Source organism: Dipodomys merriami, unplaced genomic scaffold, assembly GCF_024711535.1.
Source record: "Dipodomys merriami isolate MVZ:Mamm:240054 unplaced genomic scaffold, mDipMer1.0.p SCAF_583, whole genome shotgun sequence".
In the NCBI taxonomy this organism is placed as follows: Eukaryota; Metazoa; Chordata; class Mammalia; order Rodentia; family Heteromyidae; genus Dipodomys; species Dipodomys merriami.
In genome coordinates this window covers 205,595-277,683 of record NW_027206161.1, presented here as the reverse complement: position 1 = coordinate 277,683, position 72,089 = coordinate 205,595, and the positions used below count along the sequence as shown (strand labels likewise).

The window sequence follows — 72,089 nt, the reverse complement described above, 5'->3', positions numbered from 1 at the left end:
TTCCTTAGAGCTCTATATTTTATACTACCCTTCACAACAAGCACTGTCTTCTGATGAGAGGTCCTCTATATTTTTTTGGTGTTAAAACATTTCTATGAGTGATAGTTGATAGTTGTGTGATGACTTGTCACTGAACTAATTGGTAGCCTTTATCTTAAAAAAGTCTTTAGTTGATGCAAATATCTGGGGATTAGTGGCCTAGCTGGTAGAGCCAGAGGATCCTGGAACCTGAATTGGACTGTGGTGTTCCTCGCTGCTCATTGCCAAGCATTCTGCAGGTTGGCACCAGAGACCTAGTGCAGTACCAGAGAGGGGCTGTCATGTCCATAGGTCGGTGCCTGGCTTTGGCTGTGTCCTGTTGGATTCCTGACTTTGGCTGTGGCCTGTTGGATGCCTGGCTTTGGCTGTGCCATTCCCGGATGTTATTCTTTCTTTTCCCATGGAGCTCCCTGAGTGGCAGCAAGAACCAGAGGACAGAGCTGGTCTGGGGAAGCTGAGCTCCAAGTGTGAATGGGTGTCTTGACTTCTTCCTTTTGCCTTGTACTTCCTTCTTCCTTGTCCTTCTTTCTCATTTTAGACCCTTTGAGTTGGAAATGGACGCATATACTCTATCATTCTTCGGTGTGTGTAAAGAGAAAGAAAGTGCAATTTCTTTGGGATATAGTTGGTGCTCTAGAAAGATGGAGCAGGTGTGCCTGGGCTCCTGACATATCTGTCATCACTGTGGGGTAGGGTCTACCTTACTCTGTCAGAGGCTTAAACTTGCCATGGAGTGGCAGCTGAAGGCTGATGAAGGTTAAGGGTAAACTTAAGATCCCCTGGATAACAGTGAGGGAGGCTGAGATGTGTTGGATGTAGGAGGACTAAAGAAACAAAGATCATGCATAGGTGGAGGGATAGAGGAGATGTTGGCTGCTGGCCCTCAGAGGCCTCAACTCCCACCATTATATTGGTCTGGGGCTTCTGTGAATTGGCTTGTGAACTCTGGGGTGTTCAGCAACACCCCTAGCTTCTACCCACCATGTGTCAGTGACAGGCAAAGCTACTGCTCCTCTGTGGCAAACAGAAGTGCCTCTAAAGAGTGCCCAGTGTCCTTTCTTATGGGGAATTGCTACTGTAGCCCAGTGGCTCTCCTAAGTCTTCTGGTAATGTCTCTAGTAGGTCCTGAGTTAAGTGAGCAAGTGTGATAGAGTCCAAATTCTGTGAGTTTGCCTTCCCAGGAGTGTATGTACCTGGGTGACACTGAACGAACCCCAGAATCCTTTCAAAAATTGTGGCCCTGGGTTAGGTGTATTGTTCAATTGATGCAGTGAAAGCCTAGCAAGCTTAATAGGCTGAGTTTTTAAAAATCTTAGTATTACCAAAAAACTGTGGTCCAGCTAAGTATGGTGATACATACCTGTAATCTTCACATTTGGGACCGAGCAGGGTCTGTAAGATGCAGTCTGGACTTTGTAATAAGAGCTTGTCTTTTTTTCTTTGTCAGTCATCGGCCTGAAATCTGGGCCTGGGCACTGTCACTCAGCTCTTCAGCTCAAGGCTAGCACTCTATCACTTGAGTCATAGCACCACTTCTGGCTTTTTTCTGCTTATGTGTTGCTGAGGAATCGAACCCAGGGCCTCATGCATGCAAGGCAAGCACTTTACCACTGAGCCAACTTCCAAGCCCAGAGCTTATCTTTTTTTTTTAAAAAAGCAAGAGGTGGTTTGGTGGGAGGGGAATGGAGAATGACTGGATGTAACTTCTTTTGCAGCTCTGTTACCTTGACTCTCTTCAAGTCTGATTCATCCTCCATGGGGCTGCAGTCCTATGGGTGCTCTTATTAACCTTCATTGGTCTGGGTCTGGAGCATCTTGAATATGACATAAGGTCTTACTCTGAGTCAGACTTGAACATGTTTCCTAGTGTGAGAAAAGCTTCTTTTCTATCAAATGTACGTTTATTATTTTCTGTCAATCTTGTGAGAATAGTTTTTCTGGAAAATTTCCTTGTTGTCCAGGTGGCTTGGCCTTTATTGATTACATTTTGGTTATATTTTTGCCTGCTGCACTTGAAGAATCCTATTCAAAGCTCCTTGAATGTTTGTGAAATCCTGTTAATTCACATCCTTTTGCATATTCTGTATCTGAACAGCCAGTGTGAGCACATGGGCAAGGCCTCTTGGCTTAGGGAATAAGAGTGAGCAGTGCCTGCTATGTGTGCTTACTGGCCAAATTTTTGGTTGATGGCACACCCTTCTGCAGGAGTAAATTTTGTCTTGCTGAGTTCCTTTGGAGTTGATGTTCTTATTCCTACAGGACAGCCCAATATCCAGAGCCATTTCTAACAGTACTGACGCTAGGATAGCTTCAATGGGCAATTTTCATGAAGACTTTCAGGGAGAGAGCAGCAATACTGGGTTTGGCTGACCAGCAACCACTCTTGTTCTCCTGGAATCCAGGACCTGCCCTTTGCTCCCTTCCTTCTCTGTGGCTGACAGAGACTCTGTCCGGTCCCTGTGGATCATGGAGTGAGAGCAGAGATTACATTTCTGTCCCCTCCTCCCCAGCTTCTCCAAGCTCAATGGTGGATTGTGGCTCTTAGGTCTGTATGATGTGGCCATTGCAGGCCCAATATAAAGTAATTGTGTCTGCAAGTCAGTGAGTGTGTGTGTGTGTGTGTGTGTGTGTGTGTGTGTGTGTGTGTGTGTGTGTGTGTGTGTGTGTCTTGTGTGCATGTGCACAGACTAATACTGATTCTTCAACTAAAGGCCTCTTGCTCTTGCTTAACTTTGTTGCTCAAGGTTAGTGCTCTATTACTTGAGCCATACCTTCCCTTGACTTTATGCAAGTTGCAATGCTCAGATCTCAGCCTGTTGACTTCTCCATTTGTAGAGGTGGTTTTCCTGTCTCCTAGAGCTCACTGTCCCTGTCCTTTTTTCCATGCCTTGCACGGGACCTGAAGCAGAAGCAATGCCTGTTAGAAGGAGCAGGATGCAGTTGTCATGAGAAACATGAAGACTGAGATACTATGGCAGCACAGGGTGTATGGGAAGCTGAACCCACTGCAGTAGAATGTTTGCCTGTGTCGAGGAGCTTGGTGTGGCTGTGCTGCTTTGGCAGGAACAGAACCACTTCAAAAGTCAAGATATTTGGCTTGGTCATTGTCACCATCAGTTTTACATTGTATTTGTTTGGTCTGTGGTGAGGGGTCTATAGTTGTTGTCTTTTCAGAAGCTGCTGGTGAAGCTGTGGATAGGGGAGACACTGGAATAGACCCTGAGGTTGGGCCTCAGGTGGGTGGGCCTCAGCCCTTGTCTCCCCTCCCCTCAGGTGGGTGGGCTGCTGCCCTCACCTCTGCCTTTTGGCAACCAGCATCCACCGTAGTTCTGCCCTGGCAGAGAGCCTCAGCACCTCATCTAGAGGTTTTTTCTCTCTCTGAATGAGGCAGGGGCTTTTGTTCCACACTGCCCAGGTTTCTTCTGACAGCGGGAGGGAAGTAGAGCTGAGGTATGCAATTTGTTCAAGTCTTAACAACTTTGTTGAAAACTCCCACAGTGGTGAGCAGTGTCTGGCCTGTGCTGCTCAGGACTGTGTTTGCTGAGGAAGCTACCACTCTGGGAGACAGTCGTTCCTTTTAGCAATGATAATCACTGTGGATAGAACTATGATTTAGGATGAAAGAATCTTATCACAGTGAAGATTCTTGACCCACGTTGGCCCCTGTAGCAGACTGTTGCTGATTGACAGCAGGTAGGTAGAGGGATGTACAGTGGGATGTAGGCTGGAACTGTTGGGTGGCTTGCCCGTAAGTGCTGGTATTGTGATACAGCACAGGGCTGTTCTCATTACCCATCCTTTCTGCCTGCATTTGCATCCTTTTGGGGGACACACTTTATGTTCTCCAGCTTAAGTTCTGCTTTCCCTTCTGCTGTGCTCTGCAGACAGGTCACCTCCCATCATGACTACCCTGGTCTCAGCGAGGTGGAGGACTCACCATTCCAGATGAGCCCTTGAGCAGGGCCCAGGCCCAATGAGTTTGTCTGTGTTCATGGTTATAGAACCCCCAGATTCCTGGCTCTCTTTCCTGCTGTTCTGGGAAATTGAGATTCTTATAGAGATGTGCAGTCTTTATTTATGGTGTTCACCACTGGCTCAGATATCTGCCTCTGCCCCATGGCAGAGCTTCCTTCAGTTCTCTGTCTCATAGCTATACCTCTTGATTTTCTTTTTGCCTTGAAAGCTCAGAGGATACAGGCTGGGCCAGCATTCCCTTTGAACTCCACCTGTGGAACAGGCTCGTGGATGCTGTCCCAGCAGGCTGTTGCTGGGGGCTTCCTCTTCTCTGTGAAAGTCAACTACCCACAGGTGTTCCTTCTGCTCCTGGGGCCACTCTGGTCTGGTGAGAAACCTCTGAGTCTTGTTTCCTGTTAGGAAGAGCACAGACCCTTTGTGCCCATCTGGACCAGCCATGTTGAATAAATGGCATGCTAGTGTGCCCAGTGTCTGCCACATGGCAATGTGCAGCAGGCAGTTCGAGCTGCCGCTCTGGCCAAAGTAACATAGGCTTCCAAAACTAGCTGGAATTTCCACTTTCTTCTTGAGTCCTTTGCAACTATTTCTATGCCCAAGAGCCCTGTTATAAGCATAGCTGGTCCTTAGGTGGCCATGTGTAGCATCAAGTCTTATGTTCTCCCCTCAGTCCTGTTCTAGGCTCTGAGTGGAATTGCCTGTGTGTCCTCCAGGACTGAGCAGGAGAGAGGAGCTGGATTTTGTACTGCACTTCTTGTCTTCATTAAGAAAAGGGTGTCTTTTATGTTCTGGTAACACCTCCCTGTAATCCCAGGAGACTGAGATATGTTTTTATGTTTTTATGATTGTGTTTTAAAGCCAATCAGGACAGAAAAGTCAGGGAAGCCCTGTCTCCAATGAACTATCAAATCTTTTGGTACTGGCATCAAAAACAAGACAAAGGTTTCATCCTCAAATGGAGACTCCCAGGTGTCAAGACCCTCCCCAGGCGATGAGACCTCTCCCACTTAATCAGGTTCCCTCAGATGAGATGAGACACCCCCTCCTTGGATGGCTTCCCTGCTTCAGTGGCAGGATGAACACGAGAGCACAGTATTGATTCTGCTGTGATGACCTGGCAGGATTACACCCTGTACTAAGGAAGTTTCTCCTGGTTGACTGGTCTTTCAGGGAGGCAGAAGGAGTAAATCTGGGGTGGTCCTTGTCTCTGGAAGCTCCTTGGGGAGAGGATTCTATGTAGGGAAGATTCTCCTGTGCTTCACCTGTTGTACTGAAGCATTCCGGCTCACTGTGGGGAGCTAGTATCTTGGAAGCTTCCGTGCTGTGTGCTCATCTCCTTGTGTAACCCCACCATGTCATACTTGTTATAGGTCAGCCTTGAACTCAGTAGAATTGGGCTCCACTCCCATGTTATACTCTTTTCATGATGGAGGCAGATCTACTAATTTTAGTCTCACCAGAATCACTTTGAGCTTGAGGGAAGCCAGGATATGTGCATAGCATGTGGGAGGCCCTGAGTTCAAATTATGTGCTTCTTTCACAGCACCAAGAAGGGAAATGAAAAAGATTTCCACTTTTAGGTAGTGTACCTGAATTTACCAGCTACTTGGGACGCTGAGTCAGGAGGACTGCTTGAGCCCATCTCTTCCCTGCCAGCTGGGGTGATACAGTATTGAGTCCTAGGTACTCCCCAAACAAACAAATCCCTTGGAGTTTGGAGAAAGAGCAGATTTTTCTTCTTCCTTTCCTTGGAGGTGGAAGGTTGGCAGTTTGAGGACACCTAATAGAACCTTCTTGCAAGGAGAAACCTGTACTAATGAGATTGAGCATGGTTCTGGGACTGGGTGGAAGGAGTAGAAGCAGGGAAAAGTTGGTCCCTCTGCTCTGGCTTGTGTCCCTGCAAGAAAGCTTACACATTAGCAGGTTTGCAAGTCACACACAGGTATGAGTGACTGCTAGTTCAGGTACCCACTCCTAAAGCTACCTCAGAGAAGCTTCATGAGGGGCCTGGGAATGTGGCCTTGTGATGTGTTTATGTGTCTTTGTGTATGTGTGTGTGTGTGTGTGTGTGTGTGTGTGTGTGTGTGCGCACGCGCGCGTGCATGCATGCTTATGTGTGCCAGTACTATGTCTTGAACTCTGGGCCTGGGCAATCTCCCTTAGATTTGTTGCTCAAGGTTAGCACTCTATCACTTGAGCCACAGCTCCCCTTTTAGCTTTTGTGGTGGGAAATTGTATATAGGAGTCTCACAGACTTTCTTTCCTGGGCTGGCTTTGAGCCATGATTCTTACATCTAGTCTCCTGAGTAGTTAGGACTACAGGCGTGGGCCGCTGGCACCTGGCTCTCTTTCATTCTACTTATGTTTTTTTTTTTTATTTTTAGTTGTCAAGGGTCACCATTCGTTTTGAGTACAGCACCTATTATTAGGTGTTTTTAGGTCTTTCCCTCTTTTGGAGTAGTCTGCCCAGCATTGTGGGTTCTGAGGTATTACTACCAATAGGTGGTCCTGCTGACTTTGTGATCTGGCTTTGTTACTGTTGGTTGTGGGGCCTGAACTCTGTCCCTGAGCTCTTTTGCTCAAGAGCTACCATTTTAACTAAAACACCACTTCAGGTTTTGAGTGGTTATTTGGAGACACGAGTCTCACAGACTACTGGCCCAGGCTGGCATTGAATCCTGATCCTCAGATCTCAGTCTCCTGAGTAGCTAGTTAGGATTACAGGTTTCAGCCACCAGTTCCTGGCCAATGCAGCTTTCTTAGGAAGACTGGGATTGCCTCTTACAAGCCTTCCTCAGCCTCATCTCTTTCCCACAAGGAATTTCTAGCTAGCTAAATTCAGAGTCAGGCGGAACCCCGGACTTTTGGTTTTCATGGTGGCTTCATCATGTAGGCATGAGCAGTGATGTGAGCCACTGATGATCAACTCTGCCTTGGCCTCTGTTTCTCCTGGTGAAAAGCCCCAGCCTTTTGATGCCGCCTTTTGCTGTCTGGGGACCAGCCCCAATCTGAGTCTTCTATGAACTATCAACCATCAGCCAGCTTAGCAAAACACAGCAAGTGTCATCACTGGGATCTCAAGGGTTGTAGCAGCTGATCACAGAACGGCTCTGCCTTATCGTATCATAAGAGTCTATATTTATGTAGTGGATGTTCAGAGCTGCCAGAGTGGCAGTTTATTAAACTATTTCCTAGCTGGCTTTTTGGAATAGAAATGAACAAACCAATTTCTAAAGTTTCTATAGATGTGCATAGGATCTGGAATGGGCAGGATAATTTTGAAAAGGATCAAGTTCAAAAAATGTTACAAAGTGCTTAGGACAATGAAAGTTTGGGACATTGACAGACAGGTAAATGAATAGAACAGAATGGAAAATTGAGAAGTAATTGAAGAATATAATGTTCATTGATTTTTTTAAAAAATGAAAATGTCTTGATGAGAGAGATGGTTAATCCAAATCACAACTTGTGTGGAAGGAGAAGAGCCTGAACTGTGGCCTCTACACCAAATATAACTCCACGTGGCAAGTGAGACTATGGAGGGAAGCCAGAACTCTGAAAACTAATGTTTGACAAGAAGGACATACAGAACATGAATTAATTATACTTCGGAAAAAATAAGATGCATTGGACTTTAGTTTGCTTTCAGAGAGCTAGCAAAAGGACAGACTATAGAGAACCTGTTATCAATGTGTCTATATCTACATATTTATCTGCCTGAAGAAGTATACAAAAACCATATAATAATTTCTTTTTCCTAGTATTGAGGATTGAACTCAAGTCCTCAGCACTTTCTGAGGCCAGATTAGAAAAGGCAGAAGATGGGGCTCAGTGGTGGAGCACCTGCCTAGAGTGTACATGGTCTGGATTTTGAGCCCTAGCACTGCCAATAAAGGACAAAAGCTTTTTTTAAACAGTTTCTATATGAGATGTGGTATATGAATGTTAAACGAGGACACAAAAAGCTATAACAGCAGTATTCATTAGAGAAGTCACGTGTTAAGATCACAGGGTGCTCAACTGGGATGAGTGTCCCTCAAAGACTCATGGTGTTAGTGGAAGGGGTGGGATCATTGAGATGTAGGGCTTGGTGAATGGATGTTACATTATTGGGGTGTGCCCATGTAGGGGATACTGAGGCTCTCCTCTCTGTCTTTACCATGCAGCTTCTGGGAATTGAGCCATCTCACTTCTGCCAGGTTGTAATGTGTAGTCACAGGCCCCAGAGGAGAGGTGCCAACTGACACAGACTGACACCATGAATGAGTGATCATCTCTCTGTTGGCAGAGAATAATACAGAACATGCAGATTGCTGTTGAGCAATAGAAAATGGTACAGACAGTCACTCTGGAAATAGACAGCTTTTTGTGCATGTAGAATGTAACAGCTATTTTGCTCCTAACTATTTGTCCACACTACAGTTTGGCCTCATGAGGACTTGTTTGAAGATGTTTATAGGAGCTTTATTTGTAGAATCAGCCAAAGCATGGAATACTCAGATGTGTGCCTGCAGGCGACAGGAAATGAGTGCATGGTACATCTACACTATGGGGTAACATACAGAGCAGTGAAAAGCAACTTGTGCTGAATGGTCTAGCTTGAATTCAAAAGGGTTGTGATTCCATAAACCTGAAGTGTTATAAAAGGTCACACCAACCTAGAGTGACAGGAAATCAAAGTTCCTTGAGTCCATGCTGGGAATCTTCTGGGTTGTTGGTACTGCTGTCAGTAGAGGCATGAGGTACAGCTTTAAAACGGGCTTCATTGAAAAGTGTTTTTATCAAGGGTGAAGTATACCTCCAAAAGAGACGTTACCCAGAAAGAACAGAAAGACCACTGCAGTGACTTGGATTGGTTTAGGGAGAGATAGGGTTAAGCCAGAATACTTGGGGGAGGAGCTCATCCCTTGAGTTGTCAAAGGCCTTGAGGAACCTGAACCTCTTAGGCTTTTGAGATGTGCCCAACACTGTCAGCTGACCTGCATCTGGGTTTGCTCCTTGGCACCAGAGGCATCAAGGTAGAGCAAGAGGCAGTCATCGCTTGGAGAGGAAGCATTTAACTTCTGAGGTGGCAACACAATACTGTCTCACTGTGGAGATGGCTGAGGAAGATTAGCAATAAATTTTTGACATGTGCAAACTCCTTTTTAGTTCTGGGTACCAAATAGCCCTCCCAGAGTGAGGGAGGAAGATCAGGCTACCACCTTGGTTGTCAGTGCACTGCTGTTCATCTGCTTTTTACCTGACAGGAATTGTTTAAGAGTCTTTGTGGAAGACATTCAGATGTAAAGTTCTCTGTATTCCCATTTGCTCCCTCTGGCTTTTAGTTTTTTTTCCATCTTGCTAGCTGTTCAATTTTGGATTATCATGCCCCAGTCATCTTTTAGACTAGACAAGTTTTGTAATGTTAATTTTAGTATTAGTTTCATTTAAATCAGATTTTATGTATTTTTTGACTTATTAAAAATTGAAGTTAAGAGAGTCACTCACTGCGCTGTGTTTCTGTAGTTTGGACATTTGTATTTTCTGCAGTCTAGCTGCATTTCTGTAGATATTCCAGTAGGAGTTGCTACTAAGTCATCTACAAGTAATGGAAGCTTGGTGTTTTGGATGCTGAGACTTGAAATGTACTTTGTCTTGCTTGTTTCATCCATTTAGTCAGTTCAGTTTCTTTTTGCATTTTTGTAAGCAAGCATTGGAATATCAATGTTGTCATGAGTGCATTTAGGGTTGTGGCTGGCCAGGAAGTAACATTTCAAGTCTGTGTGGGCTTTCAAGTTTCTGTCACAGTAGTGCAGAGTGGAGCTGAGGAGACTGTCTACCCTAAAACCAGGCAGCTGGGTGCAAAACAGGACCATGGTTATGCCAGTGGGATAACCATGTGGGAGTGAGTGGAAAGGGTTGTGTCTGTGGGTTGGGGATGCATACTACCTGGAATGTGGGAGGATCTGGATTTCATCCCCACTATTGGAAATAAACCACCTTGGGTTTTTCCAAAACAGATGAATCTGTTTGGCTCGAGGGCCAGAACATAACAGTAGAGTACAGGGCTGCCCATGTGGTTTAAGCCAGAGCAAAGCCTTGCTTTCTTTTTGGCAGCTGTGATCCCCCTTTATCTAGTGGGGTGTACTTCTGACTGAGAAGAAAGCCAGCAGTGTGTCTGCTGTAGTTTGTGAGGAACCCCTGCTCTGGCTGGGGTCTCGATGCTAGGTGTTGAGATCTTCTCCAGGGAGAAACATTCCAAGGGCTCTGATCTAGTGCCTTCCATGCAGGCCAGCATCCAGACATGGTGGAGCATGGGGTGCAGAAGAGTGTGCCTCCACAGGGTTTCACAATGGGTTTTCTAATGCTTATTTAAGAGTAATATTTCACCGATCAGATGTTCCCTTAACTATGCACACTTGGAGATCTGTAAAAGCTACTTTATGATGTTTGCCAGATTATCTTTTATTAAGACAGTAACACACAGCATTTTTCAAGGTCCTTTTGTGCTTCCCATCCATGGGAAGCATTTCTTGTGACCATGATGCAAGCGTCATCCAGGTTCCAGCAGCTCCTGCTGTGCAACAGAGGTGCCCAGTGTGGTGAGGTGAGTGGAGTTGGGTAGACGGTCCACCATGCAGGGTTTGAAAGTGCACTGGCCTCTGACATCAATAGCATATACTCCTCTCCACTTTTATTATGGTCTACACAAGGGCCAAGAACCTTTTTCTCAGCAAAGGGCCATCTGGATTTTTATGACATTGTTCTGGGGCTGAACAGACAGCTGTGAGCAGCCAGTGAAAAACATGTGTGCTGACCTGTCAAATGTCAAGTGATTTTTGTGGCCCTTACATGACTGACTGAGTGTCCTTCAATTCTGGTCTCAAAGGAGGATTCTGGAGCAATAGTGGAAGGATGAACACTGCTTGCCAGTGGGACTTGGGGTGTTTGCAGAATTGTAGATTGCTCCCCCCACTTCCTGTATTAAGCTATTTGTTATTTCTAGTCTTCTTTCTCTCTGTTTTCCCTTCTTGTCTCTGGATTGCTTTCCTCTGTCCTCTCTCCACTACCCTTAACCTCAAGTTCTTTTTCTTTCCCTTCTCAGGTAGGCAGAATTCTCCTGAGAGTTTGTGTGCAGGGGGAAGAAGAACATCCTCATGGCTGGGAAGGTATAGGCTGCAGCTGATTGGAATTCCTGCTGTCTCCCAGTGTCATCTCTTCTCCCTGTTTAACTTTCTCTATCAGCTCTAATGTGGGAAAGCAGAGCAAGGGGAGTAAAAACTAGAGACATGGCTGGGAGAAATTCCGCTGGCCTGTTCCTGGTGAGGTTTGAGCCATCATGCACAGATTTTATTTAGTCCATTTAATATAGTGGCTGTGGAAGTTGGTAGCAGATGTCTTGAATCCTACTGAAGGAACTAAAATATGAGCTTGTGGCACCTTGATATTATACATGGGCCCAATTTGATTTCAGTTTATTTAATTAAAACTTGACAATGCTGCTAGCTACACTGCAGTAGTTATAGGAAACTTCTGACTTCAGCTTACAAAACTGCGACGGACCAGCTCCGCCGGAGCACTGGGACTGATGGGACAGGGATCTGGGGATAGGTGGGCAAGGAGTAGGCGAAATGACAGACACAGACTCAAAAGAGTTGCATCTGAGTGTATCTTTATGGAGGAGAATTAACATTTTCATACAGTGTGTGATTGTGACATAGATTCTTTTTTTATTTAAGCAAGTAATCAATTTTTAGGAAAAGAAAAACATTGATGGATTACATAAAAATTTATGACTATCTCACCAACTGTTTAAGCTAAATGGTGCGAAACAATGCGTCATCTAGTCAGCCTTTTTATGTTTAATAATGAACAAACCTAAGATAGGGCTGTACTTATATTGTACTCTTTTTATTTTTTTCATATATTTTCAAGCCCCTTTGAAACCATCCTAAAAACCACTTTCAGGTTGAATCAGGCATTCTCCGTTTTCTATAATTTTAATCCCAATGTTTATTCACATAAATTTCTAATTATTATTTTAAACTATCTTGTTGTTTTGATAATAAACACCATAATGGTCCAGATCTACTTAATCTTTGCATAAAATCTAATGAGTTCCAAAACACCCTTTTTCCTTTCACATTAATCCATCTATTTTCATCTTTGTAAACTCCTGTATAAGGCAATGGTTCATGGGTCAGCTCAGGAAATGTGATGTCACTAACTTTATATTTTGTGGGAAATCACCATCTATTCCCTATAATGTAAGATGGACTAAAAGTAGTCATAACTGTTGGGGAATTTTTCTTTTCCTTTAATTATCAGGGGTCCCTTTTTTTAGAACTCTCTGTGCTTTTGGGATAACTCCTTCTGGCTTAGTTTAATTCATTAATTCTGACTGTTGTAACATATCTAGAGATTTTAAATTTCTATATTTACTATGAATGAGCCACAAAACTGCTTGTGAAATTGTAGGAGTTCCTGGAGGCAGTGTCACATCAAATGATAGATTGATTGTGGCATTGCCCACATTTAATCTTTTGTCTTTATTATTCAGAGAAGCCGTCTCCATTGGATTGGAAAGAAACAACATGCTCTATTCATGGATCAATAGAAAAATAGCCAAAACGAGAATAAAGGCAATGAATGTACAGCCAAGAAGAATATAGTAAGAATAAAAGTAGAGGCTATAAAGGTGCAGCCAAGTGTATTGGAAGCCTTGAACCAACACCCCCTTCCCGCAGGCATGCTCCTTGAAGATTATGCTTTATCTGGCGTGATCTCTCACGCAGACTCTGAAGGAGGTGGCATGGCACAAAACCTAGACCTTTCTACCAACACCTTCCTATTTCATGCAGCTCAGATAGCACTGTCTCTTCCTAGTGGAGTTTTTGCTCATGAATATTGCTGCTAACTGATGTGTCCTGGGTAAAGAACTTGAAAAGATTGCAGTTAATAAAGCAGGGTACAGTACCTTGGAAGACCTAGAAATATTGAAGTGGGTTCAGAGTTAATTGGAAGAGAAGAGAACTGGAATGAACGCTGGAGTCAAGGTGGCTTCTACATGTGAGCTTTTAGTTGGACTGCAGCCTCAGTGTGAAATGGAAGACTTCTTTGCCTCCAGTGGACCAAGAGACCCTTATGGTCAGGTCAGCAGGAGGGTCCTGGAGTGATTTGTTAATCCTGCCCTACAGGGGGAAGGCGGATTCTCCATATCCCCCGTGGGAATGGGCAATTGGCACCACAGCCATGGGAGATGGAATGTAAAATGAGCCCATTTTATTTTATTCACATAAAATATTATAGGCTTGTTAAAAACTTAATTCTCATCCTGAGTATGCAAAATACAACTTCCAAAAAAATGTTCAATTTTTTTACTTTGTACTTTGCAAATATACAAAATAGAAGTTTGGTTAAATTTATATTACATATTTATTAAGGTGAAGAACTATGTAACATGTTAGCTCTGCTTAAGGCATACTTAGGAATAAACGATTGTACAAATTATTGTGCCTTTGAAACCACATTGCATAACAGACTGTCTCCGTAAAAAATGTTAAAGAAGTAAACCAAGTATAACTTAGTCATACATATAGATCAGAAGACAAATATATAGTCCTTGTCAGGGCTGGGAAGGTGGCTCAGTGGTAGAGCGCTTGCCTTGCATGCCTGAGGCCCTGGGTTCGATTCCTCAGCACCACATAAGCAAAAAGAAAAAAGCTGGAAGTGGCACTGTGGCTCAAGTGGTAGAATGCAAGCCTTGAGCTGAAAAGCTGAGGGACAGTGCCCCGACCCAGAGTTCAGGCCCCATGACCAGACCCCCCCCCAAACATATATATATATATATATATATATATATAGTCCTTGTCAAAGCATACAGCAGTTTGAGAACTTTGGCTTCCTCTTTTGTACCTTTAGAACCAAGACTCATCAAGCACCATCATTTAGGCTATTAGAACACATATTCTGTACTGAAATCTCTTCCTCTTCTTCTAACTAAATAATAGATTTTAGAAGGCAAAGGGAATACAAGGTGTTCTTTATATTTATATTGCATCTGAGACAATCTGTGAGAAGCAGAGTGGGGGAGGGGTGTAGAGTGAGACTAACACCACCACAATGCCACAAGAGGCAGGCCTCCTGGAGCAGAGCGGAGGCCAGGCCTGTGGAGAGGAGAGCCCTGTGGTATAGAGAGGCCTGCTGGAAAAAGAGAGAAACCTGCCACCTGGAGGCTGCAGCTGCTCTTAGTTCTGAGGTAGCCCAGGACAAGGCAGTTATAGACCAGCTAGTAAAACTCCTTTGTCACCTTTGGCCATGGATTTTCCCTCCTCTGAGATCATTACAAATTCAAGGGAATTCTGGTCTTCCCTCTCCCTCACCCCACCCCAACTGATGGATCTAATTTGCACCCTATTATCCACAGCTTCCAGTAATCCCATGGTGGTGTCTTGTAAATCCAGGAATACTCAAGTTGATTTAGAATTGGAATGATAGCTGATACAAGCTCAGACCCATCTGTTCAATTTTGTTTTTTTTAATTTTGCCTTTGGATTCCTCCTTTCTCTTGATTATCCATTCCCAAGAGATATTGGAAACTTTCCCATGGTTGTAGTGCTTTGCCAACATGAGCTCTCTCACATGGGAAGACAGTATGAAGGATTTTCTACTGGCAGTATGTGACTCTGTATCCACAGTCAGGGATTTAACAGTGTCTCTGTGCATCGGGCCAGGGGACCCACCTGGACAAGGCTGTCTCTATGCATCAGGACAGGAGACTCATCTAGACAAGGCAATCTGTATGCACCAAGCGATGAGACCCACCTGGACAAGGCCGTCTATGTGTCAGTCCAGGTGAGCCCACCTGGACAAGGCCGTCTCTGTGAGTCAAGCCAGGAGACTCACCTGGACAAGGCAGTCTCTATGTTTCAGGCCAGGGGACCTATCTGGATAAGACTCTCTCTATGGGTCAAGCCAGGAGACCAACCTGGACAAGGCTGTTGAACTTGTGGCACAGGAATGGCAGCACGACTAGTGTTGCCTGGTCAGTTCATCAGAGTGGGCAAACTTCTACCCAAAGCCATCCCAGTCACAGTGGTAAGGTAAGGTGTCTCACCTGTATGGGTTCAGAAATGCACCTTGAGATGAGAGCTCCTTGGATAGGTTTGGCTGCAACCCATGTGCTCACACGCATGGGTGGCCTTTGTGTGGCCATGACCTTCTTACTTCCTTTGGCTTTGGCTCCTCTGGCAGGTAGGAACCAGGTCACCTGCTCACGCAGGCAGGGTGGGTAGTTGGGCCCTCGATGGGCATGGGATATAGGGGCTAGCAGTAGAGTTGGGTGACAGTCCCTATTGACCAGAAATTCCTCATGACAGGCTAAGGTAGTCCTAACAGGGAGCTGTTGCCCCAAGGAGAATTCTTTTTTTTTCACTTTTCCGCATACTTTATTTGTTACAAACATACAATTCTTTAAATATAGACTGTAAAATTCCATTTGCAAAAGTCTGCTATTGTAAGGAGTGTACACCAGCAGGAAGGCTTCTTAACTTTTTCTATGAGTTGTCTGTCAGTTTTGCTAGTTAGTGGTAAATACGGGACCTGCTGTTTTACAGGCCTGTCCGAATCTTCTGGCTGTATTCACATTGCTCTTTTGAAGCAGCCCTGCATGTATCAAAATTGTTCAGAATCTGAGCTTCAACCTACAGGCAGTGAGATCAACAGCCCGTCTGGACTCTGCTTTTTGAACGGTTTTCAGGAAGTGTGATTTCTGGATGGGTACTGCACTTCACGGATTTGTTTGAATTGCCCATGCAGCTCTATGTTAAAGTGCATTCTTCTTTTCAAAAATAAGCAGGAGAAATAATCTTTTTACTTTTTAATTAACCAAGGTACTTAAAAAATGAACTTTTTGGTCTCTCAGCAGATATTCTCAAATTGATCCTACTACTGCAATTTCCATGTTCTATTTACAACATTTATAGGATTCTGGGTGGAGGGAACATTATAAAATGAAAGGTGCAGCTTCACTTGAAACAGAAATCAGCTCTACAAATTCATACATAGGCATACGCACTTGGCTTACAATGTATAAGCTTGTTGGTATTTACAGAGATCAAAGACAACCCTCTCCAAAAAAAAAAAGAACATAAAACAACCTTTTAAAGTAATGGCCAACCTAAACTCTAATTGTACGTTTAGATCAGGAAGCTGTCTCCTGCTATCAAGTTTTGGTTTTAATTGAAATAACTTTGTAGATTCTCTACTGGAAGGACATGAGTCCCCCGCTTTGGAGTGAAGAGCCAAGTCTAACAAAGCTACCAATAGATGGAACTGTCTCTGAAGATTCCCACAGAACAAAAACATGCTATGTAGCACTGTATCAGAACAGGTGATCTTAACAAATGATTTTAGAAAGACATCTGTATGAAAGTCCAAAAGGAAAACAAAATGCTTAATAATATAGATGTTGTAGGACTTCAGAAAAAAGTTCAGATACACTGATGTAGTCTTGATACTGATGCCACTGAAAAATAACTCAAATACTACTTGCCTCCTATTGGAATGTGCAAAACAATAGACTGTAAAAAATGTGTCTACACTTACTGAAAGTCAGTTTCTAGACTTTTTGTCCAATCTATAGCGTTTTAAGAATCCAAGTTTTTTTCCCCTAGGTAGAACTTTGGGTTTTGAACTCAAGGCCTTGTGTTTGCTTGGCAAATGCTCTACCACTTAAGCCACACGCCCAGTCCTATTATTGGTATTATTTTTTGCTTTATTTTTCAGATAGGGTCTTTTGTTTATAGCCCAGGGCTGGCCTTGGGCCACGATCTCCTATCTCTGTTTCACAAATACCTGGGATTGCAGGCATATTCCACCATGCCCAGCTCCAGAGAGCTTTTTTACACAGAAGAGTGACATGGTAGAAGAAAAGGATTTATGCTTATTATCAATTTAAAACAAAACCTCCAAATGTGTTTAGTGATAAAATCCTGTTTTTTTCATTTTCTTTGAGTCTCTTGTACTTTTTTCTCCCAAGAAGAAATGTTAAAAGGGAAGAAACAATCCACTTGCCCTTCTATTTCCAAGCACAGATTTTTCTGACCATCCTGATCCAGCAACACAGGACAAAACATTTTGCCTTTAAGAGATGGTCTCAGTGAGTCTTGAAAAAGTTAGCCATTGAAGAGATGCTGAAGGTAGGAAAAAGAACAAACTCATGCCTTCTGCAAAATGCTAGTGGCTACTTAATGTATCTATCACTTTCTCTTCACAACTCTGGACCTTCATTTCACTGTGTGCCTGCGGCGAACGCCTTCTCGGCCAGCGAGAAAAAACGACCACCACACCAGGAGTCTTCTCAGATCAGGCTTTATTGGAGAGCCTTTTAGTTGATGGGAGAGCTTGAACGCAAGAGAGCGTGCACCCAAAACATGGCTGCTTATATAGGGAATAGGAACACGGGTCTTTCTATCATTGGTCGTCTGCCTTTCACCGTCACCAGGTGCCACGGGATTGGCTGGGGACTCTACGTGGCTCGCGCATGCGCAAAGCCCAGGACTCACCGTCCCGCCAAGCACTGCCTGAAATGGAGTGGTTACCTCAAAGCTGCAAGGGAGTGGGCGCCATCTTGTAATGGCGTTTACCCTGGCTCCCTACAGTTCCCCCTTTTTGTTTTTTGGCAACAGGTAAGAGTAGAGGTTGGGCCTCTGTCTAAAACATTAGGACCTTGCACTGGCCTTTGCCTGATGGGCGCCTTCCCCAGTGATGACCAGGCCCATCCGATGCCTTTTTTGCAGAGGTGGGATCTTGGGCATCAACCCACTTGCAACCCAGCATGCTCTTCTTGAGGAGATGATACCCTCAAGTGCAGTGCACTTGCCTCGCACCCTGTCCCAAATTGCAAATTGCATACCTGTCCCGGTGCAATGGGATCCCCTAATCCCTCGGGGTGCTAAGGCTATGCAGGGTCATTATCCGTCTTAAGTCTAAGGGGCTTTCCCCAAGCTGCCCAAGCTTCTAAGCAGTGTATTTTGACGTGATACACCTTTTCACCTGCCAAAGGTGTGGCATGAATGACACCAGAAAAGGTGTCCACAGACACATGTAAATATTTTAACTTACCAAATTCTGTCAAATGAGTAACATGCATTTGCCATAGGGCGTTTGGTCTCAACCCCCTGGGGTTTACCCCCACATGGGGAGGATGAAGAAAGGTAACACAGGATTTACAGGCTTTAACAATATCTCTTGCCACATGCCTGGACAAATTATATCTTTTCCTAAGGGTATTAGCAGGTACATGATACAATTTATGAAAGTCTTTTGCCAATTCTACAGGATCAGCAGCGACCAGAGCCACAGCCCGAGTTGCCTGGTCCACCAAATCATTACACCTTGCCATCAGGCCCGGCAACATAGAGTGAGAGCGAATATGTCCAATATAAAAAGAGTGTTTTCTGTTTAAGATGAGGGACTGAATCTGTAACAAAACATTAGAAATTGTACTGGCCTGCTTAATTGAAGCAGCAACTTCAAGAGAAGCAACGGCATTTACAACATATAATGAATCAGAAAATAAATTAAAAGGTTGATCAAATCTTTTAAAAACTTCAAGCACAATTAAACATTCAACAGCCTGTGGGACATTCGGCCGAAAATTAAAGACTACCGGCTGTTTGTGTCCTTGAACAAAAAGGGCACCTTGTCCAGATTTTGATCCATCCGTAAAGATGGTCAGAGCATCAACCAAGGGCTCCTTTGAAGTGACAACAGGAAAATACACTAAATTTTTGTTAACTATGGCAAGCAGAGGATGCTTAGGATAATGGTTATCAATTACATTTGGAAATGAGCAATCAAGAATTGCCCACATATCCACTGTGGCTGCTAAAATTTCAACTTGCTCACGGGTGTATGGAATAATTAATTTATCTGGAATTTTTGCAAAGTGCATCAAACAATACTTTATACCCAAAATTGCCTGCTTAGCCACTAATTCAGGAAAATATTGAACAGTTTTTGCTCCCACAGAATTGCCGTGGAGCCACCATAAGGGGCCATGTTGCCAAAGAACCCCCGTGGGATAATTTTTTGTTTTTAATATACATAAATCGATAGGTAATTTTAACTCAACCCGTGAAAGTTGAGCCCTAGACAAAGCTGCCTCAACCTTTTGTAGGGAATTTAGTGCTAAAGGTGTCAGGGATCTAGAGGAGGTGACTTCAGGGTCGCCCTCCAAAATGGCAAATAAAGGTAACAACTCTGACCGAGGGAGATTAAGAAACCCCCTTATCCAATTAATATCTCCTGCCAATTGCTGAAAATCATTAAGTGTTTTGAGATGACCAGTTCGAATGGAAAGTTTTTGTGGTTTAATCTCAGTAGGAGAAACTATGGTTCCCAGAAATTGAACAACACTAGTCTGTTGAACCTTTTCAGGGGCAATAATCAGTCCTTTATCATCTAAGGTCTCCGTTACCTGCCCACTTTATGAAGAGTCTCTACCGAGGGAGCAGCCAACAAGATATCATCCATATAATGGACAATCCGTACTTTTGGAAATTTTTTCCTGACAGGGGTTAATGCAGCCCCTATGAACAATTGACAAATTGTTGGGCTATTAGCCATCCCTTGGGGGAGAACTTTCCACTGATAGCGAGCATCCGGGGTTTCATGATTAACAGAGGGCAAAGTAAAGGCAAAGTGCTCCCTATCCTTTTCATAAAGAGGTATGGAAAAAAAGCAATCCTTAATATCTAAAGCTAAAATAGGCCACTCTCGAGGTAACGCAGAGAGCCATGGAAGTCCCCTTTGGATGGGTCCCATAATTTGCATCTGGGCATTTACTGCTCTAAAGTCATGTAATAATCTCCATTTTCCGGAGGCCTTTCTAATCACAAAAATTGGGGTATTCCAAGATGACACTGAAAGCTCAACATGCCCCAGCTGCAGCTGTTCCTGGACAAGAGTTTGAGCCGCTTCCAATTTTTCTCAAGAGAGGGGCCACTGAGGAACCCACACCGCCTTTTGTGTTAACCAAGGTATGGGTACCGCACCTTCAGTGGAAGCTTTGTTTTCAGAGGCCCCTAAGAAAAACCCAAACCCTTCCTGTCCTGTTTAGGAAGTGGCTCTATCGGCTCCTTGCGTCCCTGGAGACGCCGACCAAGCCCCAAGGCTGGCACAAATCCTTGCTGTTTCATCATATTCTGACTGGCCTCAGAATAATCATTGGTTAAAGTTAGCTTTAGCTGTTGCTGCACATCTCTTCCCCAAAGATTGACAGGGACGTCTACCACAAATGGCTCCATTTTTCCAACTTGGCCTTCGTCTGTTCTCCAAGTCAATTCTTTTGCACTTAACTGTGGGGCATCGGCATAGCCCAGCCCTTGTAAGGTCTGGGAGGATTTCTGAGTTGGCCATTGCTTTGGCCACTCCCCTCTTTGGATGATGCTTTGATCCGCCCCTGTATCCACCAGTCCCTCAAATCTTCTCCCTTCCACTTGGAGAGTTAGCATGGGCCTTTGGTCTAAAGTTATGGACAGGCATGTAAGGTCGACTCCAGTGGAGCCTAGCCCTTTATCTCCTCTCTCTATCTCCTTAGCAGGGAAGTTGCCATGAAGAGAAGGCAAAAGCAGGAGCTGTGCGATTCTATCCCCGGGAGAAATGGACACCACTCCATGGGGGACATGGCAGAGGACCTTGATAGTTCCCGTATAGTCAGGGTCAATCACTCCCGGGAAAATTATTAATCCTCTCATTGTGGAGGAGGAGCATCCTAAAACTATTCCTACAGTGCCTCCATCTAGGGGTCCTGTCATGTCTGTCTCCACAATCTGGACACCCATCTGCTGTGTTAATACCTGTCCGGAGGTGGCACAGAGGTCCAACCCTGCGGAGCCTGAGGTTGCTCTCTTTGGCTGGGGGGTTGTTGCGGGTGCTGTCCGGGAGCCAGAGTCTGAAATGCCCCGTAAATTTTCGGGCCCTGGGGACGAGGGCCCTCCTTCCCGTTTTTTGGCTCTGGTTCCGAATCAGCGTTTGGAGTAATTTGGGGGATAAAATGTCCATTGATGTCTCTAACTGACCTGCACTCGTTGACCCAATGTTTTCCCTTTTTACAATGAAGACACACTCCTGGAGTCCTTGGCGGCCTGGGTATGTTTTGCGCAGGACCACCATTTTGTGGGCACTGTTGTCTAAAATGTCCCAACTGACCACACCGGAAACACCCTTTTCCTTTACTATCTTTTGCGGCCCCGGCAGCCGACAAGACAGCAGCCGCCAGCCCCGCATTGGTCAGGGGGCCACCTACTTCTCTGCAGGCTTTTAACCAAGCTTCTAGGCTTTGAGTTCTTACTGGGGTAATTGCCCTCTGACATTCCTTGGTGCTTTGTTAAAAAATGATTTGCTGTACAAATGGCATGGCTGTTTCCAGATTTCCTAACACCCGCTCGGCTGTCTCTAGCATACGGGCAACAAAATCAGAAAATGGCTCATTAGGGGCCTGCATGATTTTTGTTAGATTGCCAGCCATCTCTCCCTTGTTTGGGAGGGCCCGCCAGGACTTGTAAAAGATCTCGTTTACCTGGCGGTATACTTCAAAGGGATATCCTGTCTGATCTACCGTGTAGGGTCCCTGCCCGAGAAGCATATCTATGGTCCAGTCCGGGTGCCCGTCACGGACATTTTGTCTGTATTGGGCTTGAGCCTTGTCTTGAACAATAGACTGGAAATCGAGGAACTGCCCATGATTGAGACAGGTACGGGCTACCTCAAACCAGTCCGTGGGCGTCATAGCATTGACGGTCAGTCTTCGGAGCAGGGCAGTGGTATAATTAGCCGTCACTCCATAAGTCCGGACTGCCTCAACTAAATCCTTAAGCTGGAAGTAGGAAACTGGCTCAAAATTTCTTTCATTAGTAATTGGATTTTCAAAAACTGGAAAAGTGGCCGCCAGCCGCGACCAGGTGCTTCCTTTTATAAAGTGACTCCGCCCCGCCGGCGGGCAGGGCGGGGGGGCCGACGGGTGAGGGCCAGCTCCGTTTCCTCTTCCTGGCTGCTGCGGTACTCCCACCCCTAGAGGGCGCCACCCCCCATATCTGTCTGCCTCATACTCAGCCGCAGCCTCTTCTAAGTCTTCACTATCAGCTGGATTGAGCTGCTCTCCCTCCTCCTCTAACATTTCTTCCTCTGAGTCACTCACAAGATCACTGCATTCTTGGTCCCGCCCTTCCACATGTAGGGCTGAGAACCGGTTTGCTTTTAAAGAAGGGCATAGGGGTCTCCTTGAGACCCCCTCCTCCCTAAGACCCTTCTCCTTTTGTGAGGGCTGCAGTCCCTCCTGCTTTAATTCTTTAGGATCCTTTTGTCTTTTTTCCCTTTTTCTTTTAGGCCTATTTTCCTCCCCATTACTGGATGCTGACTCTGATAGACTATCCTGATGCCATGTTAGTACTTTGCATCCTTCCTGGATTAAATCAAACCCTCCCTCCTCGAGGCAAGTGCGCACCATCTAAAAGACAAGCCACAAAGGAAGAAGAAATGCAAGCAACCAATAAATATCTAAATCTACAGTGAACAGCATACCGGGGGATACTTACCGACGTCCCCTCTCCGGGTGTTGAGTTCTGGCTCCTGCTCGGCCTCTCGCGCGGGTCCCGGGTTTCGGCACCACTTGCGGCGAACACCTTCTCGGCCAGCGAGAAAAAATGACCACCACACCAGGAGTCTTCTCAGATCACGCTTTATTGGAGAGCCTTTTAGTTGATGGGAGAGCTTGAGCGCGAGAGAGCGTGCACCCAAAACATGGCCGCTTATATAGGGAATAGGAACACGGGTCTTTCTTTCATTGGTCGTCTGCCTTTCACCGTCACCAGGTGCCACGGGATTGGCTGGGGACTCTACGTGGCTTGCGCATGCACAAAGCCCAGGACCCACCGTCCCGCCAAGCACTGCCTGAAATGGAGTGGTTACCTCAAAGCTGCAAGGGAGTGGGCGCCATCTTGTAATGGCGTTTACCCTGGCTCCCTACAGTGCCCTCTCTTATCTGTCAGTGGATAGAAGATATAGCATGGGGAAAATAAAAATTGCTCCCGGATGCAAAAATCAATTAGAAAAGTTGAGTTAAAAAATTTCACTATCATGCTAGTTTAGCTTCTAATACAGTTGTGCTCTTCCTTTTACTAGTTTCCTGTGGTAAAGCTAACAATATGGCATCTGCTCGCTTTAACATGGTTCTATCTGTCCCAATTGGAATGTCTAATTCCAAGAAAGTATGAGTTAGATTCTCAAACGAGAGTAAGACTGTGAACAGACGTGGACAGTATATTCCATACTGCATTAGGAAATACAAAATGCATTCACAAAGGCCTTGCTTGATTCAGGGGGACACATTGCATTTGGGAATCCCCAGGACAAGAAATCTTTACAATGCTGATGCAATTTTATTTTTCCATTTGCTGAATTTAACTTTCAGTACTGAAAAGTGGATTGCACATGTTCCAGTAATGAAACTAGGTTTTAAGAATAAGGTCTGAGGATGACTTACACAGTCAAGTCAGATATGGCAATGGAAATTGATACTCAAGAGTCCAGTTATCTCAAGAAACTTCTAAAGCTAATATTAAAAATGAATACTTTTTTTCTAAATTAAAAGCAGAAGAAATGAGGCTGTAATTTGTCATTTCCACCTTGAGTTTGGAATTTCAAATGGGACATATGGACTTTTTTCTTGTCTGTATTTTAAGGTAAACATGGTTCTTTTTTTCTTTTTTCTTTTCTACAAACTCTCTCCCCCCACCCTGCCCTACCCCCACCCTTACACCCATTATCCAGTATACTGAATGGGAATTGTAACTCTTTCAGAAGACAGCTAATTGATTTACAGTACTCTAAAAACAACCCTGAAAACTGATAATCTCATTCATTTACTGTAACTTCAGTGCTGTTGTTGACAGAAAAGAAAAAGTTACCTTAAGGCTTAAGGGAAAGTAACTTATTAAATTGTTAATGCAGCATTTTTTACTCTCCCATCCATTGGAAACTATCAAAATGCATTCTAAATCAACAATACAAACTTTCTAACGTTAGCAAAGATGTCTACTTTCCTGACATAAAGTTAGAATAATATTCATAAACAGAATATCTAGGGGAGCCTGAGAAACCATGATCCACATCACACAAAGATCCTATGCATTTCATGATCAAAAAGTGCTTTATCTCTGAGAAATATGTCAGGGATAAAATGGAAATATACAATGCAAAAATCACTTGACACTTTTTCACAATTGTGGATAAGGAGCAAAATAGTCTGCTCTCTGAACAGGCCTTACTTATGCACAAGACTTTTAAAGTGTCCTAAATTAATATTGATTTAAAGAATTCATAATAGTGGGGATTTCACTCCACTATATTTTAAAAAAACCTGAGATTGGACATCAAAGCTGTCAACTATGTTATTCATCAGAGAAATTCTGATACTTAGAAAACTCAATTGAATTAGCTGCGGATCAAAACATTAACTTTCCCCAATCAAAAAGGATACAATCAAAAACATACCTAGAGTGTTATAGAACAACTCTCAGGAAACAAGTCATTTTCATATAAGCAAAAAGTCACTTCTTTCCTTTCCCTTCTCACTGATCAAGGCCACACGATTTTCAAATGAATATCTACTGAGAGATCAGTTGTGCATTGGAAAAATTACATAATTGGGTTAAAAATGAAAACAAAATTTACAGTGAAGAATACTTATGTGCATGGTTTACACACTCCAGCTTCTTAATTTTATCCACCTCAAGAGCAAGGTAGATGCACAGTCACCTTGTGTAGATTACATTCTACACCCCTGTAAAGCCAGTCAAGGTCATATTTAAGCATCTTCATCAACAACAGTGCCTGAAGTGTGCAGCCATTTACAGACCACTCAATATGAGGGCATTATTGTAACCAGCCTCTTTTGCCCACAACCGTGCATTTTCAGATAAGACAAGATAATTGTTTTGTTTTGAGAAAACCGAAGCTTGAAACTCTTAAAAGACCTGCAATTTACTGCAACGTGACCCAGAGGTAACAAAGGAAGCAGGAGGTTAATGGCTGCCTGCACCAAAAGTCTCTCAATCATTCTGCAGTACATAATTATGGAAAGTGACATTACAAGTAGCCATGTGTGTACCACAGCTACAGCCAGTTGTACCACCTATATGCCTCAAACAGTTCCATAGGGTATTTGGGGGTTTTGGGTTTACTTTTCAGATTGATTTTTGGTGCTATACAGACTGACATTTTGTTTGGTGCAACATATGCACTGAAAGATCTGCTCACCAGATTTGCCATTTCACTTGCTGAAATGATGAGAAGGGACAATAGAAACCTAGAGTTACATCTCTTCACAGAGACCGACTCTTTTGACTGTTTGAAAAAAAAGGCTTATCTCTGTAGCTAGTTTGAAATAAAACTCAATTTTTTGAAAAGGAGTTTTAGTTCCCTATTTCTAAGGAATGTAACTATTTTCATTAGCTGGGATGTTTGCCAAATTTTAAAAACAACTTCTAAAGCGTTTGTAGTAAGCAGCTAAAAACAAAACAAAAAAGTTAGTTGCTTCCCAGAGTTTGTATAATGCCATTATCTAACTGGAACAAAGAATATTTCCTTTAATAAGCTAGTATTAATGAATGAATCTCCATGCTCTGCAGATTTCTATTGTCCCTAGTCACAGGAATGAGGATCAGTGAAATGCTACAATTAATCCACATCCTTCTGCAATCTTCCTACAGTGGAAGAGAGGCGAGGAAACACCCCTGCAGGAAAAATAAACCTCAGAGATTGGTTTAAGACTAAAAAACCCACCACTAGGACATTCACCACTTAATCTTACACAGGCAGGTCAAAATTTTAATATAAATTACTTTTGCCAACACATAGCTTATGCATTCTTTGCTCCTTTTTTTGGAGGATTCTCAAATTGATATCTAAAGACTTACATATGATATATAACTGTTATATGGTCTTATGACTAAGAAAATTTCTCTGGTAACCAAAGCTGATGCCATATATGGTAGTGTTCTTGGCATATACTCTATACGCCTCAGACCACTTCTACATTCTTTCTATTCAGCTAATTATAGCTTAGTAGCCACTGGTAAAGGATTGTGAAGACCCTGTCATTTCTACAGAATAGAAAGGCAAGGCTAGTTACTGCAATTCAGCCAAATAAAAAGAAAAGAAAAAAGATTAATAAACCACTCCCTTGAAAAGGAGAGGTACTGCACCTTTGCAAAATTGAACTGGCTCACTGCAGCTGAGCAACAGAATCACCACTGAAGCAAGAAAATAAGTTGGTCTATACAGGAATTGTACATGATTTGAAAATGCAAAAGTTATAGCGATCAACTAATAGCTGCAACCTTAATTTCCATTGCTGCCTCAGAGTTGAAACTTAAACAGTTTCTGCAAGCCTAATGCTAGCTTCTCATCTCCTTTACTAAAACTAGGAATTTGTTCTCCGCAGCAAAGAAACAAAACACTCAAAACACATAGGTAAATACAGCAAGACATTATTGAAAGCAGCTGCCTTGTGGTACAAAATACAGTACAAGTATACGGATGTCATTAAAACATCAAAAATACTATTGCTCCCATACAATTTAGTAAACATTCTTGGCAAAGGAGAAAATTTGAAAAGAAAAGCTATAAAAATGTTTAAAAATTCTACTGTGAATGATGTGAGTAGAGAAATAGTCTGAAAAGGGCACCAATGTTTGTGACTCTTCTATTTCTTTGAACCTAAGATCAACATTATTCTGAGTCATAGTCTAGTTTTTTTTAAAAAGGCCTAATTTTATATACATAAGTATCTCCCTCCCTCTCAGCCACAAATACATGAAAATGACCGTTTTGTATATTACTTATTTCCCAATAAATAGAAAACGATTGTATAGATTGAATACCAAAATAAGATAATAAAAAGATATGCAATAAATTAAAAAGGCAGCTCAAATAAAGGGCAGGCATGCAGTTAAAAAATACTAAGATTGTGGAGATGGGGTTACTTGCCTCCTGGTTGAGAAGGTGTCACACAAAGAATACCTGAAAACTTTGGAAAGAACCTTAGCTCCCATTCAATTCAAAGTTTCCTAGGCCTGTGACATTTCTAGAAATACCTTTTGATGGGGTGAGATTAACTTGATTAATAAAAATCATTTCTACTGAAAATCCACTTAAAATATAGAAGAGGTGATCCATGAAAACCCCAACTTTTATTCTTGAAAGACAGCTGGATAAACTGGCCAATGCCAGTATGTTGCAATTTCAAGATGGTGTAAAAATGCTTCCAGGATATAGTCAGCATATTCACGTTCACATCAATTCCATTCACAGATGGATTTCAGCTTCCACCGGGTGCACTGCTTTAATCATTCATTCATCATTTGCCAACTTTGATTGTGAGGTACTAATAAGATGGATCAATTTCTTAAAAATTTGTTTTAAAGAATAAATGATGCTGGAATTCTGAACCTGAGGATCTTTACTATTTGAACAAATCCACAGATTAAACTGAAGGTGAATTAAGACTTCAGTTTTAGTTATTTCCAACTTCTCTGTGAGGATGCATATTCCATTAAAGCTCAGGCTTGTAGCCATACTGTCCCTTTTGCAGAAAATCATCAAGTTTTACAGTTAAAAATGCAGCCAATCAGTGGCTGTAACAGCCAAATTAGCCATAATTCACTTGCTCATATGCTAGAGCCAAGGGATCTGGCTCTCATTCACACCAATGCCACTTCTTGGTAATGACCTCCACCTTTAGAGATCAAGGGAAGAACTTTAGTGAGCAGCAACCCATCCACTCAACGAGTTTGCCTTGTGCTTTATGCCTGACGTATTGTGCCTACCTAAGCAACCCCCAATGTAAAACTGCTTTTATTTTTTGAAAAAAAAATCCTTTTGCCCAACTTTTAAACTATTTTAGTAATGAATTCTCTAGTTCAAGCATTAGCTTTTGAATTTTTGCATCCCGGAAAACAATTCTGCAAAGAAAAGACATGGGGCCAGGTTCCATGCAAAATCATTTAAAAAAATCCAATTTGTTTTGATTCACTGATGGCTTCTTGAATTCTTTTTTGCCTTGTCCATGATTGTGTAAAGTTGCATTCCTTTTCATAAACCTGGACTCTCAGGACTGGGTAACTGCAAAGGTCTCTCTGTCTCAAGAATTTCCGTGAAGATCTCGATCCAAAAGGCTGATTAGAATAAAGGTGAAGGATAGACACTGCAACGGCGGCTCGGCCAGGAGAGATACTTTAGATTTACCCAGGTACAACACAAATTCAACTGTTATACACAGATGGATCTGGGTAAGTCAGATGTGTTTAGGGGCCCAGACTCGAAATCTATCCCCTTCAGGATTATCTAGATGAGCTTAGGAACCTCGGGTGGGAAATAGAAGCTGAGACACTTGCAGGTGAGGAGATGCTGTTGTCCTCTGCAGGTTGCTGTCAATTTCTGGAACTTTACTGCTTTACTCACTGTTCAAGACTGTTGTCTTATGGTTATTTCTCTTAACTATATTAATTTTTTTAATTTTGTTGGTTTTTTTTTCTCCCTTGGTGGCCTCCCGGGCTCCCTCTCCACTAGCTCACAGGGGAATGAGCAAGAATGGGAACTAGCCAGGGGGATGGGGAGTGGGGGGCGCGGGTAACAGGGTGGGGGAGGCCAGGGGGGAAAGCTGCCATTTCAATCCTCATCCACCTCCTCGCCTTAGGACTCCTCACCACCCCCCCCCCCCAGCATGACGCTTGTAAAGCTTATCCCTCTGCCACTCCTGGATTTCTTTCATCTCATCCGCATACCGGCAGAAGGCGCCACCAAACTTGCCCCAGGCCTTGAAGGGCACGGTGATGGCATTGCGGTAGGACGGCTTCACCTCACTCACACAGTAGAAAAACTCCGTACTTGTTGCAGCCCACATCGAAGAAGAAACGTTTGGAGTCCACCGTAATAGAGGTGCTCTCCAGGAGTTCCCCGTACAGCCCCCCCCCCCCCCCCCCCCCCCCCGCCACCGGCACCGCCTCTTGGGCCTCCGGCCAGCTCGTGGTCTTCGCCTCCGTAGTCATCGAGGAGCTTGGCGAGCGTGTCGGAATTCGATGAGACCTTGCGCAGGCAGCACGATGGTCTGGCCGCTCTGGAGGCCGCCAGGCCCTGGGCCTGCGCCAAAGCCGCTGCCGCGGTTGATGGTCTGGCGGATGTGCAGGAAGGGGCCGTGCTGGTTCTCCTTGAGATCCAGGTAGTACTTGCAGTTCTCACGCACCAGGAACTCGCTCTTGAGGTGCGCCGGCCTGCCGCCCTCCTCAGCGCCCGCTGCCAGCTGCTCGGGGCTGCTGGGGCCCAGCTGCGCGTAGTGATCGATGAAGTCGCCCAGCGAGTCACGGAAATTGGCCGCCACCACAATCGAGAGCGTGAGGCGGCTCTTGGAGCCGCCCGTGCCCACCTCTGCGATCTTCAGGAAACCGCCCTTGGCATTCTGCTTCACATCCAGGTAGAAGCGCTTGTTCTGGATGTCCAGCCGCTTCGAGGCCAGCTCCTGCTTCTCCTGCTGGCCGCCACCGCGGGGTGCGGCCTGGAAGCCTCCCTTCCCGCCACCGCTGCCGCCACCGCCACCGCTGCCGCCACCACCGCCGCCGTGCTAGCTGCCGCTGTTGCTGTCCACTATCTTCTTGGCTACTGCCTTGCCGCTGCCCACTGTGCTCGCGCCCCCGCCCTCCGCCCTGCGGCTCGCGCTCCCGGGCCCCCAGCCTTGCCTGCAGGCTCCTCACGCGCTCCCGCTGCTCATCGCCGGCCGCCGCCGCCATCCCCCATCCCCCAAGGAAAATTCTTGTGTGCTGGGCCAGTGGCTGTTACTGAGCTGGGGTACTGTACTCAAGTGGGCTTCCAGGTGCTCGCCAATGGTGACAAGGAGACTGTGGCCTGTCATCATAGGGCACCACCACCATTGGGTGACCACCTTCCAGGCTGCCTTTGCTGACTGTGATGACCGAAAGGCTGCCATACTTGCTGCCAGTGGTGAATAAGCCCATTTTATAGAGAGGAATTACTATTCTTAAGTGCGAAGACTGGCATTGGTTGAAGGTCACACGGCTGGAATGTATGGATTTGTACTCTGCTCATGCGACTTTAAATTGAGTCTCAGAATTGAGCACCATCCACTGCAGGGCTGGTTGGAGCAACAGCTGGTGGGGTTCCTCCCTCAGGATCTCTGACTCAGTGTGTGTCTGTAAAACCCACTCTTACCTTTCACCTTCTACCTTGGGTAGCCTACATCAGGGTCTTTGGTTGAGTACCAGGCTGTGCCTGCTGCCTGCTGCCTGCTGCCTGCTTGCAGGTTGGCCTGCTCTGCAGCCAGCAAAAGCTGAAAGTGTTTCATGTACCATGCACACCAGAGACTCTAATGCATCTATGCCAACATCCTGAGGGCCACTGCCCAGCAGAGAGCACAGCTGAGCTTCAGAGACCTAGAAAACCTCTCTTGGAATGTTGGCTCTGTTCCCTCTTCCTTTTTGTCACACTGTCAAAAAACCTATATGTGCTAGACCAAGGAATGGGTGGCTAGGCCAGTCCCTAATGGGACTTTGTTGCTGTACATGAGCACTTCTACCTGCCACATCTTGGGCTCGCAACCCACTGGTATAAGTGCTAGATAATCAGGCCACCACTTCACACTTCAGGATAAAAGAAGCTCACCTGAGGTCTTGGTGCAAAGTCTACATGTTCAGGGCTTGTGTTACTAGCCACGTCCTCACTAGGGGATCAATAGTGTACTCTCTGTGGCTTCTTCCTCTCTGGGAATGACCAGGCCTTGCTTTATTCACAGGAGTGACATCATAGGCAGATCCAGGAGATGCGCAGCATGGATGTGTGCCTGACTTTCATGTAGAGACTTAGATGACTGAGCCAGCCATGGATGGACAGGGAAATGCTTCTGCATCCAAGTTGCCTTGATGAATTCTTACTTAGAAGATGACCTGGCTCTAAGCAGATCTCAAGGGGAAAACAAGAGTAGATTGGCTGGGCCACATCTATAATTCTAGTACTTAGGTGGAAGAGACAGGTAGAGAGCAGCTGGAGGCCAGGGTTTAACTTCATAGTGAGATTGTCTCAAAAGAAAGCCAACGACTGAGGAGGTAGACCAGTGGTTAAAGCAGTTTTCTACTGTGTGAAAGTGTCTGAGTTCAATTCCCAGCATTCTGAGGACAGCATAGACACAAGCTCTGTTTCCTGACCTCCTTTCAGAGGTAAAGGACCTAGCCACTTGATCGGGGTGCTTTACAATGAGAAAGACACCAATAGTACCTCAGTCTTGCACTGCCATTGAGCCTTCTTAATCTGTCTGTCCACTGATATGGACCAAGTCATGACTTCTGTTTCCCCACCACTAGGCCAGGGGACCCTTCCCTGTCTGTTCCTTCTCAGAAGGAACACAAGCCATGCTTCTCAGGTAGAACCAGAGTATTTTTGGCCGTTCCTTGGACCTGTTAGTCAGGCCGTGGACCTCAAGGAATCTGCTGTTCAAATGTGTGCCGAGGACCAGCTCTGTCGGGACAACGGAGGACACCTAGTGGAGGAACTGCCTCAGTCGATGTGGATGTGTAGGGACTGACAAAGCCACAGCTGAGGACAGAGATGGGGCCAGGGTTGCAAGGCTCCTTCCCCATTTGCACTTATCTCTGGATTACACCCAGCCATGTCCTCTGCTGCTCTGATACTGGAGATCGCTAGCAATAGGGGATCACACTGTGCATCTGTGGATTCTGATCTATGCCAAAGCATAGCCATTGGGAGTTGGTAAGGATTGCTGAAGAATGTCCTCTGGAGTTGGGGGGGGGGCTTTCATGATGTGATGTGTGTTGGCACAGGTGAGGGCAGTTCATAGGGAGTGCTGTCAAATCCCTCTTGAGGACTTCCTGCTTACCTGTGATCCTGCCCATGGTTACAGCTGGACTTGAGGTGGTTAGGTTGTGAGCTGACAGATCAGAGACCTTCTCTAAACAGAGCCCTGAGTTATCTGGAGGGACGACTTGGCCCTGTCTGATGGCCTGGTAGCTGCTACCCAGCTCTGGCTCTTTTGGCTTAGTGGATGTGGAGGCCATGGTGCAGGTGAGGAAGGTCCTTTCCTTCTGGCAGCCCAAGGAGGAGATGTGGTTTGTCCCTACCTCTGGGCATTGCTTAAATGTCTCTGGTCCTGGAGGAGCTCAGAGTCCAGAAGCAGAGAAATGACAAAGTAAGTCCTGACAAACTTGCTTGTCACTAGTGGCAAAAGGTATCCCAAGGTGTAGGCTGTCAGGCATTCTGGACCTCAGACATGCAATTATTCTAGTCCAATGCCATCAAGACCTGCCCTGCAGGCAGAACACTTATGTCATGGGAAGATATGGTGTAGTAAACGCCAGGTGGGTTTGCCATGGAGATGTTCTCCAGGGTCAGACTCTTGAGTGGGGGTGGGCAACTTCACCTACCCCTACCAAGTGCTGAAGGGCATTCTTTCCACTAGGAAATATCATTTTGTCATTAGTGGGAAGGGAGTTTGGGGGACAGATTGCATAAGCAGGGTACAAGCAAGATAGCTGGTAGCGAGTGGTGAAAGCTGCACTGCAGAATGAGGAACAGGAGGATGTAAACAGTTTACAAGGAGCCTTGAGTAGGTTGAGGTTTAAGTGAGCTCAGTGGGCGAGACCAAAGGCAGAGAGATTAGTGTTCAAGGCTAAGACTGAAAGGGGTTTTGAGAATCGTGAGGGCCCTGAGGTTGAGGTAGCAGAGGTAGGATTGGGCTTGGCTGTATGGGGTTGTGGATGCAGGAGCATGAGGGTTGGGACATGAGGGAGTGGTGGCATTCTGGCCTGTGCACATGGCATGAGTGAAGAGGGAAGGTACAGGGCAAGGACGTCTGAGGGCTCACTGGAGTCTGGGGCTAGGCCCTTGTATTGGGCCACTGAACCAGATGTGCTCGTAGTCTCTGAGTGATGCCTACACCCTTGGAAAGCAGACACACAGAAGATGAGCCTTTTCCAGGTTGCACCTACATACATTCAGGCATTTGATCTGTGTAGAGATCTGTGGTCCCATTGTGTGTGGTCAGGTTGAATTGGCCCAGGTCACTAAGCAGGAATATAGACATCCTTTGCCCATAGGTCAGCTCTGAGGACCAGCAGAGTGGCAGAAGCACAACTGGAAGCTCGGTCCATGGAAAATCCGCACTATCCTTATCCTCCTTTTCCAAAGCCTGAGGTATCAGACACAGCAGGACAAGGCACTGCTGTCAAGGTACATAGGATATGATCTCTCAGTGGTAGCTTTTGAGAGTGTGAAATTGAGTTAAGCTGGGCAGTAATCTTTATCGACAAGAATCAAGGTTTCATTTTAGACACAGTATAGGAGGCATTAGCTGGTGAGTTACTGCTCCCATCGCTCAGCTCCATGGAAGTTTGTACTGGCCAGCCCAGTACTGTGAGTCCCATACAGGCCCATCATCCTTCCCCCTCTGGGACAGGTGGGAGGCCTCATAGGGACAGACAGCAAAAGACAGGGTCCTTGCTGTACCAGAGCCTTCACTTGGATTAGCTTGTCACTTGACACTGGGAGGCAATTCTGGCCTCACTGTCATCTCTCATCCCACATTCCCACAAGCATGCCATGCCAACCTACCATCAACAATACAAGTCTATGGGCTCTGTTGCTGTCAGGGAAGGTGCCAGGCCCATCTGCATCCACGGGGACACAAACAGCCCCAGCAGCATTCACCCCATTCCCCTCCCTCCCACCCTCATTCTCCTTACTGCCCACATGCTGCCCCGGTCTTTTCAGACTTGTGCACAGGAGATGACCCCAGCTGGCAAACATCAGCTGACCCTCCACCTGCCTCAGTGTGACCACTAGGCACCTGCGTTGGTCACTCACTTGGGTGAGTGTGTGTGCACACTTGTTCCCACACAACACACTAACACTGGTTCGGGCTTAGACACAGTCACACAGAGCTTTCTCTGCAATTACCACAATGCCCTAGGCTCCTTCCTTCCCCAGACATCCTTGAAAATGAGATCACTGAAAAGGGCCCTGTGCCAATGTAATCCTGGCCCTGTCTCCATGCCCACTATCCAACACTCCCCCAGTTTAGACACTCATCACAGGAGAAAGAAGCTTGATGCCCACATGTGAAATGAGGTATCACAAGAGCTGCCTCTACCCATCTGCATTTCACTTGGCATGCTTTGGCTGAATTCTGACATTTCCCCTCCTAGCCAGTCCCAGGCCCAATACTGCCTATCAGCTCTGTTGCCAGGGGCCGAACACCTTCCTCACCTTTTGTAGGCTTTCACGTGTGTGTGTGTGTGTGTGTGTGTGTGTGTGTGTGTGTGTGTGTGTGTGTGTGTTTATCCCATTATCCTCCTCAGTTCCCCTTTCTAAAAGTGGTAGAGTTTTTCTGAGCTCCTGCCAGCAAGCCTCCAGGGAAATGGGTCTTACTTTGCCAAGAGATTCTGCCCATACCTGGAGAGAAAATGGGATGATGGTTCTCATGATTATGGAGGACATGTACACCATATGGACAGTAACAAAGGGTACTTGTTGCAGATGCCCAGGGGGTATCCACAACCCTTTTGGCCCCATGGAGGCACGGTGCTCCAGCAAACAGGCCTTGTGAGTGACCAGGTGATCCTTGTCCTGCAATGCTCTCACTGATTTGGTCAGCTGGAACACATCCAGGTCTCACCCAAGTGGACATGTAGGTCTTTGCAGAACCAGCTTTCACTCCTCTTCACCCCTTCACTGGCCTCTCTGTCATCTCTCCTCTTACAAGCCCCCAGGTGCACCCACTCACTCAACTTCCAGCCATCAACCCTGCAAGTCTGTGGGACTTGAAGCTGCCTGGGAAGGTGCCAGGCCCACAAACTACCATGTAACCACAAATAGCCTCAACAGTTACCACACAGCATTTTCCATCCCCTCCCAACCAATGCTTCTTTCTGGCCTTATGCCACTCCCTGTCTTTTCAGACCTAGCAGTTATATAAACACATGCAAGGAAGGGCTGGCTGCATCTTCCTGTATGAGGATCTCCCATGGAGTTCCTAGTCTCTGTCCTCCCATATCAGTGGAAACATCTGGAGGTGAGGCTGCAGGTGAAGGCGACTGGCTTGGTGCTGTTCCTTCCAAAGAAGGGATAGCCAGCCTTAGGTACAAACACACACACACACACACACACACACACACACACACACACACACACACACACACACACACAGGTGAAAGCCATTCAAGGGCAGAATACTGTCTGTTGTGTATGGCAGAGACACCAGAAGGAGAATGTGTGTGTGTGGAGGGAGGCAGCATCGTGGAAGACCTGATGTGGATCCTTTGGGGACTGATCTCCTGAGCTCTGCCGGCACTGCTGTTAGCACTGGCTTGCACCATCTTCCAGCTCCACTGACACCAGAGCAACAGCCATCACCACAAGCTTCTGCATGCAGGGAATCTTGCCTAAGGGCTCTTCAGACAGCTCCAGAACTAAGCCCCACCTTGCACCAGCCCCTGCCACACACCTGACTGCCCTCTTACTCATTAATTCTCTGCCTTCTTTCCCATATGACCTACTGTTTCCTTTCTTTCTACTGTTCTTATTGTTAATTTCAAGAAAAAACTGGTACACAATGACTTCTCTCTGGTGGAAAAAAGTTCCAATCCGTGGCCCCAAATCATGTTTGAGTTGGTGCCGCCCCTGGCACTGTCTACTAGGAAACACAATCCTTGAACAGTTACCCTTCAGAGGACGTCCCCACTCTTTGCCTCCTTGTTTTTGGCAGTCAAGAAGCTATCCACCTTCCTTATTCTGGATTCCTTACCTTTTTGCTGATAGCCTGTTATCTGCCCATAATTGTCGGAGTAGTACCTCTGATTTAGGTCACAGGCCTCTGTGTCCCAACAGTAAATGGAACTCAGAACCGAACTCACAGGGCATCTTCCTAAGGTGGCAGGGAATTTTGGAGGACAGGAGTGCAAAGGAAAACACGGAGGGAAGGGCCTATTCCAGTTGTTGCCCAGTCCAATGCAAGGAGAACTACTCTGGAGGGTACATGTTGGGGAGACATCCTGGGGCCCAAAGTTCACATAAAGTGCTATCAGCAGTTCTGTCACACAGGGATTTATGAGGGGGAAAGAGGAAGGGAGAGCCTGTTTGTCTAAAGATATGGCCAGCCCATGTCTTATCTTCTGCTGATGACCTCACATGAACAGTTGGAACTAACACACACACAAGCCCCTACAAAACAACTAGCATGTGTGCAAACCAATGCACACAGTCTTCAGATAGCATTTCTGGCCAGCATCCTGGCAGGTAGGTTGGAAGAAGCTGTTGGCTAGCACTGAAGAGAATGTAGAATGTTGTAGACGGACCACTGGGAGAACTCTCCCTAGATGAATCTGTGCTAGCTTGGAGAACCCATCCAAGCTCTGAAGAAATAGGTCACTTGAATTAATAACAGCGTCAATGCTGGGGTTTCCTGCCACAGGGACTTTTGCAAAATTCATCAGGATATCTTGGCAAGACTACTTACACCTAACAGCACTGGGAAGTCCAAGGGGTTAGAAGGCTCTAGAATGTCCTTGCAGGCAGCACCAATGTATATTTCCAGTCCATGGCTAGCAGGAAATAGTGTGTGAGGGAGGGGAACATTAGATTTTGGAAGGGAGGTGAGGGGGAAGCGGTTGGACAGTCCCAATCTCTGTCAGAGAGACTGCAAGAACCCTAGCAAAAACCTTCCTTTTACTCAACAAAACAGGTATGGATATTTCATTGTGGAAAGCACTGCATCTGGCTTAGACATTCACGTGTGAGCAGAAACAGAGCAAGGAACCTCTGGCACCACCAGACATAAAACTCTTGACCTCCCTGACTGAACCTGACTAACCTGACTGGTTCTCCTGTGGCATGAATTCTGCCAGCCATTGTTTTGCTCACCAATGGATGCCATCCTGCAATGTGCTCCTCATGGGCCTGCTTTCCTAGAGGAAGGTTCATCACATGCCATGTCTACCCTCTGCATTCTCAGTGAAAGACAGGTGGCTTCCTTCAGGGCACTGAAGCAAAGACAAGGTCTTTAATTAGAAAAAAGAAAGAATTTCACAGGAATAAGAACAGGGGGATATTAAGAGTGACTTTAGTAAGGAGCCATAAATGTCTGTTCCACACCTATATATGCTCCACTCCCATACTGAGTTTTATCACAACATCTAACTCTGTCACATGCAATGTGACAGAGGCATCCCAGGAAGGAAAGTCCTTCAGAGTATTACCTCCAATTAAACATAAAAAACCCAGAAGAAATGACATGGCTCAAGAGGTAGTCAGTGTCACCCTTCAGGACAAAACCTCCGTGACAGTTTCCTGGCCTTGAGTTTAAGCTCTACAACTGGCACTGAAATAATAATAGTAATAATTCTACAGAGATATGACAGATTTGTGGCCATTGGATAAGATGTCCACTCAAATCAGGTGATTGGGATAGTTAATATCTCTGAAAATATTTTTTGGTGGAGTCCTACTTTTCTTATCTTTGTGGCCAGGTGATCCTTGCTCTAAGTTTAGCAGTCCCATTACTATGTTGGTTTCCATTCTGTGGTTGCTGGTGGCAACTTCAGTCTGAAAGAATTACAGCCCTGCATGCCCCTGTGGAAAACATTGGAGACCATACGAAGCCTTTACCAGCTTGTTAGCATCAGACAAAGTGTTGGCACAATCATCATCTCATGCTGAACCAGACAGTCATGACGCAGAGAAGCCATGCTGCTGAAAGGAAAACCTCCCATTCCTACTGCTTTAACTCATGCCAACGTGCACTTACTTTTCATAAAGTCACCCATTCAATACTGCCATACACATGCAATCACACTGTGCATGACTGTGAGGGACAGCACTGCAGGGACTGCTGATTTCACTGTATCTTGTTCCTTCGTTTTTCCTAGTACTACCCCAGCAAGGGGTAGGAAAACAACCACTGGGCCAAAGAGAAGCTGCACTTATAGGCTATTTTTCTAGAGTGGGTGTACCATTTGCACTCTGCTGCCATTGAATGAAATGTCTGAATCTCTCTGATCTTAACTAATATCACTATAACAAACATTGTTAGTGCAAATTTTTGTGAGGTCTGAGGTTACACCTCCAGTGTGCTTCAAATAGGTAATGGCATCCAAAACCCTGCCATGTGTTTGTCATCTATATTTGATGGTGGTCAAAGCTGACCGTACAAGTCTTTTGCTCACATTTCAGTTAGGTTGTATTTCTGTGTTCTGACCATGGAGTTGTGAGCCATGTTCCAGAACATTTTACCGGACTGCACGAGGTGACAAAATCAGAAAAAGGTGAAGGTTGCTCAGAGTCTAAATTTTTCAAGGACAAAGCTGAGATTCAAACATGGGCAGTGCGTGCTTAGACACCATCGTGAGCAGTTGCTCACCACAATCATCACTGTGGGCACAGATGGACAGCCATTCAGAGGCACAGGTACCTCCTAGCATTATTAATTATGGGTACCTGTGACTGGTCTAGCTGATCTGAGGACAGCTAAGGAATACTTTAACTCACACACTAATGGGGTAATAAAAGTGACAAAGTTTCATTATGCTACAAGGTATTTTATACTCTGGATTCAATACTTTGGACAAGGAGCACTAAATTGTGACTGTATCACTTTTTGTGAGGCAGCAGGGGAAGCAAGTGCACAATCTCTGAAATGTGAAAGGTCATGAGCTACCACCTCCTATCCACATCCTAAGGCCCCTTTGCTAGACAAGAATGCATCTCCTCCCTAAAAGCATCCCCAGAAGAATGGCCCAGTATGGACCTAAGGAGGTTCTGTAAGCATCCAAAGAAAACCAGGTTTCAAGTGACTCAGTGGCAACAATAGATTTGCCAAACAACTGCCACCATTAGGAGGTCAGAGTGAGTTTACTTTGTGGCTTGGGTAGTAGGAATTGGAGGCTGACTTGATGGGTCTTCTGAAGAACCCTGCAGGGTTAAATAAAGTGGCCAAGCAGATTGACACACCACAGTACCTGTGCCCACATCACTCAGTAGCTTATCACTAGGTGGTTCTACAGACTACCTGACAGTGCACAGAGGAAGGCTGCATAACCAAGTGCTCAGGATACACTGACCAAAGGTTATTGCTGAGGAACAGAAATGAGCAGAACAGGCTCAGCTCCTCAGTAACCTGGACTCTCCCATTGGGTGAAGCACAAAAACTCTGAAGACATACAGGCCTGTGTTCAAGTCCTATTTCTAACACATTGGAGCAGATTAAGCCAGAGCTCAAGTTCTTCTGGTACAAAGCTGTGATAATATCCTTGTCTGTTAGGGAGAAGTCACATGTTGCTTGTCATACTCCAAGCTCAGTGGTAAAGGAAGCACATGTCCACAGACACAGATAGCTCTCATTCACTCATTGCCAATCTGGACACAGGTGACAATGCTGAACCCCAGAACCCAGACTGGTCATAAGAGGCCCTAATCCCTTCACCAACTTGGCAAAGTGAGACCTGTATTTCCAGCAAAGCAGAGGAACCACAAATTGCAGAGTCTCTGGAATTCCAGCACAAACTTCTTAATCCTGGTTCTTCACAATCTCTATAAGCGTAGTGCCCATCCCTCATGGTCACTATGTTGACTGAGTGTGGCTGAAGGCTCAGCCAATGCCAGAGGTAAAGGCAGCTTTCGGGGTATGCACAGGGTGCCTAGTGCCTGGGCCTCCAAACATTAGTGAGAACTAAGAGCAGAAATCCTGTGGTCAGGCCTCCTGAGCCCCATGCAGAACAGCAGCTGAACAACTGCCTTATCTTCAGCCACAGAACCAGGGGGACTGTTATCAGACTCAGCCAAAACACACAGGCTCAGAGTTGCAAAAGAACAAAGTTTCTGAACACTATAATCAAATTCCACTCAGAAGTGAACCGGAGGGAGACACATTCATCTACAAATACTGATAGATGGTAACCTGCCTCTATAAAACCTTAAAAGAATCAAAAGATGGGGAAGATAAGGAGTAACAGCCTTCCCTGATAACCCTATAAGGGAAATGCATGCAAATACATGCTCCTTCTCAATAACTTCCTACTGACACTCTGCAATCACTTTGCTTATCATGGAAAAAGTTACCTTGCTGCCTAGCCAGCCAAAGAGCTTCTTATCCATCCACTAAGGCTCAGTCGTAGAGTGTTTAGAGTGCAGAAGGCACTGGGTCCCAGCATTTTTCACACACAGAAACACCAACACTATATTGTGACACATGATCCTGATCAAGGGCTGTCAAAAACCAGATCCACAATCTTACAAACAGCCATAAAGAAAACATTCGGTTTGTTCTGAGATAAGGACATTTAATTGAATATTAATATGGCCCATCCCCTCTCCTGCTATTGAGAATGACTCAGGAAGTTTGCTGTTTCTAGGACACCAGCCCAAGCAGAAGCAGCACAAGCTTCATCAGCAGGCCCAACCTCTAGCTCCACAGAACCAAGAACATTATGCAAGACAGTCAATTCAGTCAACACTACTTCAGGATGTGTTTCATCGGTAACACAGGTCAAGCCATAGAGATCACAATGGCAGAAAACTCACCAACATCCACTTATGGCTGTTGGTAATGCTCTGGTAAAAGAACTGCTCTTACAAAAGACTTAATGGCCTTTGGATGAGGCTCCATCAATGCTTGATACAGGATGCATGGTGTACTTCCCCTCCCTTGTTCACCCACAGCTCAGTGTGTGTAGTGCAGTGACTACACAAAGACAGCTGGGAGCCCAGATTACACAGGCACCATACAAATTCTATGGAAGAGACCTTTCAAGACCCACACCCACTGCATCTGGGACAGACACCAAGTCACTGAGTCAGCAAGCCCAGCAAGCAGCAGGCATTCAGCAAACTGGGTCTCAAAGAAGGAAAATGGTAACATCTGAAAGAGTGTGCCCCAAGACCACTGATATTCTATGGGACCAGAGTACAATGGGCAGTGGGCAACATTTGCCTTCCAAACATCAACTTCCTAAAATCTTCAGGATACTGTCTGCACCCCTCCCCTCTATGTTGAGGGATCACTGTGCTAAGATTGTGCTGCAAATCTTCTTGTAGCCCTGATTAAAACTGAAAAATACTGAAGAGGAAGAAGAGGAACAGCCAGCAGGTGGCATGTGAACTACAGGGGAGCCAAGAAAGAATAGCAGAGGCCTATTTACAATGACATGAACAAACAATGAAATGAGAAGGCAAAATCAACAGCTTATCAGGAGCAGGAGAAAAAGACACCCAATTGGCAGGAGTCAGGCAGCTGGCCCACACTGCCATAGAACCATAATCTGCTCCCAAAGGAAAACCCTTTGCAGCTGCCAGCACTGCCTGCCAGCCAGCCTGACACCATACTGTGCATTCTACCCTTCAGCCTCTAATCCATTTCACCCAAATTTCTGCTCAGATGCCCTTATAAGATCCCTAGGGCTGGGTGCTGGTGGCTCATGCCTGTAATCCTAGCTACTTAGGAGGGTAAGATCTGAGGATCACAGTTCAAAGCCAGCCTGGGCAGGAAAGTCCGTGAGACACCTATCTCCAATTAGCTACTAGAAAACTAGAAGTGGCACAGTGGCTCAAATGATAGATCACTCGCCTTGAGCTGAATATTACAGGGACAGGCATAGGACCAGAGTTCAAGCCCCATGACCTACAATAATAAGTAAATAAATAAATAAGTATATAAATAAATAAATAAGATTCCCTAGGAACATAGCTCTTTGGCCTTACCAGGTCTCCTAGCCCCATGAATGGGATACTGACCTGCCACCCAAGACTAGCACAGCCAACCCAGGACACTAGGGCCAAGAGCAATGTAATGAATCCAACTACTAAGAGCAAGGATCCTCATCATGGATGCCTGGCTAGTTCCACTTCAGTGTCTGACAGCTGCTGGGTACCTCATGCTCATTGGTCACCCTACTTGTCACAGAGTCCATGTGCACCAGGAGCCACACAGAGCAATGAGCCACAGCCATGTGAAGTCAGAACTTAAATGACCAGCACACAGAGTATAAAATAAAACCCACCTTGGAAAAACACACAGATTCAGGCAGGGGAGGTTCTGGGGACCTCACTTTAGACACCAGAGATGCCAGTAAATAGAGCTCATGGTGACTGCTTGCCCACAGAGAGTAAAACATTGGGTATGTCCACAGGACACACTGAGCTCACGTTTCCTCCCAGGGTGGTTGCATCAAATCTGGGTGCCCAGGAGTCCTGAGACAGGGCAGAGAAAAGGAGTGACAGGGACAAGCCTGCTGCTGGAGCCTTCACTCCCCAACTTCTCCCTAAAGAAAAAGCATGAGCTATTGAATCTACACTTGTGACCCCGCAGAGGCTATACAACCATGCATATCATGCAGATCTCTGGTCCACGGGGATCTCTGGTCAGACAGTGATCTGTTACTTGTCACAGCAATTAGTACAGAAAGTACCTCACTTTAAGCACACACTTTTCCTTTCTCTTGGTGGTGCATTCTGTTTCATACAGTAAAATGAAGAGCAACGCCAGGCTCTCCTACCAAATCACTTCTCATGCCATTCCATCCAACAGTATGTTGAAAGTGAAAAAAGCAATCTTTATCATTTTTTAAAGCAAACTGATGTTATTATGTCCAACATAACCAGCTAATTCTTTTTTGGGGGAGGGGTCCAGTCGTGGGGACTGAACTCTGGGCCTGGGCGCTGTCCCTCAGCTCTTCAGCTCAAGGCTAGCGCTCTACCACTTGAGCCACAGCGCCATTTCCAGCTTTTTTCTTTCTGCTTAAGTGGAGCTGAGAAATCGAACCCAGGGCCTCAGGCATGCAAGGCAAGAGCTCTACCACTGAGCCACCTTCCCAGCCCCAGCTAATTATTTAGTTTATTTTTTATAATTATCTTTAAGTAGTTGTACAAAGAAGTTCCCATTCTACAAAATAGTATATGAGTACAAAGTGTCTGACAACATTGTCACTCTCTTAACCCATCCCTTCTCTCACTTTTTTTATTTAATTGAGATTAGGTGATTACATAAATTTCACATATTTACAGTATGGTGAAATAGTGATACTTAGAGTCATGATCACATTTTAACTTTCACAAGGCAAATTGTCATTATCATGGTTTATATAGTTTGTGATTTCTATGAGCTTTGACAATACAAGTTATTTTTTCCACATCTGGTGATGTTTACATTTCTTTCTTTTTGCTTATTGTAGGATGTTTCCACTTATTCTGTTCCTCTTCCTGGCTTCCCTCTGTGTGTGTGTATATCTATCATATATATAGTCAAGAAAATGGAGTCATTTAGCAATGACATGACAAAATGGTTGGCTGTCCTTTGTTTCTTGAGTCCTGTTACTTTGCCATATCTTCTTGCATTTGGCTTTATCATCAACATATCAGGGAGACCATGTACCATTTCTCTCTTTGTTCTTGGCTTACTTTGCTCAAAATAATCTGCTCTAGTTCCATCCATTTCCCTGCAAATGTCATTATTTTGTCCTTTCTAATGACTGAATAATATTCCATTGTATATAAGTACCACAATTTTTGGGTGCACTTATCAGTAATGGGGAATCTGAGTTGTTTCCAAATCTTGGCTGTTGTGATCAGTGCTGCAATAAACATGGAGGTGGATGTGTCTTTGTATACTGGTTCCTGTTGCTCAGGGTAGATGCCTAGGAGTGGTATAGCTGGGTTATAGGGGAGGTCTATATTTAGCTTTCTGAGGTACCTCCAGACTATTTTCCAAAGTGATTGTATTAGTATACATTCCAACCAGCAATGCAGTAGGGTTCCTTTTTCTTCCACATCCCCTCCAGCATTTGTCGTTGGCTGACATTAGGATGTGGACCATTCTGACTGGGGTAAGGCGGTGTCTCAGTGTTGTTTTTATTTGCATTTCCTTTAGAGCCAGGGATGATGAACATTTCCTCATAACCAGCTAATTCTAAGAGCCAAGTGATATAAGAGAGCAAAGAAAGGGTAACACTGTCCAAAAAGAAATGATTCCCTGATTTCTGTAAGTATAAACCCTCTGAACATCAACTTTATATACTTTTTTTTTTAAATTTTATTCATGAGGCTTGAAATCAGGGCCTGACCACTGTCCAGGAGCTTTGTTCCTGAATGCAAGTGGCTCTACAACTTTGAACCACTGTGCCCCTTCCAGTTTGCTGGTGGTTAGTTGAAGATAAGAGTCTCACAGACTTTCTTACCTGAGACGGCTTTGAAACATAATTCACTCTCAGCCTGCTGAGCAGCTAGGATGACAGGCATAGCCACTGTAATGCGCCTCAATTTTTAAAAGTCTTTAATACTTAAAACCAAGAAATGTACTCATTACTTGACTTAGGAAACAGTAACCTCTCTGTGTATCACCTTTGTCATAACAACAACAACAAATAATAAAATAAATTATTAAACCACTATCTCCACATGAGAAAGAGCCCGTGGCCTGACAAGCAATGGCAAGAAGGGTGGGTCTGAGCTCTCTTCACAGACCTGCCTGTCCACAGGTCGGTCTGTGCAGGGCTCTCCTCCTCACCGTGGTCAGGGAACATTTACTCTATGGCTCTGAAGGAGCCTGATCATACAGAGTGATCCTCCACACCAGGTCCTCCAACTAGTCAGGAATAAATGTGAGGCACCCCATGAGTGTCAAAGGTTAAAACGCAGTATTGGCAAAGTACTTCCTGTCCAGAAAAAAAAAGAGGCTGAATGATCAGAGCAAGCAGGGACACAAGAACCAGGAAGCCAACAAGCAGGTACTAGAGATGAAACTCTCCGGAGCCCTCAAGTGCCACTTACCACTTGTGATAGAAACATGGGTCATTTCCACCAGACTCCAGCCCCCAACCACTGGCTCAGACCAGAGCCAGTGAAGCACAGCCATCCCCCAAGACTTGCAAGTGTTATCACGGTACACACGCATACGGAGGTGAGACTAGATAGGCCCTAAGGTCCAAAAGAGTAATATTTCCAAAGGACTGAGTTGGATCTCAGACCCTTTCATTAGTTCTTGCAAGAGCTAATATAGATGACCGGCCTTTTTCCTCCTCCAGCTTCCTGTGAGGTGAGGTGATATCTCTGCCCACATGAGGCTCTTTCCAACCCCAGGAAGTCCCAACCATAGCTAAGGTGATTTCAGCAACAGGCTCTTTTTATCTCCAGAACTGTTAGCTAAAGCAACCTCTTCTTTAAGAAGTACCCAGCCTCTAATACCTTATCCTGTTAATGATATACTAAGAGATCCTGAGGGTTACACAGTTTCCTCTCAATGGCCCAATGAGTCCCCATGGATGCCCTGAGTGAACATCTACCTGGTAGTGATATCACAGTGCCCGTGTGCTCCCTCAGTGACAGCTCCCATAGTTGAAGCTCCACCACAAATCCACAAAGGTCTTCTGGAGTCCTGAGAGAGGAAGAAGACTGAACACAGTCCCATGTACCCCTGGAAATGGAATTAATCCTGCACCCAAGATACAGGGCAAAAATCATACCAGCCACTGACTACTCAAGAGACCAGGACAAGTCACACATCGAGCTTTTACAACAGTAGGGTCAAAACACAGCCTCCACAAGCTACACACTGGTTCCAACCCAGTTCCTCAACTACACAAGGTTACTTTCATGAAGTCAGTTTATCCACCTGGAAAACCAAGAGACAGCACATAGCAAATAGTGTCACTTGCCCAAAAACATACCAGTCATGAGGCAGTACTGGGCAGAACTTAGCTCCTTCCTAGATTTAACAAAACATTCTGTGCAATAGCACAGGGAGGAATAGTACAAAGAAGCCTGTGAATGAGCTGCTCCATGAAAACCACTCACATCTTCCTCATTATTTCCATCCGGCTATGAGGAAACTGGGGCTTCAAGATATGTTTGGTGATGTAACATCCCCTCCATCCATGAATGTAAGCACACTCAGTGCAGACCTCACCTTCTGACTACTGCTGCAGGAAGACATGTACCCAGAGCATCATACATTGAAGAATGGTGCGAGCATCCCAGACACACCTGTGGGCTTGTGGCATGGTACTGGTGGGTGGCACACAAGTTTGAGGCTGAGGATGAATTCTGCTCGTCATCACCTGTCAAAGCAGTGAGCACAGGGCACACAAAAGAAATGTGCAGGCAGAGCTATGTAGTGTGAGCTGCCCACAGCCTCAGCCCTGTCCCTGTTAAGGCACCCATGGCAGCACTGACTGGGTGGAAGCAAGCTTTGCACTTGTCACTCTGCAAGGAGAGTCCTAAATCACACTATAGGACTGCACTGAGGCCATCCTCCTAATCCTCCTACTTGCCTGTGGACTCTGCTGATGTCTTTAGGATGACAGCAAGCACCCCAGGATGATCTCAGGTAGGCAATACTAGCATACAACTGAAAGACCATTCATTTTTCTAAGGAGCTCTAGGTTCCCATGGGCAGGGCCCTTGCCAGCACTGATACAAAGGAGCCACCCCAACCCACTGTCAGATTCATGCTGCTGTGGAGCCACTCTGGCCTCTTCTAATTCCTATGCGGAAGCACTAACTCTGTAGGAGGGTTTTTGAGGTGAGTAGGGTAGGTGTGAGGCCAGGAAGGAAATGTGCACTTTGGAAAGTTAATGCACTCACCACACACTTCTCAGGCCAGCACAAATCTGGACAGCAGAACACAAGGAAAAGGACATATAGAAAAGGAATAGGGGGTAAAGTTCAAGAATCCCTGGTAGTCATAAATTAGGTTCAGCTCTGCCAAAGAGAGCACAACACTCAGCTTTCAGTGGTCCATCCTAAACACTGAGCTCTGCTGGAGAACAGGGGATTCCTTAGTTGCTGATAATCCTGGAAGATGAATACACAATCATAACCCAAACCACAATGCAAACCACAGACCTGGGTCCAGCATTCCTCCAAAAGGGAAGAAGAGGGTTTACTTTCTCAATGCCTACTGACCTGAGTGTGGGTAAAGCTACTCAGAGATGCTTACCCAGGACACTGCAGGGTTTAGACAGAGTAATACCAAGTGCCATTACAGACTACAAATATTAGCAGTGTCCACCTTGAAACCAGCACTTCACAAGTACAAAATAGAAGTAGTTGGGCTTCAAAACCCTTGAGCACAAACACAAATGACAAAAAACAAACACAAACACATATCATTATGAGGAAGGGCAAATGATTGGTATCGCATCTACCTTATACTGAGGACTGCTAAAATTCATCATCACCAAGCTATTCACAATATGAGGAGTTGAAAGAAAGTGAGACTAAGAGAAATGACTCCTACTTCAGAAATTTGTCTTATGGAATGCAGCTTCACACAGACGTCAGGGCACTGCAGCTTCCCAGGGTAGAACCTACTTGAAAATTTATGTCAGGGTCCCCTATCTTATTATGAACACACTATACTTTAAATTCTCCTCTGGGCCAGCTATGAGACCACAATGATTAATTCTCACCAATTAATGAGACTTGGTATATCTTAGCGATGGTAAATTATTCTGCAATAAACATAGTTGTGCTGGTAGCTTTCGTATGGTCTTGCTTTTGATCATTTTGGTAAATGCCCAAGAGTGGGATTGCTGGGTCAAAGGGAGCTCTATGTGGAGTCTTTTGAGGAACCTCCATACTACTTTCCAAAGTGGTTGAACAAGTTTACACTCTCACCAACAATGGAGTAAGGTTCCCTTCTGTCTACATCCCCTCCAGCATCTTGCTTCTAGCTTCTAACTGGGGTGAGATGGTATCTCAATGTTGTGTTGATTTGCATTTCTTTTATGGCTAGTGAGTTTGAGCATTTCTTCATGTGTCTATTGGCCATCCTTCTTTGTTGTTGCTTTCTATGTCCCTCCCCCATGGTATAACCCCTGCTTTCACTGTATTTGATGTTGTTATAATTTGTGGAGGGGAAGGAAAAAAACAAAAAATTTTAATATGGATACAGGGGGATCCATTACAACAATGAGATGTACAAGATGTTATGTCGAAAAACAAACTTTACAACTTTGACTGGGGTTGGTGGTGGTGGTGGTGGTGGTGATGGTGTGGATAGGGGCCGGTGGGAGGAGAAAGAAAGGGATGGGAAGGGAACACAAAGGAGGAAGCAACAATGCTTGATAAGAAATGTACTCATTATCTTGCCCATGTAATTGTAACCCCTCTGTATGATATTCTCACAATAAAAAATAACACTTGGCAGCTCTGACCAAGGAAACACAACTTGCAAAGCCAGCCCATTGAAAATTACGAAGGATTCCTGAAAAATAATGAAATGATGGTAGAGAGTGCATTGTCAGGAACTGGAAGGTTTATGGTTAAAATGACAATTATCCCCAAACTGACCTATAAATTGAATATAATTCGAGTAAACATCACAAGGCATTTTGTAGACATCAATGACCTATTTCTAAAATATATTTTAAAAAGCAAAGGAATCTTTAACAGCAGGACAATCTTAAAAACATATTTAGGACACTGTCACTATTACCATTTTTAAAGTCAATGTAGTGTTAGGGGATGTGTCTCAAGTGGTAATATGCTTGCCTAACAGGATGGGGATAAGTTAAAACCCCAGTTACACACACACACACACACACACACACACACACACACACACACACACACGCAATTGCATCTCTACCAGTTAGCACCAAAAGAATATGGAAGACTAGCTCAAAGCTAGATATTTAAAAACAGAAAAAGAAACAGACCAATATGTATACAGCAGATTTATTTGACAAAAGCGACAAACATATTTAAGCTATTCAAAGGATTGAACTTTTCAAGAATACTAACACAACAAATTTGGGGGGACAAGATGGCCCTTCATCCTACCCTCATGAAACAGGTATGATGGATCATAAATCTGTACATAAGAAGTAAAATTACGAAGCTTCAGAAAGAAAATACACTTGCAACCTCAAAAATAATTGTTTCTCTTTTTGCCGTAATAAGGTTAGAAATTACACTTTCTAATCAGGTACTCTTCAACTGGTGGCACCCTTCCTGTCCAAACAGACGCTTGTTTTGTTCTCCTTCTGACATCATGTCTCTTCTGGTCCAAGATAAAAGCCACCGGGAAAATAGAAAGTCCTCCCTATCCCCAGTATGCATAAAAATCATATGCCAGGGACCAGTTAGGTCCCATGAACATCCCTGCAACAGTTGTGATCCATAACCCAGACCTTCTCCACATCCGACTCCAACAGGGTAAATTCCTTCTAAGTCTACAGGGGACCACCATTCTTAATTATACTCAATTCCAATATGCCAATCATTGACATAAAATGAACTATTGCTTTCATATAGACCACATATATTCTCCTATATGCTTTAAAACATCTGTAGTTTACATATACCAAACATTATTTTGTAAGGGATCATAACAACAACCACAGAAAAAGGTCTGTACATATCAGCACAGTTCCAAGCAACTTTTTGGAATAACTCTGAATTGCATTCTTTGGACCCAGAGATACAGAACTTAATAAGACAAAAGAACAATCGTATGAAATTAAAAGTTCCATTTATAATTTGATGGTGTTAATTCAGCCCAGTAATAAGTTATAAGTCAGGTCTAGGATTATAATGAAATAATAGGCCCTAGCTAGCATATGAAGCCCTGGATTCAAGAAGGAACATAAGAAAAAAGGAAGGCAAGGCCAGACAAGGGCAAGGGCATGGGCAAGGACAAGGGCAAGGTCAATGCCAAGGCAAATACAAGGACAAGGTAAGGACAAGAGCAAGGACAAGGGCACAGGCAAGGATAAGGGCAAGGGCAAGGCAAGGGCAAGGGCAAGAACAGGGACAGGGACAAGGACAAGGGCCAGGACAAGGACAAGGACAATGGCAAGGGCAAGGAGAGGGCAAGGACAAGGACAAGGGCAAGGGCAAGGACAAGGACAAGGACAAAAACAAGAACAAGGACAAGGACAGGGACAAGGAGAAGGACAAGGGCAAGGACAAGGACAGGGACAAGGACAAGTATAAAGGCAAGGACAAGGGCAAGGACAAGGACAAGGGAAAGGACAAGGATAAAGGCAAGCATGGGCAAGGACTAGGGCAAGCACAAGGGGAAACAAGGGCAAGGATATGGACAGCGACAAGGATAGGGACAAGGACAAGGGCAAAGACAAGGACAGGGACAAGGACAAAGACAAGGGCAAGGGCAAGGACAAGGGCAAGGACAAAGACAAGAACAAGGACAAATACAGGGACAAGGAGAAGGACGAGGGCAAGGACAAGGACAGGGACAAGGACAAGTATAAGGGCAAGGACAAGGACAAGGGCAAGGACAAGGATAAGGGCAAGCATGGGCGAGGACTAGGGCAAGCACAAGGGAAAACAAGGGCAAGGACATGGACAGCGACAAGGACAGGGAAAGGGACAAGGACAAGGGCAAAGACAAGGACAGGGACAAGGACAAAGACAAGGGCAAGGGCAAGGACAAGGACAAGGACAAGGACAAGAACAAGACTCAGAGTTTGGAGTGCCTATATACCAAGAGTAATGCCCCGGGTTCAAACCCCAGTACTGCCAAAAAATAAATTTAAAATAAGTGATCGGGGCACCCCATAATCCAATCCCTAGGGAAAATGAGTGGCTGAAGGCCAGCTGGCCAATTCTCACAGAATCCCGGGCCAATTGGCTATGATGCAGACCGAGTTTCTGGGCAGCCCAGGGCAAGGATTCAGTTGGGCTGACCTCAGGCCAGCCCAGTGCACTTTGATATCATTGAGTCCTCCTCTCCCCCGCCTGCCCTCTACCATTTTCCCCACCCCCCTGCCCTCTCTCTCTGGCCTACCTGTCCCCCTCCAGCCCCCTGCCATCCTCCACGACCCCTCATGTCCTCGTCCTCTTCACGTCCCATCTCCCCATCCCCCACTTGTCCCCTTCCTGTCCCCCCATTCCCCTCTGCCTCCCTACCTTTCCCCCTACACTCCCCCTCGTCTCCCCTCCTGTCCCCCTCCTGTCCCCTCCTCATCCCCTCCTGTCCCCGTACAGTCCCCCTAGCGTCCCACCTGCTCCCCTCCCCTTCCTTCATCCCCCTCCCCGGCAACCCCTGACCCTTCCTCCCTTGGCCGTCCCATCCACCCTGCTCCATCAAAGGTCGCCGTGGATCTCTGGCCTTGCTGCCAGCTTGCTGGCCAGCTGAGGTCTGGAGGGAGCAGGACTTGAACAGAAGGAAGCACCCGGTGCTGGCCACCCTGGCTTGATCCAGAGACCCTGGGGCGCCCCCAGACCGGACTCGAAGTGTTAGAGTGTTAGAAGCAGACTGGGTCCAGAAACAAGTCGGAACCAGGGCCAAAGTCGGACTAGGGGCTGAGTCTGTCCGGGATCTCAGAGCAGCCTAGGACCAAGGGCTGGGATCCAGACCCGGATCAGGCCAGGGACCGCCTGGGGCGGTCCTTGGGCTGGCCCCTGGCACCTCCTGGCAGGGCTCACCATGGCTGCTCCAGGGCTGACGCCTCCCTCCCTGGCCTCTCTGGGCACCGCCCCTCCTGTCAAAGCTCACCTCTGAGGCCACTCCTGGCTTGGCACCTCTGGAAAGAGCTCACCTCCGTGGCTGCTCCCAGCTGGGGGCCCTCATACTCATGGCTCCCTGCAGCCCTCACCTCAGAGGCCAATCCCTGGCCGCGATCCCGGCTCCCAGCTCTGGGCAGTGCTCACCTCAGCAGCCACTCTGGGCTCCAGGATTCTGGCTGGGCTCACCTCAGTACATGCGGATACCCCGGGGCCCCATCCACGGGTCTCAGGATTCATTCTTGTGCCCCAGACTCAAACAAATGGCCAGAAAAGATGGATTCTCTGTTCTACAGTAGTATGGCAAAGCCTCTCCAGCCACCAGATGAACGAGGTCTGCCAGGGTGGGCCCATGAACCTAAGACAAACCCTGGGCCCTGAGGCCCTGCCTTGGGTGCTCCCGCCAGATGCTCTGGGGAGGCAAGGAGAAAGGATGGTCAGAGGGCGGCCAGGGCCCGGGGCTGATAGGAGGTAGGAGCCACCTGGGGTCCTGGGGACCAGAGCAGGTTGGAGGGTTTGAAGGATGTGAACAGTCACCCGCCAAGGGGCCATTAGGCCGCTTCTGGTTTCTTTGACTGTGGTGGACAATGTTCTACCGACATGGGTGTGTCTACCCCTGCCTTCACCTGTTGGCATGCACTGGGATCTAGCGGTGCACACCATCTCCCCACACTGCCACTCTGCAAACTTTAGGGACATGCTAAGCACATCACTTCTTAGAACCTAGCACAATCAGCCCTGTTTGTTTTTGTCACTTTAATAACTAGTGATTTTGATCCACAGTTCCCTAATTACTGGTATTGGGTATCTTCTCCCTGTACCTCTCATGATATCCACAGGGCCTTTTGTGACCTGTCAGAAGCATTTTGCCCAATTTTTATCATGTTAGTTATTGTTACTTTCAAATAGTTTTAGAGAAGAGTTTTGACTTAACAAGTCCATTTATGTGCACAGCACATCTTGTACAATCATTTCCCTTCCTCCACCTATCCCAGTTGGGATAGGTATGAGTATATTGAGATTCCATGGCATAACCCCATCTAAAAGCTAACAGTTGAATAAAAGTGAGTATCTGGAAACTGAAATTTGTCTTGACTAGAGGATGTGGTTGCTAATTGGAGGGGAAGTGAATGGAGATAAGAATGGTGGGAAAATGTACACATCAGCGTTGCCTCCATTTTCAGCTTCATAGGGATCCACTGCCCAGTCCTCTGTGTGTCATCTGGGCCTCAGATGGAAACTAAATGGACCATCATGTATTTCAGAAGAGATGTATGCATAATGGGTAGGAAGAGCTAGATAAAACATTTCTTAGTATCTTCTGACCTCCATGCTCCATGTTTTGTACACTTTTCCTTTACCCAGGAAATTTCTGGCACCTGGGTGTGTTTTTCTCTGCTGAGCACCAAGGCATCCCTTCAGGAAAAGATTTGCTAAAATTCTTTCCACTTTGGTGTGACTGGCTTCTGCTACCTCTGAAGACAGTACTCCAAGATGAGTCCTAACTTGTACCAAAAGTTTTCTTCTGGAGAGACATTTCTAAACTCGAAACTGAATTGGAGATGATCTTTAAGGGACAGGAAATACTTTCTTTTTGAATCTTCCTAGTATCCAGATTATCAGTGATCAGTCAAAGCCAAAAAATGCATTTTCTTAAGAGTATAGGGTTTGATGCATCATAGGTCCAAGTAAATATAGTGACGACTTTTTCCACACATAAGTAAGATACCAAAAGAAAGATAAAGCTCATAAGCATATATGACATTATCTTTAAAATGTGATACCTAGGCAGTACTCAGAGGCAAGTTTATAGTTCTGAGCTCCTACATCAACAAATTGGAGAGATCTGAAACCAACAATTTAATGAGACATCTGAACCTCCTTGAAAAAGAGCAGCAACATAAACCACAATCCAGTAGACGGAAAGAAATAATCAAAATTAAATCAGAATTAAATGAATTAGAATCCAAAAAAACTATAGAAAGAATCAACAAAACACAGAGTTGGTTCTTCAAAAAAATTAACAAAATTGACAGACCCTTAGCAAATCTTATCAGAAAAAGAAGAGAACATACCCAAATAAATAAACTCAAAGATGAGAATGGAAACATCCCCACGGGAACAACCAAGATTCAGAACATTATAAGGGAATACTTCTCAAAACTTTATGCTAATAAATTTGAGAACTTGACAGAAATGGACCTTTTCCTAGCAAATATTGACATGCCAAAACTAAACCAAGATGAGTTAAACCAGCTTAGCAGGCCCATATCAAGCACTGAAATAGAAAAAGCAAGGAGAGACCTCCAAGCTAAGAAAAGTTGAGGACGAGATGGTTTTACAGAGGAATTCTACAAGGCCTTCAAAGCAGAGCTCACACTAATACTCCTCCAACTCTTCAATGATATTCAAAGAGAAAGTTCATTACCAAACACATTCTATGAAGCCATCATAACCCTCATCCCAAAACCAGGCAGGGACTCATTAAAGAAAAAGAACTATAGACCCATTTCTTTGATGAACATTGATGCAAAACTTCTCAACAAAATTTTGGCGAATCGACTTCAACAATTCATCCAAAAAAATCATACACCACGATCAAACAGGATTCATTTCAGGGATGCAAAGCTGGTTCAATATACGCAAATCAATTAATATTATTCATCACATCAACATGAGCAAGGATAAGAACCACATGGTTATCTCAATAGATGCAGAAAAGGCATTCGACAAGATCCAACACCCGTTTATAATGAAGGTTTTGCAAAAATTAGGAATCCTTGGAACATTGCTCACTACAATAAAGGCTGAATATGACAAACCTACAGCCAGCATTATACTTAATGGTGAAAAACTAAAGCCATTTCCTCTTAACTCAGGAACAAGACAAGGCTGTCCACTCTCTCCACTTCTCTTCAATCTAGTATTAGAATGCCTAGCTACAGCAATAAGACAAGATGCAAACATAAAGGGGAACCAAATAGGGAAAGAAGAAATAAACTTTTCCCTCTTTGCAGATGACTTGATCTTGTATTTAAACAATCCCATAGACTCGACTCCCAAATTACTCAAGCTTATTCAAAAGTTTGGCAAAGTAGCAGGGTATAAAATTAACTCCCCCAAAATCAATGGCTTTTCTGTATGCCAACAATGAGAAAAGTATGGCTGAAATTAGGAAGTAACTCCATTTGTAATAGCACCTCAAAAAATAAAATACCTAAGAATTAATTTAATCAAAGAAGTGAAGGACCTCTATGCTGAAAACTTTAAAATCTTGAAAAAGGAAATCAAAACAGAACTTAGAAAATGGCAAAACCTCCCATGCTCATGGATTGGCAAGATTAACATCGTGAAAATGGCAATACTTCTCAAGGCTATCTACAAATTCAATGTGATACCTATCAAAATTCCAACCTCATTCTTCAAGGAAATAGAAGATGCAATCCAAAAATTCATATGGAACATTAAAAGACCCCGAGTAGCAAAAATGCTCCTCAATGGAAAGAACACTGCTGGTGGAATATCAATACCAAATTTCAAACTCTACTATAAAGCCATAGTAATCAAAAGAGCTTTGTACTGGCGTAAGAACAGACCTCAGGACCAATGGAATAGAATTGAAAACCTTGAAATGAAACTACAGACCTATAGCTAAGTAATCTTCGATAAGGGAGCTTAAATAATAGAATGGAAGAAAGACAGCCTCTTCAGTAAATGGTGCTGGAAAAATTGGTTAAGTACTTGTAGAAAACTAAAACTAGATCCTTATATATCACCCTGCACCAGAATCAACTCCAAATGGTTCAAAGACCTCGGAGTCAAAGCAGACACTCTGAAAATATTACAGGACGGAATAGGAGAAACCCTAGGCCTCCTTGGCTCAAGCCGAAATTTTCTTAATAGAGACCCGGAAACACAACAAATCAAAGAAAGGTTGGACAAATGGGATTGCATGAAGTTGCAGAGCTTCTGCATGGCAAAGGACATAGCTAGCAAGATCAATAGAAAGCCCACAGATTGGGAGAAGATCTTCACTAGCCATACAATGGACAAGGGTCTCATATCAAAAATATACTTGGAACTCAAAAAATTAAATCCCCCAACAACAAATTCTCAAAGAAACAACTGCCCAATAAATAAGTGGGCTAAAGTCTTGAAGAGAAACTTCTCTGAAGAAGAAATAAGGATGGCCAATAGACACATGAAGAAATGCTCAACCTCCCTAGCCATAAAAGAAATGCAAATCAAAACAACATTGAGATACCACCTCACCCAGGTTAGAATGTCTATAATTAAGAATTCTAACAACAACAGATGTTGGAGGGGATGTAGACAGAAGGGATCCTTACTTCATTGTTGGTGGGAGTGTAAACTTGTTCAACCACTTTGGAAAGCAGGATGGAGGTCCCTGAAAAGACTTCACATAGAGCTCCCCTATGACCCAGCAATCCCACTTTTGGGAATTTACCCAAATGTTTACAAACAAGACCACACTAAAGCTTCCAGCACAACTATGTTTATTGCAGCATTATTTACCATAGCTAAGATAGGGAACCAACCCAGATACCCCTCAGTAGATGAATGGATCAAGAAAATGTGATATATATACACCATGGAATTCTATGCCTCCATCAGAAAGAATGACATTTCCCCATTTGTTAGGAAATGGAAAGGCTTGGAAAAAATTATATTAAGTGAAGTAAGCCAAGCCTAAAGAACATAGGTACCATGGTTTCCCTTATTTGCAATATCTACTATATGTATGAGTCAAGCAGGAAAGGTCAGATAATGTGATGTTAGGAAAATGAAACCTTGATATGTATTTAAATGTTTTTTTTCTTTCATGCATTTGTTTCTAACTCATTTATAAGATTATTTCTTTGTAGCTTTGTATGTCCCTCCCCAACATTATAACCCCTGCTTTCACTATATTTGATGTTTGTATAATTTGTGAAGGAGATGGGGTGGACCTGATGCAACTATCAGAAGTACAAGTTGTCATGTCAAAAACAAACTTTACAAGTTTGGTGCGGGTCGGGGGAAGGATTGGGAGGGGGGGCGAGGGGGAACCTGGAAAGGCATGTGAAGGGTAAATTAAGGAGGAGACTGCAATGCTTGATAAGAAATGTACTCATTGTCTTGCCCATGTAATTGTAACCCCTCTGTACAGTATGTTCACAAAAAAATAACAATTAAAATTAAAAAAATAAAACAAAATGTGATACCGGATGTAGTGCCATATATCTGTATGACCCAGCACTATAGCAATTAAGGTAGGAGAAATGAAAGTTTAAGGCTAGCCTGAGCTGCATAATAAGACCTCAAATTCAAACAAACAGCCCTTTTAGAAAATTAAGAGGGTTTTAGTTAAAGGGCACACTGTGTATTTGTGATAGAATCACAGGAAAATACCTATGAAAAAGCAAAGAAGAGGCTAAGTAAACATGGAGGCCAAAAAAGGAGTGAGCAATGTAGAGACACTGATGTGCTTGTTGTGATCATATTTTGAATCGATTACCTTCCATTAGGACTTCCTGCAATGATGGACGTGTTTTCAGGTTCAGATTCCAGGATGGCCATCCTCAGCCACACTTGGCCTACTGGGCACAGAAAATCTGGCTAGTGTGACTAAGCAAGTGGATTTTAATCTTGAGGGATGTGAACTTATTTAGCTACCCAGAACTAGTAGTTTACACATTGTAAACTGTAGTTATAAAAACCATTGCTTTTGCCAACTGCAATTCTAAAAATATTTTGTTAATAAACACTCTTGATAGGGAAATGATAGAACTACCAATATTTCACAGCTTTCAAGATGCAAACAGCTTATTTATTGAAAAGATGATTTCTTTTTTTTCTTTTTTTGTGAAAATATTGTACAGAGGGGTTACAATTACATGGACAAGATAATGACTACATTTCTTATCAAGCATTGTAGCCTCCTCCTTTGTTTCCCCTTCCCATCCCATCCTCTCCCTGCAACCAACCCTCCTGCCCCAGCAAAGTTGTAAAGTTCGTTTTCAACAAAACGACTTGTATGTCTCATTGTTGCAATGGGTCCACCTGTATCCCCATTTAAACGATTTGTTTTTTCCATTCCCCGCCACAAATTATAACATCATCAAGTACAGTGAAAGCATGGGTTATACCGTTTGAGAGGAACATACAAAGCAACAAAGAAATAATCTTATAAACGTGTTAGAAACAATCGCATGAAAGTAAAAACATTTGGATACATATCTTAGGGTTCATTTCCCTAACATCAACTTATCTGAACTTTTCTATTTGACTCAGACATATACTAGTTATTGCAAATAAGTGAAACCATGGGACCTATGTTTCTTTTGTCCTGGCTTACTTCACTTAATATAATTTTTCCAAGTCTTTCCATTTCCTAAAAAATGGGGCAATGTCATTCTTTCTGATGGAGGCATAGAATTCCATTGTGTATATATATACCATATTTTCTTGATCCATTCATCTACTGATGGGCATCTGGGTTGGTTTCATATCTTAGCTATGGTAAATAAGGCTGCAATAAACCAAGTCATGCTGGTAGCTTTAGTGTGGTCATGTTTGTGAACATTTGGGTAAATGCCCAAAAGTGGGATTGCTGGGTAATAGGGGAGCTATATGTGGAGTCTTCTTAGGAACCTCCATCCTGCTTTCCAAAGTGGTTGAAGAAGTTCACACTCCCACCAACCACTTCTGTCCACATCCCCTCCAACATCTGTTGTTATTAGAGTTCTTGATTATAGCCGTTCTAACGAGGGTGAGCTGGTATCTCAATGTTGTTTTGATTTGCATTACTTTTATGGCTAGAGAGATTGACCATTTCTTCATGTGTCTATTGGCCATCCTTCTTTCCTCTTCAGAGAAGTTTCTCTTTAAGTCTTTAGCCCACTTATTTATTGGGCAGTTGTTTCTTTGAAGATTTGTTGTTGGCGGATTTAATTTTTTGAGTTCCAGGTATATTTTAGATATGAGACCCTTGTCTGTTGTATGGCTAGTGAAGATCTTCTCCCAATCCGTGGGCTTTCTATTGATCTTGCTAGCTATGTCCTTTGCCATGCTGAAAACATGATTTCTGACTGACTCATCTCCTGCTCCAACCCATTACCCAGTTTTCATAGCCTTGGTGTCTTTCACTGGTTTCTAGAATGACCCTTCAATACTGGATTTTGGAACAAAGTGGCTGAACTTACCTCTCCAGAAGATAGTTTTCTGCCTGCTCAATGAGAGGACAAAGCAGTGGCATCAAGGCACCCATGTTATTAATGAGCTGCTTTTCCAGGGGTGACAACTCTGTCTGTGAGTGGTGTTGACTCTTAGGAGCATTATTTGATCTTGCATGAAGATCTATTTCAAACATGCAAGAGATGTGGTTTTCTTCAGTGTGCTTGGACTCATACCATTGCTTAGAGAAAAAGAAAATACAAGCTGTTAGGTGTCCGAATGCCACACAGGGCAAATAAAGGGTGAATGTATAAAAGGTGTCTTAGAGTGACAAAATCCTGAAGAGGAGAAAAAAGTGTAACAAAAGTTCCAATCTTATCACCCCATTGTTTCCTAGACCAGTGTGATCCTGTCAATCCTTCTTCGAAGTTGGTGAGGGCACAAGAGGGCTTACTGATCTCATAGTAGCTAAACTGGACTATATATGACACACTTGTAATACTGAATATCAACTGGGAAGTCATCAGGCATAAAATTCTGTCTTTAGGGAAGGTGACATTGATGGATTCCACCCACACTTGAAGATAATCTATCAGAATGAAGTTGTCATCCTTGATCTGCATGGGTTTGCTAGAGCTAGGGGAAATCTCTTTCAGGTCATCTGTAACTGATGACCAAGGATCACAGATTGGGGGGGCTCACTATGGACTTGTACAGAATGATGTCATTCTTCAAATCTGGGTACATACTCATCCTGAAAGAATTTGGCTGCATGGAATGTAACTCTTACACAGAGACTCACAACTAGAAAGTGATTCCTACTCGGAGCTTGTGGTCCTTTCTGTAGAAAAATTTGTACCTTCTCAATATCAAAATAAAACCTGAACAGACAACTCTTGGGCTCTCTCATTCCTTGTTTCAGCTGTTTGTCAAGAGCCGTGCCTTTGGCTGCGTGGTGCTTCAGTCTTAGGGCTGCAGACAGAAGGGACACTGTGGGAAGGTCCTGGGGAGAGCGGTGGACATTCGGTGTACTTTCTGATTATGCATGAGAATGGACGAAAAATGCTTTGAAGTTCTTTATACTGTACCCAGACCCTTTACCTCATTCCTGTTTGGTTGTTGCCATACACTACAAATGATCAGGAAAATGCCTGCCAAATGAGATGACACAGATGAGTGTACCATACTCCATCGTGGCACGTGCCTTCAAGTGTCCATTTTTATGTTGGACAATAGTCACACTGCCTGTTTTTACCCCTCACCCCCCCCCCCCGCCCGCCTTGTTTCCTGCTATCTGTGGGGCTTAAACCCAGGGCCTGGGAACTGTCCCTGAGCTTTCCTGCTCCAGGTGAGCACTCTACCTTTTGATCCACAGCGCCACTGGAGATTTTCTGGAGCTTCATGAGAGGCGGGAGGTGTCATGGATCCTGCGTGGCAGCAGCAGAGGTTGGAGGGGAGCGGCCTGAGCCTGGTCCCACCCTCCAACAACCGGGCCATTGGGGAGGAGCCCTCGAGCATCCTGGGATCCCTGGAGCACCCCTGGAGCATCCTGGAGACCCCTGGAGTACTTCGGGGAGGACTGGGACTGCCGTGCAGGGATGGGCACCTTTACTGCTGCCTCTTTTGGCCTCCACACCCTCAGAACTTGGAAGCCCGCTGGCCTCTGTGCCCCTGAATCCTGGATGTAGCCTAGCCTCAGCACAGAGCTAGTCTGTCCTGGATGCCTTCACCCTGGGCCCCAAGGCCATTCAGAAAGGGGTCAGGCTGTCCTGCTTGTCCCGAGGCCTCATCTGAGCCTTGTCTAGGTCTTTACACTGGCCATTCAGGCCACAGACCCTGGTCCTGCACTGCCCTGGGACCCAGCCACAGATGGCCCGGCCCCTCTGCCTGGTGGACCCCGAGACTGTCATAACCCATAGGCCCTGATAGTCAGCAGGGGCCTGATAGTTAGCGCAACCCCTGGTCAAGCCTGCTGGAAGGGGCAGGCATCAAGAGGCAAGCATCAATGATCTACAGACTGGGGCCTCACAGACTGATCTTCGCACACCCGCGCTCAGCACACCTGGCCACTGGACAGAGCTGGATATTGAGGTTCTGACGTCACTGCCCCACCTGGTGCTGCAGGAGGGACATGCAGCTAAAAGGTGCATGTCAGGCCGCCAAAAGAGGGTGTGGAGGCTCACATGGCGAGCTGCCTATTGGGATTGGACAGGGGGCAGCTTGGGGGATGAGCATGAATGGTGGCTTGAAACCATTATTGGGGGAAGGCAGCAGCCTATTTGGGTATATATAGGCTGAGTGCTCTGAGGTCATGGGAACTTAGGGGGTAAACAGTCCATAGGGAGGAGACCAGGACTTCTGGGGGAGGGGAGTCCAGTGCAGACAGAGACTTGAGGATATCAGGAGTACTGAGGAGAGCAGTCCGGAGCAGATTGGGAGTCCCAAGGGGAGGAGTCTGGAGCAGACCTGGAGTCCTGAGGGGAGGAGTGTAAAGGAAAACCCTGAGTTTTGAAGGGAGTAGAGGAGGGAGTAGGGGAAAGCTTGTTGCAACACAGCAGGGCAGGCCTGTGGAGGCCATTTGGGGCCTCCTCTGGAGGTCATTTGGGACCTCCTCTGGAGCTCATTCGGGGCCTCCTCTGAAGGTCATTTAGTGCCTTTTCTGGAGGCCATGTGGGACCTCACTCTAGAGAGGCTTGTGGAGAGGCACCTCCTAGAGCAGAGCAGGGCAGGCCTTTGGAGAATGGAGAGGCCTGCAGTGGAGGAAGACTGGAAAAGCCTTCCCCTTTGGAGGTTCAGAGCTTTGGAGCTTTGGAGGTCTGAGGTTTGGAGGTTTGCAGACCTACTAATTGGTGGTTTGCAGAGCAACTAATAAAGGTGGGAGGGTTGGGGCTGCCCACTGGAGGCTTGGAGGTTTGGTGGTTGAGGCGGCTCTTGGTTCTGGGTATCTAGCCGAGGACAAGGTAGACTCAGGACCCCTTTCTGGTGTAAATAGTGTAAACTAACTTCTTTTGTTCAACTTTCACTGTGCCTCTATGGATTGTCTTGCTCTCAGGACGTCATAGGTAGACCTGTTCTGGCACACAGCTTCTGGCTTTGTGCTTCTCTGAGGATCTTGCAGGCCCTTGGTCCCTTGCCTGGACTTGTCTAGGTACTAGGATCATCTATGCTGTTTCCACACTCCATTTTGCTAAGGTTCTCCTGAAGTGGTCAGAGTTGCAACTCTGCCTCTAAGGCGTCTGTCCCACTGGGACATCCAGAGGAGCCCTTCTGCAGGTAGACTTACTAGGGGACTAGCACAGCTGGATTGTCATTGGAGGGCATGCTTCCTGGACAGTGTGTAAGTTTCTCCTGCAAAAGGCATTTTATTTGTCTCATTTCTTAAATGAATTGTCTGTTCTCGGTGCTCTGCATACTTTTATTGAGTTGTTATCTTTATTGGTGTTGATTTTTCCACTATCTTCCTTTCAGAGACAAGTCTTTCATTAAGAAATTTCTAATGGCAACAGTGCCAGCCAGTCTGTGGTTTGCCTTTTCATTTTCTTGAGTGTTACTATTGAAATGTAATTTATCTTCTATGAAATGAATAGTTTCAATATGTATGCTTTAGCAGCATTTAGTGTATCCAGAAGATTGTACACAGGGACTGTTGTTAACCAGGTTAGGCAGGTTAACCAGGAAAGGCATTCATCATTCCTTTTCCCCTCTGCCCCTTGTAGCCACTGCTCTGCTTTCTGTCTCTGTGACTTGCTACTCCATCTTAAATGGGTAAAACATATAGCAGTATGGCTCTTTCACTTGGCATGGGGTTTTCAAGCTTGTTCTTGAATTTTTGAGATAAGGCATTACCATCCAGTGTATTGCCCAGGTTTGCTTTTAATTCATAGTGCTCCTATTTGCTGAGGTTATAGGCTTGTGCCACCACTCCTGGCTTTTTTATTCTTCTTTTTAAGTCATATCAGACATTTTACTTGAGATGAAATAAACAGCTTACCGATGTGAACTCCAAGAAGTAGAAACAAGAAGCTCTTTATTTTAATTTTTGCAATTCTTGTGTTTTTCTGGTTCCCCCCACACCTTTTGCCTCTGTTTTTGATATCTGTACATTTTGTCCTGTATGAAAGTTTATCTGATTTGTGGAGGGGAAGGGGAACTACAGAAACGATGAGAGAAAGGGTGAACTAATTCAGCAGTGATACACATTAGATGTTGGAAATGCCTTTATTGTGATTAAGTGATTTCATATATTTCACAAATTTCACAGTATTGTGAAATAGTGATAATTAAAATCACAAACATACTTTAACCTTCACAAGGCAAATGGTCGTTATCATGGTCTATAATGTTTGAATTCTATGAGTTTTGACAATACAACTATTTCTTCCACATTGGGTGATATGTACATTTCTTTCCTTTTGCTTAGTGTAAGCTGTTCCCTCTTTCTTTCTCCTTCGCTCCCTCCCATGGCTGCCCTTGAGTTGCTTAGTTTATTTTCATCAATGTCCATTGCAGCTGATGGGCCCCTCTGTTGTATATTTTCCTGTTTCACTCTGATTCTGTGTCTTCCTTCTAGCTTCCCTCAGATTTGCATATATATATATATATATATATATATATATATATATATATATATATATATATATATATATATAATGTCAAGTACATTGAGTCATTTAGAAATGATAAGACGAATTGAGTGGAGATCCTTTGTTTCTTGAGACCTGTTTACTTGGTCATATCTGCTTGCATTTTGGATTTAACTGCTTTCAACCATGCATTCTTCTTGGTTAGAGGGAAGGTTCTGTTGTAGGTGTTGTTCTCTGGGAGGGAAGGAGGATGTCTTTTGTGGAGTACTCATGCTTTCCCTACAAAAAATAAACTGAAATGTATTAGATTACCTGAATAGATTTATTTACAATAAAATCAGAGTCTGCCCCAAGAAAGGTATCATCAGACCTCTATGTTCTGCCTGTTCAATGCCACTGGACAGCTGTTGAATAATTGATCCAGGCTGATACTACATCCTGTACATCATAGAGGTTGCCTCATTTCCCAGACTTTGTGTTAGAACAGCTTCTTGAGTTGTTCATTCCTGTTCAGGGATCTAACTTGCCATGTCACTGCTGTTCACTCATCTATTTTGCAACTTCTGAAGGCTTTTGATGTGAGGTCCTTTTTATATTTTATCTTCAGGGGTAAGCCTCAGAGATCAGGAAATCCTTTACTCCTGCCTTATTGCTACTACGAATATTTGGTCCTGGAGCCACTGTCTTGAGCTAAAGTCTCTGTTTTTCCCTTTTCTATAGTGTGTGTTTGTGTGTGTGTGTGTGTGTGTGTGTGGTGTGTGTTATTTTGTTTTGTTTGCCAGTCCTGGGGCTTGAAATCAGGGCCTGGGCACTATCCCTGAGCCTTTTTGCTCAAGGCTGGTGCTCTATCACTTGAGTCACAGTGCCACTTCTGGCCTTTTATATGGTACTGAGGAATAGAACCTAAGGCTTCATTCATGCTTGGCAAGCCTATACCACTAAGCCACATTCCAGCACTTTCCTGTTTTATACAAATCAAAAGCACTTTATTTGCAGTCTGTTTTTCCACTTTATATTGTAGATTTCATAGTTTCAAATACTACATAAAAATTTGCCTCCCTTCTTCCTTCCCCTCTTCTACACTTCTCTGCCCTCTTGTCTCCATTTCTGCCCTCTGTGTCCTTTTCTTCCCTTTGTGCTAGGAATCAAACCTAGGAAGTTATGCATATGATACCAACTGCTTGCTCCAGTAGTAGCAGTTTTAGGTGTGACTAGTAAAAGGGTGCTAAGTTTATTTCCTCCACTGTAGACCAGACCCACAAAGTGCACTAAGTTCTATAGGCATCCTTAGAAGGTTTAATCCTCCCTACCTTTTGAGATTGGTTTCCATGAAGCAGAGTAAGTCCATTTTAAGCTGTTTTCTTTTCTTTTCTTATTTTGCAGGGCAGGGGCAATTCTGGGGGGTTGAACCTAGTGTCTTGCACTAGGTAGGTAATTAGGTGCCCTACTTATGGAGGTAGGGCCTCCCAGCCCTTTTGCTTTATTTTCTGAATAGGGTTTTGGGGTTATTCTTGGACCTCTGTACTCTTGTTTATACATCCTTCATAACTAGAACAACAGGCATGTGCCACCACACCAGTTTTTCTTGAGGTGAGGGCTTGTGAATTTTTGACTGGCCTTGAATTACTGTCCTCTTGATCTCCACCTTCTGAATAGGAAGGATTACAGGTGTGGTCTACTGTCCCTGTGTCCACTGAAGTTTAATCACTGAATCAAGGCTGGGGCAAAGCTATCGTCCATCTAGGAGCAAGTCAGAATATATGAAGATCTTTGAAGTATTTCTGGTTTTTGTTTTTCAATTTTTAGGTTTGGTTTGTTGTGTGGTTGCTTTGTTGCTCTGTGATTTGAATTCAGAGCACTGTGTTGGTAGACATTTTCTGAGTCAGGTACTTTAGTCTTGGGTCTAATGTTGCTTCAGTTTGTTTTGAGATAGGATCTTGTGCTTTTGTGGAGGCTGGCCTGGCCTACAGTCTTCTTTATGATCCCTACATATCTGCATGACAGACATGGACCTCCCTTCTAAGCTTTTACTGTGAGAAATGAAGACTCACGACCATTTTACTCTGGCTGGCCTTGAAGTGTAATGCTCCTGATCTCTGTCTGCCAAGTAGCTGAGATTACAGCTTGTGCTACTACACTTAGCTATCTTTGGTATTTTCAAACAATGATAAAGCCAATTAAAACAATATCTTCTTGTTACCTTCGCCATGAGTCTGCAGAGTTGTAAAGAACAGGAGTGATCAGACTCTTCTCCCACCTTCACCCTTCAGCGTACAGGAGTGTACTCTGGCACACAATCATGAGTCTTACCTGCCCAATTTTGAGGCAACGTGGAGTTTATGTAGGATCCTTCTCTACTCATGGGCTTTCTCCCTAACCCTGAAATCCGGTCCTGTCCTTTTTCCCAGGGTCCTTAGATTAGGAGAAGCTGTGTTCACTGGAAAGGCAGGATATATAATCTTCAATAATTTAGTTCATTAACCAAGCCTTATTCTGATAACCTGTTCATAGAGCTGACTTCTCTGTTTAGCCTGTGTGGCATATCATAAGCAAGGTCAGTCTAATCTTTGATAGCCTTGAATGCACTTCTCAATCAAATTCCCAAATTATTGACTATTATGAAAGAGAGGGGAGGGGGCTGAGATGATTAGGACCAAATGAAGATACCAGTGTATGTGTCTTGAGAGTATAAAAGTTTTGCACAAGAAGGTGACACACTTTCAAATAAGTGCACATAATACTTGTTTCATGCACCTGTCTATTGAGACTTGTTTAGAATCTAGCATATTAATGTATATATCAGATTAAAGTTATCATGTGCATTTTTCTCATTTATTTTGATAAAATCTTTTTTCTAACAGTCCTCTTGCAGTACCACCTTTGGGCAGACCATGCTATGGAAAACCACAAACCTGGAGTACCAGTCAGCACTCCAGAAGACTTGGTAAGATAAGGTGATAGGTGTTTTTGGACACTTGTAATTTTGAATGTTGTAAATTAGATTTGTGCTGTCTTCTTGGGAGGGATTGGAGTGATTTTTTTGACAAGACAAGATTACTCCAATCTAGTTTTAGATCATTGGTACTGTTTCTTTTAAGTAATCTTTACCATTAGTCTCTGATAGGGATATCAGCTATCTTCATTTCATAGAGAAAGAGACTGACACCTACAAATGTTTTAAAACAGCAACTACGGTTAAACCTTAGGTAGGATGTGATAGGAAAGATTTTGTATTTGGAACCAGAAGCTTTTTATACCGTGGATACACAGGCACACAATCAATACAGACTTCAGTGTTTGGAGAGGTAAATGGTTAATCTTCATGTTCCCATGAAAAATTAATGGTAAATTGTAGGCATTTAAGACAATCTGAAAATGGGAGTCAAGCAAAGTTCTCAATGTGGGCTTTTACAGAAATCCAGTTGAAATGAAAAGAAAGCTTAAAGACTGATTGGTAAAGTCCATCCTGTTGACTCTGATAATCAGAAGAGTCAGGTTACAAAAGAGATACTATTCTGAATTGTTAAAGAGAAGCAGAAGATTGAGAACCACAAATTATGTAGCAGGATGGCAGAAAAGCTTTGAGAAATCAAGTTTCAAGAAAGCTGATCTGAAAAGTGAGATGCATGTAGTGCAAGTTTTGTTGTGAGAGCAGAAGTAGATTGATGTCAGAGCTCCAGTACACAGAATAAAAGGAATTTCTCCTTTACTCAATCTTCTTTAAAAAATTCTGTTGTGTAGGAACTAGATGATATTCATTCACATTAGGAATGGCCATCTTCTTAATTGAGTCCACTCATTTTGATGATCATCTCATTTGTTATCATCTGGCCAGATGCAGCCAGATATAATGTTCAACCAAGTAAAGGGCACCCTATGGTTCAATTGCATTTACTAGTATCATTATCTGTCAGAACATGGATGCATGGTGGATCTTTTTATTAGCTCGGAAGCTTTCATCTTATCAATCTTATGACACCTCCTTTTCCCCTTCCCTTCCACTTCCCCTTTCTCTTTCCTCTTTCCCCTTTTGCTTTTCCCCTTCCTACTCCACCTCTCCCTTTTCCCTTCTCTTCCCTTCTTTTCCTTTTCTTTTCCTTTTCCTTTTCCCTTTCCTAGTCCTAGCCTCTTTGTCCTTTGCCTTGCCTATGGTTTGAATTTCCTTTTGAGTTTGCTTTTATTCTTGGCACTGCTCCCACCTTTTCCTTTTCCCTTCCCTTGCCTTTGTCTTGCCTTTTTCTTTCTTATGTTCAATCTCAAACCCAAGACCTCATATATGCTAGCTAGTGGCCTATCATTGAACTACTTCCCCAGCCCTAACTTAAATTTATTATTAGACTGAATTATCCCTTCAAATTACTTTAATTTTCATACAATTTTTCTTTTATCTTAGTGGCTTCCATATCTCTGGGTTCAAAAAATGTAGTTCAAAATTATTCAGAAAAGATACTTGCAACTTTGCTGACATTTTTAAACCTTTTTTCTTGCATGATCCCTTTAAATAATACTGTATAAGGCATTTAACATAATGCTTACATTATATTAGGTACAAGTAACCTACAGATCATTTAAAGCACATAAGAGTATGTATATAGGCTATATGAAAATAGGCTGTTTTAAGTAAATGACTGTGAATATCATTTGATTTTGATATTATTAAGAATGTTACACCCTTGTAGACTCTGAAGGAATTTACCTTGTTCTAGATGAATGTGGGGCAATTTCTGGATTATGGATTTTGTTTCAGGGATGTTCATGTGGCTTATCTGGTCTTAGGCATGTGATTGTTAGGAATTCTATGGGGGGAATATTTCCCCAATCCCATCGGCTTCTGTCTTAGACGAGAAGAGACCTTATGAGGAAATGAGATAACATGAGGAAAAGAAAATCTAGAGACCATGACTAAGAAGCTTCATTTCCTGTGTTTTGTGGAAAAACCTAGGCCCATAAACACAGAACTGAGCTGTGAATTGAGGTGAATTGAGGTGAATCAATTGTGTGGTGCTGCGGTTTACTTGTATGCTACCCTTATGAATGGTCATCAGCTTCTCTTGGTAAATCAATCATTTTTCCAAAATGCAGATCTAGATATGATTTTTCATCTGTTTATGAATAGGTATGCTTTCTTATCTGGTTATGAAAATGTTGGCTCCAACATCCAACAAAAGCCCTGCAACCAACAGCAAAACACACAAACAAAAACAAGGCAAAACAAAACAAAAATCTTGTCTTTAAACTGCTCTCCCCTACAATGGTCAGTGTTTAGTTGTAGAACATTAGTGTTTTTAATGTTTATTTCTCGATATAAAACCCAGGCCTCACACAGGTTAGGCATTTTCTCTAACATGTCTCCAGCTTTTTTTCACTTTTTTGATTTTTCAGATAGGCTTTTTCATTTTTGCCTAGGTTTAGCTTTGTCTTACAGTATTTTTACCTACACCTTCCATGCCACTGGGTTTACAAGTATGGATCAGCAGGCTGAACTTGTTTACGATGGAGTGTCACTTTTTCTTGGCTATCATCAAACTTCTGTATTTCCAATCTCTGTCTCTTGATAAGCTGGGGTTATAGATATGCATCAGCATGCCTGATTGGAGACTTTTAAGTGTTCAAATTATTTTTAAGTTTTAAAATGATGGGTACTGCATTTTGAAGGTGAAGGACATAGGTTAGTGGCTAGACTAGGGAATGGAAAAATGCCAAATCACACAAAGGTAAAAAAATGGGACTTTGATCAATGTCAACATGAAAAATTGGCAATTTGGGCATGTGCTGGAATGATAGAGTAAGTGTAACTTTGCTTTATGTCATTTTGATGAACATTTCTGCTGATAAGTACTAGAGAATGGCAAGTAAACAGGAATAATGGTAAAGGATCCTAACATAGTATGAAGAGATGAAAATGTTCATCATACATCCATGCATAATCAGAATTGTACACTGAATTTCCACTGTTCTTCCCCAGAAGCTCCCCACAGTCTGCATTCTTTCTGCATCTCTAAGATGGAAACACCATAGTCTCTAAGGCAAAACCTGGGACAAAGAGATGGAAACATGTAGCATAGGTCGTCATAACTGTCTTCTGTTAAGATTTATTTGCTTATGAATGTATTTATTTTTATTTACTTTTTGGTTAGTCATATGGCTTGAACCTAGGCCTGAGTGCTGTCCCTCACCTCTTCAGCTCAAGGGTAGCTCTCTACCACTTGAGCCACAGCACCACTTCCGGTTTTCTGGTGGTTTATTGGAGTTAAAAGTTTCATGGCCTTTCCTGCCCGGGCTGGCTTTGAACTTTGATCCTCAGATCTCAGCCTCCTGGGTAGCTAGGATTACAGGTGTGAGCCACCAGTGCAGGGCAAGATTTATTTATTTTGTTTTTCCAGTCTTGGGGCATGAACTCAAGGCCTGAGTACTGTCCACTTGAGCCACAGAGCCACTTCTGGTATTTTCTGTTTATTTAATGCTGAGAAATGAAACCCCAGGGCTTCATGCATGCTAGGCAAGTACTCTACCACTAAGCCACCTTCTCGGCCCCATGTTCAGATTCATTTTGATGCTAAGAAGGCACAATGGTTTTCTTTTTCTAGAAAATGTTTAAGTGCACTGTAGGAAACTCTTAGTTTTCAGTCTATCCCAGTATAAGAGGTTACATTCTATGTACCCAACTTCTTTTAGCATGTGTATATGCACAGATTTTAACAGTGAAAACATTCTGTACAAGACCCTAGTAAGTTCTCTAAAATCTGTAACTTTAGTGGGATGTGTATATGAGGACTCATTTTTGGAACATGCGGATGACCTAAAAGTGATCCACTCTAGCTCTACCAAGCTTAGATCAAGGATGACAACTTCATCCTGACAGGTGAACTTGTACACACTAGATACATCATCCTCAAGTATGGATGGAAGACTTTCCCTAAAGACAGGAATTTATTGCCTGATGACTTCCCTGTAGTTGTTCAGTGCTCAGAGAGTCTCATATATAGTACAGTTCAGCCACTATGAGATCATTAAGCCCTCTAGCGCTCTCATCAACTTTGAAGAAAGGCATGATACGAAGATTTTTGTTACAGGGTTGTTTTCCTTACTTCATGATTTTCTTTGTCACTCTGAGACATCTTTCACACAGTCACCTTTATCTTACCCTGTGTGTCATTCTGAATTTTCTTTTCATTTTCTAAACAATGTTATTTGGGCTAAGCATAGTGAAGAAATATCCAGGGGGAGGACACATCTCTTGGGTTGCTAGCAGTAGGGAGATATCCGCGGCAAGATCGAAAAATGCTCCTAAAACAAATGATCCCTTAGGAGTACCACCTCCTCTTTTTGACTCTACCTACCACCTGGAGCAACGCCATCAAACACTCCCCTACAGAGTCATTACCTGTTACTGCCCAGTTGGGTTAAGAAATGGTTTTTCTTTCTTGCTATTGTTTCTAACATATTTATAAGATGATTTCTTTGTTGCTTTGTATGTCCCTTGCCCATGGTATAACTCCTGTTTTCATTGTATTTGATGTTGTTATAATTTGGGTAGGGAAAGGAAAAAAACAAATTGTTTAAATAGAGATACAGATGGACCCATTGTACAAGACGTTATGTCAAAAATCAAACTTTACAACTTTGGCACTGGGCGGTGTGTGTGTGGGGGATAAGGGAAGGAATGGTAAGGGGAAACAAAGGAGGAGGCAACAATGCTTTTTAAGAAGTTTACTTATTACCTTGATCATGTAAGTGTAACCCCTATGTATGGTATTTTCACATTAAAATATAATGAAAGGGAAACAGAACAAAAAAGAAAGGAGTAAACCAGTGAGTTCACAAAACTTATCAACCTTTGGTCCTCAGTACAGAGAAAGATTTCTCTACCACTTCTAGGACAGGAACAATTAATCGATGGAAGAATTGCAGCATAGCCTGTCATGCAGTTGGCAATATGCTAAGGTAGGATCCATCTTCTCCACCTTTACTGGTAGAGAAAGAGGATTCAAGAGTAGGGTCATCTATTTCTTATAGAGACAATAGGGGCAGTCAGGGAAAGCTAACCTCATTTTATTTTCTCCTAAACACTAGCCATAGATAACCCTAAACCCATACCAACAAAACAGTATGTAAAAGACGGAACTGCTATAAGGGCATTTATTGGAGATGAGAACAAGGTAATGTATTGGAGGTTTATTAGGGGGAAGTTATGAATTATTTTGAGGGAGGAAACTCTTGTCCCTGCAAATGATGGAGGAAAAGTTTCCCTTTCAAAAGGGAACCACTCCCAACACACTGCCATTAGGAATGGTAGGGGTAGCCAGAGGCACTTGAAGCACTTGCTGTCTGCAGGTGGGTCTGCTGTGGAGCCCTGGTTCCCTGTATTCCATGGCTGTGAGATGCCTTCGCTCAGGAGTTAGCACACTCTTTGTTGGCTCTTTGTGCGAGCCTGTGCCCTGCCTGTTCTTCTCAAGGTAACTCTCTGTCTAAGACTAGCAGCTTCTTGTGTGTAGGACTTGACACATGCCACTTTAGAGCAGGAAGCTTTGTGGGGTGCTTGCCCTGGCTACATTCTGTCTGTGTCTGAAGTTCTGCCTTTGGTTGAGATTTCCCAGACTTCATGGGAGATACAAGGGATTCCTGGGGGCATGTTACACCTACTCCATGCCTCTGCCTTTATTTTGCCACTGGGACTTTACCAGTGTCTCTGGTGACTTTCTGATTTTCAGTGTTCCCAGATAAAGAAGCTTTCCCTTTACC

The 72,089-nt window shown here is 44.2% G+C and overlaps 1 pseudogene; it reads right to left on the bottom strand.

Moving 5' to 3' along the window:
• Positions 1–28,198: 28,198 nt before the first annotated feature.
• Positions 28,199–29,840, bottom strand: LOC138813087 (transcriptional regulator protein Pur-beta-like; annotated as a pseudogene).
• Between the last annotated feature and the right edge of the window lie 42,249 nt (positions 29,841–72,089).